The sequence below is a fragment of the Alnus glutinosa genome, chromosome 9 (genome assembly GCF_958979055.1).
Source record: "Alnus glutinosa chromosome 9, dhAlnGlut1.1, whole genome shotgun sequence".
In the NCBI taxonomy this organism is placed as follows: Eukaryota; Viridiplantae; Streptophyta; class Magnoliopsida; order Fagales; family Betulaceae; genus Alnus; species Alnus glutinosa.
This window is the reverse complement of record NC_084894.1, coordinates 11,402,979-11,475,067: the sequence shown is the minus strand read 5'-3', so window position 1 is coordinate 11,475,067 and position 72,089 is coordinate 11,402,979. Positions and strand designations below refer to the sequence as shown.

At 35.3% G+C, this 72,089-nt stretch overlaps 4 protein-coding genes and 1 long non-coding RNA gene across 7 annotated transcripts; 4 read left to right on the top strand and 1 right to left on the bottom strand.

Annotated features, from left to right (window-relative positions):
- The first annotated feature begins 4,797 nt into the window (after positions 1-4,797).
- On the top strand, positions 4,798-9,475 carry LOC133876762 (uncharacterized). The gene is made up of 8 exons (XM_062315009.1): positions 4,798-4,810; positions 7,164-7,506; positions 7,553-7,811; positions 8,094-8,246; positions 8,332-8,385; positions 8,503-8,841; positions 9,019-9,315; positions 9,392-9,475. The coding sequence occupies exons 1-8, from the start codon at positions 4,798-4,800 to the stop codon at positions 9,473-9,475; spliced, it is 1,542 nt and encodes a 513-aa protein (XP_062170993.1).
- Positions 9,476-12,688: 3,213 nt separating this feature from the next.
- LOC133878407 (dehydration-responsive element-binding protein 2A-like) lies at positions 12,689-15,458 on the top strand. 2 transcript variants are annotated; one of them, XM_062316962.1, is made up of 3 exons: positions 12,689-13,042; positions 13,141-13,423; positions 14,421-15,458. In XM_062316962.1, exons 2-3 carry the CDS (start codon positions 13,392-13,394, stop codon positions 15,175-15,177), a joined length of 789 nt encoding a protein of 262 aa, XP_062172946.1. In that variant the 5' UTR covers positions 12,689-13,042; positions 13,141-13,391; the 3' UTR covers positions 15,178-15,458. The 2 variants fall into 2 exon arrangements, with proteins under 2 accessions (XP_062172946.1, XP_062172945.1); XM_062316961.1 differs by having other exon boundaries at positions 12,691-13,042; positions 14,412-15,458.
- Positions 15,459-23,863: 8,405 nt separating this feature from the next.
- LOC133878615 (dehydration-responsive element-binding protein 2A-like) lies at positions 23,864-26,037 on the top strand. Its single transcript, XM_062317180.1, has 2 exons — positions 23,864-24,026; positions 25,057-26,037. Exons 1-2 carry the CDS (start codon positions 23,995-23,997, stop codon positions 25,838-25,840), a joined length of 816 nt encoding a protein of 271 aa, XP_062173164.1. The 5' UTR covers positions 23,864-23,994; the 3' UTR covers positions 25,841-26,037.
- Positions 26,038-33,537: 7,500 nt separating this feature from the next.
- On the bottom strand, positions 33,538-36,423 carry LOC133877270 (uncharacterized). The gene is made up of 5 exons (XR_009901719.1): positions 36,390-36,423; positions 34,688-34,763; positions 34,415-34,551; positions 34,222-34,311; positions 33,538-33,669 (listed from the first exon to the last, which is right to left on the bottom strand). It is a non-coding gene; the product is annotated as an uncharacterized LOC133877270 (long non-coding RNA).
- A 17,177-nt stretch (positions 36,424-53,600) lies between these two features.
- On the top strand, positions 53,601-56,554 carry LOC133877814 (F-box/WD-40 repeat-containing protein At5g21040). Of its 2 annotated transcripts, XR_009901780.1 has the most exons (3): positions 53,601-53,810; positions 54,092-55,916; positions 56,291-56,554. XR_009901780.1 is itself a non-coding variant. In XM_062316234.1 (2 exons), exon 2 carries the CDS (start codon positions 54,169-54,171, stop codon positions 55,822-55,824), a length of 1,656 nt encoding a protein of 551 aa, XP_062172218.1. In that variant the 5' UTR covers positions 53,601-53,810; positions 54,092-54,168; the 3' UTR covers positions 55,825-56,040. The 2 variants fall into 2 exon arrangements, 1 of the variants encoding a protein (XP_062172218.1); XM_062316234.1 differs by lacking the exon at positions 56,291-56,554 and having other exon boundaries at positions 54,092-56,040.
- The last annotated feature ends 15,535 nt before the right edge of the window (positions 56,555-72,089 follow it).

The following is a 72,089-nucleotide window of genomic DNA, read 5'->3' as shown; positions in this document are numbered from 1 at the left end:
GGGGTGTTACACTGATGATGATAATCATGTTTATTCTATTGATGAGATTGATCCTTTAGCACAGGAAGTTTTTGAACTTGATGGAAAAGGTGAATTGGAAGTTGCCATTAGTAAACATCTTGAGAAAAAGAATGAGGAGTTTACCTTGAATACTGATTTGCAGGAAACCGTGGCAGCATTGAATGATTTTCCGAAGTTACAGCAGTCAGGTAATGTTGCGTTACCAATTTCTAACGAGAGGCCTTTACCCTCTGTTTTGCAAGCCGGCCCTAATTTGAAAACGAAGGCTTTTCAAGACAAGATGATCTTTAGGAAGGAGTTTAAAATTGGTCAAAAAGTCATTCTATACCAATCAAGGCTTCGTTTGTTTCCGGGTAAGTTGCGTTCTCGTTGGATTGGACCTTTTGTTGTTACTAATGTCTTTCCTCATGGTGCAGTTGAAATTCAAAATTTAGCAACTTCCAAAGTGATTAAGGTGAATGGTCATAGACTTAAGACTTTCTATGAAGGTTTCCAAGTAGAGAATTTGGTGAAATTGGACCTTGAAGATCCAATTTGTACTGATTGAAGAAAGACTTGAGTCGAGCCAGCGACAATAAACAAAGGCGCTGCTTGGGAGGCAACCCAATGGGAGTTTGTTTTCTTATTCTCATATTTATATTTTTGTTATTTTTGCCTTTTCTTTGCATTTCACCTACATTGGGGACAATGTTAGTTTTAAGTGTGGGGGAAGGGATTTAGGTTGTGTTTTAAATTGTTTTCTTTTTTGTTTTTATCTTCAAAAAATTAAAAAAATTAAAAAAATTAAAAAAAAAAAAATTGTTTAATTGTGTATGCCATGAGCAAGGTTCAATTAAGCTTGGAAAATTCATGACATGATTGAATAGTAATCTTTCGACTTAGAATTATTTAGTTTGATTATTTTCCTTGAGATGGTTGTGACTAAATTTGGTAGACAAAAACCGGTGAGATTTTGAGCCTTTAGACTGACACATCCATATCAGTCTCACTATTTTCTTTCATGAGAGATATTCTTCCATGGATTTGTTTCTCCAGAACTTGCCTTGATTCTCTTCGAGATCATATTGACACGTGCATGCATGAACATGATTAAGGCCCTCTTTGTTATAAACTACATGAAGCCAAATAGCCTACCTTGTAATTAATTTTTCCTTTGTTGAACCCCTTTGAGCTTTATCGTTTATTATGAACCCACATTACAAACCTTAAACCCGAAAACAATGTCTTTACCTAAGCCGTAAAGTTAGTGGAGCATTGTTCATCATTATGATATGTATGAGTGTGCAAGAAATAAGTGTGGGCGTGTCTAGATTTGTGGTTTGGCTATGACTGGTGAAATGGAACATGTTCTCATTCTCAATTTGTGAGTTCCATTATTGATGAAAAAAAAAAAAAAAAAAAAAAGAAAGAAGAAGAAGAAGAAGAAGAAAGAAAGAAAAAAAAATGAGAAAAAGAAAAAGAAAAAGAAGGGAAGTGATGGAGGAAATTGCCTTTGATATTACAAATTGTCCATGTTTATAATTCCTCCTAAAAAGGGAGTTTGTTTATACGTGAAATATACAAATTGAAGAAATCTGCTGAATGGAGTAACTGGTTTTACATGTCTAATATATTTGAGCCGGAATTGATTCAATTTTTGCTCCACTAGTTTCAATGGCTTTTGAGCTACACTCCCAAATATTTTCCACCTTGATCCTAAGCCCCGTTATAACTCTTGAAAAGTCCTTATGATTCATGTTATGCATGTGGTCCCTATGGTGGAGAATGAGAAGATATGCAAGCCTATGGTAGATCAATTCCATCGGAATGAATTTGAGCGAAACACATACCCTTCAAACACATGAGAGTCGAGTGTTTATTTCCGTGAGGGTCTACATTTTTAGTCTACTCCATCTTCAAGTGAAAATACTTGCTAAGTAATTTTAACCTGTTTAAAAATGTTTGTTCATGATATGTTATGAATTGTGAAGAGCTTGGTTGTTCCTCGTTAATGGCGTTGCAACCTTTATTTTCTTAGGAAGGTGAATTTGAGATTTGCTCGAGGACGAGCAAAGGTTAAGTGTGGGGAAATTTGATGAGAATGTTAAATGTCATATTTTTCCCCTTAATATTTAATCTCTTATACTTATTTAATGCCTAAATGTACTCATTATTCTTATATTTTGATTTAGGATGCAAATTGAGGCATTAAATGCAAAACAAAGCTAATTGGGTGATTTTGGACAGTTTCGACATCAGTTCGTAGTCTGGGTATAACTTTCTCATAAAAGCTCCGATTGAGACGATTCAAGATGCTGTGAAACGCCAAGAAAAAGATCTACAACTTTTATGTTTTGCGTTTTGAGAGATACCGAATGAATCAAGGTAGAAATCGGGCTTGAAGTTGACATTCTGATGTGGATCTGATGCGATTTATTTTAGGAAGTTTTCAGATATGGAAATTTCTTTACTTGGAGCCTTTTTCATAATCATCCAATCAATTCCAGCCAAGCCAAGCAAATAAATGAAAAGTTAAAGCAAAAGGAAGAAAATGAGAGAAAAGATGCGTGGAGGATCAAGAAAATAAAGAAGAGATTTGTGGGGACCACGTGAAGAAGACAACATGAAAGGAGCATCTTTTTCCATGACAAGGCAAATTGATTTTCTCTCCATACTTGGCTGATTTGTGGGGACTTAAACAAGGAAAGAATCGATAAAGCATATGGCAACAAAAGTCCCCATTGAAAACATCACCTTCCTAGGCATTTATTTTATGTTTAATATTTTCCTTAATTAGTAGATTTGTGTATTGTTATTTTAGGATAGTATTTACAATACCTTTCTTTAGGAGGTTTCCTAGGCTTCTAGCATATGGGATGAAACGTGTATAAAAGGGGGGAACCATGACACAACACACCACACATCTTACATCTTCTATCTTCATCCATCTTCTATCTTCCATCTTCTCCCCTCTACTCTAAGTTTTAGTCATGGCCCTGCGTGGCTAAACTTTTATAATTGGTCGAAGGAAACGGAAGCCTCGGAATCAATAAAACTGTGAGATCTAATTTGTTTTCATTGTTCGATTTATGCTTTGAGTATCAAATGTTCTTCTATACTTATTTTTATGATTGTCTCGTTTAATGACTAAGATTTAATGATTTGACTGAGTTTCTGCGCTGGCGATCATTAAATCCTAGGAGGCCAACTAGTTTATTTAATGATTTGACTGAGTTTCCGCGCTGGTGATCATTAAATGCTAGGAAGTCTACTAGTTTGTTATTCGTTGCAATCTATTGCTGGGTTGGATATCAAATCCGTAATTGTTTGATCCCTACAATCTATGAAGCAACTAAGATTTAATGATTTGCTGTTTCTCAGTGATTATTAAATCTTAGGAAGAACATTTGACAAAATTAAATGCAACCGCTTGTGCTTGTGTTGTTTCGCTTCATCGATCTCTCTAATTCTTAAGGCTGCTACTAGATTAAACCTATAGCGCTTGTCTTGGGTTGTTTAGTAGTTAGGGTTAATTAGAGCGCTTGTCTTCTAATTAACTACGACTAAGGAGAGATAGGAAAATAGTTCCAACGGTGAATATTCAAGTATGAATTGATATATTTTTGCATCGATGATCAGTTGTAAGATTCCGATGGTGGAAGTTGACTTAGACCAATGTTTCTTTACTTGATTGATATTTTATATTTTAATTATTCATTAGTTATTTTTATTTTCATACTCAAAACCCCCCCCATCCTTGATCACTTAGCATAAAAATTAACTAATCACTCTTCGTGGGATCGACCCTTACTTGCACTACTACATATATTTTAGAAGTAAGGTTTTTATTTTTGGGTGCTCGCGACAGCACGCCACTTCTAGTGGCGATTTCCGGTTAGATTTTTCAGGTGGGTTCGACGGAAGGACGATTTTCGGTGAGATTTTCGATAAATCTTGTAATTTTTAGGAGGAAATTAGTATATTGATTTATTGTGATTTCTACTGATTTTGTTAGCTAAGTTGATGATGTATTCGGTTGAATGGTTCTCTGACTATGTATGTGGGTATATGGATTTGGGTTATGAGTTGGTTGGACTGAGTGGGCATTTTGGATTGTGTATTTTGGTTGTTTTTCTTTCCCGTTTTGAAATGGGTTTCGGCAGTGTATGTGGGTAGTAGCCGTGTGTAGTGTTTGAATTTATGTACAGTGGCTATGATATGTTGATGGGTATTTTGATATTGGGTGTTTTGGGGTTCTTGTCCGGCTGTGTGTTTTGTGTTTGAGACTTGTTTATGCATAGAGATGTTGGATCTCCTGTTTTGGTAGTGAGTTGGATGATTTTGGGTATTCTAGATTGTTAATTGTGGGTTAAAATTGTGGATAATTTACTAGTAATGGTTTTGGTTGACAAATTTTATTGTAAAGGATTATTATGATTTTAGTGTTTAAAAGGATTCTGGAATAATTTTGGAGTGAGGGTTTTGGATTGGGTATATTATGAATTTGATGTTGTTTGAGGAATTTGGTGAGTTGGTGAGTAAAATAGTTTTAGTTGATTGTTTTGGCTATGGGTGTTGGCTGTGTTTTTGTTGAAATTTCTAAGGGTTGAGGATTTGGTCTATTAAAGTTGTGATTCTGATTTATGAATATAAATTATGCTGTAAATTGGATAGAGATTTTGTATATAGAATATACATATAGGATAATTTAGTTTAAGTCTTAGAACTAAAATTTTAGAACGCTCCGCTAAATTCATCCTTGTGTTTTATTTAGGTAAAAGCTCGACCCTGACGATAATGGAAAATCCAGGTAAGGGGATACAACACCGAAAAACCCCCAACAAGATTTTATTACAAATCTTTTGAGAAAGTGTTGTGGAATTTTACAAAGCGTTTGCTTATGTGATTTTTAATGCCAACCTTTATTACTCATATGTTATTGTTCAAGAATTTTGTGCATAAATCACAGATATGATTAAGAACATATTTTAAAGTTATGATTTATGCATAATTACAGTTATAATAAAGAGCATTTCAAAGTTATGGATTATGCATACTTATAGTCATGAAAAAGAGCATTTGAAAGTTAAGATTATAGAGCATTCCAAAGTATATGATTTTATTTAAGAATACAGTGTTGAAAGAAAAAGAGAATCTAAAGTTTAAAAATCTGCACATGACTACAGTTATTAAAGCGGCTCTTACAGTTTTAAAATAAAGTGTACAATTATAGCAGAGCCTACAGTATTACAGAAAATGTTCATGTGCAGTAATTGTTTAACCCTGAGGCACTACTACAGTTAAGATCTGTACCATATAGGGTAGCATGGTAAGCATACCAAATTACAGTGTGTGCTACCGGCCGGGGTTGGCCTTCACCTAGGGAAGATCCCCAACCCAGCGACTCTTCTCTGTAACGACAGGCTGAGTCTATAGGTCCTTTGGACAAAGCCAACGCGCGCCGCTCACGGGAACTGGCAGTGTAGAGTCTATAAAGGGATAAACCACAGAGAAAGGATTAAAGAGAAAACAGATAAAAAGAATTTATTGGATCATTAATAATTACATATGTCATTATTCATATTCCTCTTTCACCTGTTCATTAATTATGTTAATTGTTCATATGATTGTGCCTCCTGCCTTAAAACAATACATTTCATATCACGAATCATGCTTTAACACATGCTTTCTTATAAAACATAAACAGTCTAGCATATCATTTCTTAAACAATATGCAAAGCTTTAATCTCCAACTTATACTCACACTAAAATCACATAGCATATTCATACTTCTAAAGATCATTATAATTTCAATATATTCAAAAATACTCAAATCATCCAAAATAAATTAAAATCAACATACAATTGGTTCAGGTTGTAAAACAATATATAGTATGCAATTCATCATATGTGTAATTAATTCTTATCAGTGAATAGAATAAATCTGTCATTATGCATGACAAAAGATTATGCCATAAAGGTTTATAGCATGTTTTATTTCCCTGGTGTTGTATTTTCCTTACTGAGTTGTCGAACTCACCCTTTTTTCCCCCAACCCTTTCAGATGACCCAGTGAGACGATGTCATTTCTTGATATTGGCGTAAACCTCGCTAAAAGCAATAGATCATTGTGGACCGACTAGATGTTTACTTTGTATAGTAAGTTTCTTCAGAGTTCAAGGCGTTGTAAAGAATTATTAATAGACAAAATTTATTAAATATTAAAGTTAAAATCTAGATGTTGTAAATGCACGCTTCCATTTAAATGTTTTTAGCACACAAGTTCGCGTTTTCCCTTATATCCTAAAACGGGGGCGTGACAATACGAGTTTAACTATTTACCACAAAACGTTCAATCAGAACGTAGATCGGGCTTCAAGGATTACGTTATCGAAGTCGAATCTAAAATTGAACGGTTGGATTTCAAGATATCACAGTTTTTGAGTGAAAAATCGTGAAGAAATAGTTAAGGAAACTGTTGATAATGAAGGAAACGGGCGTACTGCCCCTTTTAAATCGGTTCCCGTCCGGACGGCCATCTCCAGTCGTCCGGACGCGCGCCATTTCAGACAGATCGTCCGGACAGGCATGAGTCACCGTCCGAACGCGCATCATTTAAGAAGACGTGCGCCGCTCGTTGCGGACCGTCCGGACCCTATAAAGTAGACGTCCGGACGCGCGTGGAATGAGCGTCTGCCACGTGGTGATAAGGTACCGTCCGGACGAGCCTGTTGAGCCGTCCGGACGAGCCTGTTGAGCCGTCCGGACGCGCCACATTAATTTTATTTATTTAATCCCCTTTTGCATTTATTCAATTTCTCCTACATTCTCACATTTTTTTCTCCTTTTATAATCTAATCTTTGGTCCATAAAACATTATCTGCGCGTCCCACTGTATTTCCTAGTCGTCTAGTTAAGTATAACTGTCTATCCCTATAAATTTTATTCCCAATTTTGCCCGATAATAATCGGGACATCACAGGGAATGTCGATGGTGATGCTACAACAAAGCCATTAAAAAAGAAAGAACGGGTTTCACAGAAAAAGGGAAAAAAACCAAAGGGTGGGAAGAAGAAAAGGGGTGGTGCCATTGGTAAAAAGGGTGCCCGAGTGTCTGCTAGAAGGAAAAAAGGGGGCTGAATGTAGTGTTCCTGATGTGCCAGACTTAGTTGATGAAGAAGAATTACAGTTGAGTGACTTTGAAATAACTGATGATGATGACGATCTATTCACAAGTGATGTTCCAGTTAACAAGGAATACATGGAAAATTGGTGGGGAAAGTTTGTGGGTGAGGAACCACATGCAAGCACTGGACATGAAGATGGTGAAGAGTACTACGATAGTGAAGAGTTGATGAGTTTGGATGGGTCCGATGATGAGTTGATAGAACGAAGAAGGAGGAGGTATCGAGAGTTTAATGAGAACCATGACATGAGGGTGCCAATTGTGTTGGAGAAGGGGTTACTGTTTGCTGATACATGTGTATTTAAAAAGGCACTAAAATGGTATGCTGTGCAAAATGTTTGATTTCAAATATAAACATAATGATAGGGTGAGGGTGAGTGCAATTTGTAAAGAGGAAGGTGAATGTTGTGAATGGAGGATTCACGCATCTTTGGATGCAAAGAAAGAATCAATACAGATAAAAACATTCAAACCAGACCATCAATGTGGGAATCAGTATGAGAATACGAGGGCTGACGTGCAGTTTCTTGCCACCAAGTATATGCCTGATTTCAAGGATGATCCCACATGGACCTCATATGCATTGCAACAAAGGGTGAAAAGGGATCACAATATTGATGTTCCTGTAGGCAGATGCTAGAGAGCAAAAAAGGTTGCACTTAAGGCAATCTATGGTAGTCATTCGGAGCAATACTGCCATGCAAGGAAGTATTGTGAAGCCATACTGAGGTAAAACCCCAACAGTAGTGCATATGTGAAAATAGAGGGATCCTGCTTCCAGAGGTTGTATATATGCTTAGATGCATGCAAGAAAGGTTTCAAGTATGATTGTAGGCCAGTTATATGCTTGGATGTTTGCCACCTTAAAGGGGAAGTAGGGGGCTAGTTGTTGTGTGCCATTGGGAAGGATGGGAATGATGATATGTTCCCCATTGCATATAAGGTTGTAGAGGGTGAGACAATGGCATCTTGGGAGTGGTTTTTAGGACTTCTTATTGATGATGTTTATGTGGGAAGTGGTGAAGGTCGTGGGTGGACTGTTATGTTTGATCGACAGAAGGTAATGTGGAAGTCATGTTTACGCTTTATTTTTTCTATTGTCTTTTTGCTGATCTTTATTGATATAATTTGTTGCAAATGTGCAGGGGCTTGGTCCCGCAGTAGACCATTTGTTGCCACATGCTGAGCATCGATTTTGTGTGCGTCATCTACATGCAAACTTCAAGTCAAAGTGATACAAAGGTAAAGCATTCAAGGATCAGTTGTGGGGAGCTGCAAGAGCATCAAATGCATTGCTATTTTAGCATCACATGAAGGTGATAGCAAGTATGGATGCTGGTGCCTATAAGTATCTTAATGATGTCGACCCTGCATCATGGTCTAGACATGCCTTTTCTACACATTTGAAGAGTGATATGCTTCTAAACAATCTTGCAAAGACATTCAATTCATGGATCAAAGAGTCTAGGGACAAGCCGCTCTTGACGATGCTGGAAATGATCCGGAGACAATTGATGACAAGATTCCAGCAAAAAAGAGACGGAGTCCGAGCCGCTTCTCAGAAAATATGTCCCAAAATTCAGAAGAAGTTAGAAAGATCCAAGGACGAAGCAAAGAACTGTATATGTAGATGGCAGAATGAGTTGGAGTTCGAGGTTGACCACATGTTCGACGCACGTCGAATAGTGAATTTGGCTTAAGGTACATGCTTATGTGGGAAATGGCAACCCAATGGTATCCCTTGTGCACATGCTTGTGCTGTCATTTACATGCACAAACAAAAGCCTGAGCAATTTTTAAATGGCTATTACATGATGGATAAGTACATGCAGGCATATGAACTACAGGTACATGCTATGCCAGGGCCTGAAGAGTGGCCAGATGTTGGTGCCTATGATGAAATTTTGCCTCCAGTTGATAGAGTTCAGCCTGGACGTCCAAGAAAAGCTAAGAGAAGGGCACCCGATGAGCCCACTAACCCATACAAGATAAGTCGTAGTGGGTATATGGTCACATGCGGCAACTGTGGGGGTAAGGGTCACAACTACAAGGGTTGCCATCTACCCCTAAACCCTAACCGAAAGAGAAGGAACCCAAAGAAGAGGAAGACTGCTGAAACTTCTTCAAATGTAAGTTTAATATAGTTAAGTTCTTCAATTACCGAATTTAGTATTGTTCAAGTTCTTATTCTTTGCTATGTTCTAGGTATCTCAAAATGAAGCTACGTCATCCCAACCTGTGCAAACCCGTGTTCGAAGGCGTAAGGGCAAGGCAATGGCTACTCAATGAACATGTTGTTGTTGACTTTTTTTGTAATGATCTAAACATTCGTGTCAGTTGGTAGAATGGTTTGATGAACAATCTGTGTATGAGAGGTTATTTAGGTGAATGTTGCTATGTTGGATAAATAATGGATAGTTTAAGTTGGTGGTATCCACAATATTTTGTGATATTTTGTGGATGTAGTTAGGTGAATGTTGCTATTTTGGACAAATAGTCCCTGAGTTTATGTTGGCGGTATGAATAATATTTTGTGATATTCTAAAGGTTGTATTTAATGAATGTTGCTATTTTGGATAAGTTTATGTAGTTTATGTTGGTGATATGAACAAATTTCCAGAGGTTGTATTTAGTAAATGTTGCTTTTTTTGACAAATGGTCCCTGAGTTTATGTTTGTGGTATGAACAATATCCTTGTGTTATTATTCTTGTGTTGGTATTGTGCATGTATTTATGATGATAACAAACAGATATATAATGTACATTGTGGTATTGTGAACACGGTTAGGGTTTTGGGATGCATGTGGTCCTTGAATTTATGTTGGTGGTATAAACAATATTTTGTGTTATTGTTCTTGTTCTTGTGTTGGTATTTTGCATGTATTTATGATGATGACAAACAGATATTATACACAATTGTTGCACATTCCACATAAGATATTATACATAATTGTTGCACAATCTACATAATGGGAATACCATACATACAATGATCCAAAGTCACAAAATGGAAGTGTTAAATTCACTCCATCAACCATCCAAAAATGCCAAAGCCAAATGTACCATTACAAATACTTCCTTCACAAACATACTACCATTACAAAAAGATAAAAACATTACAAGTACCCCATCAACCATACTCCCACAAAAGCAATAAACACAACTGTCAAAAGGAGCAACATTTGAGTAGGCTGCCTCTTCCGTGCTCTAAGTTGTATAACCTCTTCCTTCAAGCAATTCAATTCATTACGTAATTGAGGCAGCACTTCCTTTCCTCGGGGGCATGTCTCTTTGTCAAACCAAACGAAAAAAATGGCATTGCCCGGCTTTCTAACCAAAACAACACAACAAAAAACACAATAAGCGTCATAATACACGGCACACCCAAAAAATGTCCGGTTATACATACATTCATATAGGTGATACTCATTTGGGCATATTATCAAATAGTTGAGGTACGATTCACTTACCTTCTGTGCATCATACATGGAACACCCAAAGAAGCACCTCCCAGGATTTGCAGTTGTCCAAGAGGTTCTTAATGGAGATCGAAGGCCGCATTTGCACGTCAGTGCATCCACACCCAAATTAGCTTTCACAGACGACATTGAAGTGGACGACCGTGACGGTGATTGCAAACCCTAAACAGTCGGATTTGGAGAAATTTTAGCAAGAAACAAGATCTGAAACTAAGATCTGAAAAATTACCGTTACTCAACCTTATTTGCATGGGTTTGATCAAATTTGGCTTCCATTCCACCGGCAACTTCATCTTTTTTCAACTTTTTTTCTTTTATAAGCATCCTTCCCGAAGAGTTGACGACGTTCTTCAATCCTCACCTTTATGCTTAAAGCTCTTGCCGCACGTGTTGGGGATGACGTTTAAGGTCGAAAATCAAAACGGCATCGTTTTTACTATGACTTGTAAGCGCCTACGTGGACAAGTGCTGACTCACCCAGACGGAAGTTAGAAAAATGGATGGAAAAATGACGGAATGATCATTTTCAAATTCGCGAAAAAGTTAAGCACCAAATACTTACTTTCAAAAATTGAGGGATCGAATTCAAATGGCGCTCTGACTCAGGGATTTATTAGACATGTACCCTTTTCTGAAAAAATATTGATGAATTATAAAAGAACATAATTAATATATATATATATATATATATATATATATATATATATATATATATATATATATATATATATATATATATATATGAAAAATTAAAATTAGACAACTACACCACTTATGAATATATATCTAATTTGTTGTTAAGGTATTCACTTGGCACGGATGGCAGAAGCTTGTGAAGTAATGAAAACGACAAGCTTAATTGGTCTTGAAGAAGTGATTGTGGCTCTTCATCGTTTAAGCCAATCTTGAACAATTTACAGCGGGTAGGTGCTACCATGGTAACACCCACAGTGACAAAGTTAAGAATTCATGCTTGAGGAGCTGAATTGAAACATGAATTTCTGGTTTCGCCATTGAAGTCACTTTCTTAGAAATTGATATATACAAAATTCTTCACTAACATGGTAACATCATTGTGACTTACACAGTTACTCCACATGTTTCAAACTATATAATTAAATTTATATTATAGTATATAATATCTGCTCATAGGAAGAAAACAACCCAATAAAAAGAGATGTACTAAAATTTTAAAAGTCAAAATCAGGTACTTATTAATATTAATGATTAAAAAATAAAAAAAATAAAAGAAGAAACGCAATATGAGAGATAAGGAGGGACGAGAGAAAGAGAGTGTGTTTTTAAAGTTTTTGGTTTTTTACAAAAGATTTATTATGAACAATTATTATATAGTAGAAATAATTTATATGAAAAAGTGAAAAAAAAAAATTGTCTTGTACTGATTTTTTTTTATTTAAATAGTAATAAAGAATTATTGATATAATATAAAAAATAAAAAAATTAATATGTTTTGAAGTTAATGATTTTTTTATTTTTGAGAGAAATAAAAATAAAAGAAGAGAAGGGGATTGTGTTGCAAACGGGCCTACATATCATGTTTGTTTGGATTTCACAATTGAGGTACATTTTAAAGTTATTATTAAATTTGTAATAAATGATAATTTAATTTTTAAAAAAATAATATTTAGCCACTTTATATAATTATGGACACAATTATTCACTTTTTTTAATTAAAAAAATCACAAAAACATATAAATGGGTAGGAGTCTAATTTTGTAGTTTATTAAAAAAAAATAAAAATAAAAACAAAAAGTCAATTATAATGTTATGTGGTAGGTAAATATCATTTTTATTTATTAGACAAAATTTGGAGCAATTATTTTTGGAAATGCAAACGTGACTGACGAAAATCATACCGTGGTTTACGAGACAATCAGGTGTTCACGTGAATAAAGCTGTTGATGAGTCAAATCGACTAAGTCTTCTTTCTCTTCACCTGATGCTTTGGCTTTTGTCTTCAAACGTCATCTTATCTTCAAACCTCCCCAACCTTACCAGAAAATTAACTCCAGTCCTCCACCATTTTCTCTCTGATTTTCTGACTTTTTTTTTTTTTTTTCCCCCTGATGGGTATCAAAGGTTTCACCATTTCTTTCATGCTATTCTCTTTTATATACATTCCGACCAAACTAACCCTTCCCATCTCAAGCTTTCGGCCTATTATGAACTACCCGAATGCACATAAATCCAACAAACAAGCCATATCCGGCGACGTTCGCCTACGTGATCTCAGCGTCGAAAGGCGACGCCGGGAGGTGCTATTTGATTCACATGAATTATGGTGCGCCGGCGACGGAGCATAGGGAAGGGAGGTAGCCAAGTTTGTGGCCGGGGACCCGGTTTTCAGCCAAGCTGAGTAATGTCTGGGTCTTTTTTTATTATTATTTTTTTTTTATTTTCATACAGGTTGATCAATTTTCTTAATTTTTTTTTTTTTTTCCTTTTTTCTGGAAGCGAATGCTTGGGAACACCCATAACAAAAAGCAGGGACACGTGTCATAATCTCCGAACCCAAGTGGAATACGCTTAAATACGCGTGGAAGGCTCCAGGCTGGGAGCAACAAGCACTCACTATTTGCGCATAAAGAATTGTTTTCTTCTGAGAAGCTCTCCAACGTTCTTCTTTCCCGCGCAGAAACAAAACCGCGTTCACCATCGCTGTTCATCGGAAATTTGGAGTCGCTACTCATCGGCTGGATTCTTCGATGGCCATTTCGTCGGAGGCTACGGTTTCGAGGTTGGTTGAATTTTCCATCATTTTACTTTTTTCTTTTGATTGTTGTAAATTCTTGATGGTGGGTTTTTCTGGGTTTTTTTTATGGGTTTTAAAGGGTTTGTAATTTGTGTGTGATTGATAAATAATATTCACACGATCGCGGCGATGGTGACCTCCACCTGTCTCACGCTGTGGGCCTCCTGGTAGAAGCCCGGGACAGAGGCTTTTCCCAAGGGGATCCCACGGTACATGACCGTGAACGTAGACTTGCCGTACTTGATCCCCACCCTGTTGGGGTTCACCGCCGCGGTCTGTGATTTGTTTACTTTTTAGCACTTTGACTAATTGAGTGTGAAAGTGAATCATTTTAAATCAAGAACAGGAAACTTAATTATTTATTACATTAATCATAATTAATTAGTTATATTTAGTATTTCTAGGGTTTTTCTCTAGAAAACTTCCGCTCCAAGTTTCCAACCCTAGGTCAGTAAAATTCTTCCTCTCCGCCCCCTTCTCGCCACCCTTAAGCGTGTCCCCATCAGCATCCCTTCTCCGGTCTGCTCTCTTCCATTCTCTGGCCACTGCCGTCGCGTGTGTACCACACGCGCCGCATGGAGCGCGTGAACAACACGCGCCTCCTCCCCCATCCGTCTCTTGCAACATGGATCTCTTTTAGGGTTCACCTGAAAAATCTCATATCCGGATCTGGGCTTGAAAATGATCTGATCTTTGGCTTAAAAGCTTGCTTCGATCTATTCGGGATAAAGTGTTTAAATTAATTATTCTTAGCTATGATCAGTTGAATCAAACATTTGGGTACGTAGCTTCTACGATTATGCCATTATGCTCTGCATTGTGGGGTTGTGGGGTTGGGCTTAGGCTTTTGTTGCAATTGATTATTGCTTTCTTTTTTCTTTTTTTTTTGCCCTGTGCAATAGTAAGTATTAAACAATCTGTGTGTATAATTTTGCAAAGATCCAGATGCTGACTTGATGTTTCTGCCATTTAGTTGTTGCAGGAAGAGAAAGTTTCGAAGTAGAAAAGATGCAGCTCTATCAGTTGCTGAGACCCTTGCCAAGTGGGAAGAGCATAACGCCCAGCTCGACTCTTGCAATAATGAGACTAAATCAGCCCGTAAAGCTCCAGGTATTGGGCCGAAGAAGGGATGTATGAAAGGAAAAGGAGGTCCTGAGAACTCATCATGTAAGTACAGAGGTGTTAGGCAGAGGACATGGGGTAAATGGGTTGCTGAAATTCGTGAGCCAAAGGGAAAAGGGATATGGCTTGGTACTTTTGAAAATGGTGTTGATGCTGCCTTGTCTTATGATAAAGCTGCAAGGGCAATGTATGGTTCTCGTGCTCGCCTCAACTTTCCGGATTATTGTTCAGCTACAACCTCATCAAGCATCTGTTTGACAACAACTCCTTCATATTCTGATTCTGCCACTACATCAAACCATTCTGAAACCTTTGTAGCTGAGGATATAAGTGTGAGAAGTAATACTTTGCATGCTGCAGTCACTGAAGCTGCCATTCCAAGTAGTATGCTGCAGTCGGAAGCAAAGGATGGGTGCTGTAACCTTGAAGAAGAGTCTGAAGCCATTTCAAACTGTTTTTGGGAGGATGACGGGTTGTCTTTGGAGGAAGTTAATGCACTCTTTGACACTAGTCCTCTCCCTGATATTGAATCGGTATTGGGTTATGATGCTGGTCAGCTTTGGTTCTCTGCCACTGAGACTCTGAATAATATGGCAGCAGACACATTCCAGAGTTAATAGGCAAAGGAATATTAGAATTATTAGATTAGTGGATGCCTTGATTTTTGATTTATCAGATTTCACATTTTGAGTTGAGGGGGATAATGAAATGTTAGATGGGAGGCTTAGCAGTTTTGGATTCTTTTTGGCTGACTAAGCTGATTCTCTAAGGGTTTTAGATTGGGGAATTGGCTTTTTATTTTTTGATGTAACAATTATACGTACCACTCTAGGATACACTATGACACCATGTTCAATTGAATAATGATGAATAAAGTTTATGTTTTGAGTTTTTTTCACTGTGGTGCATGTACTAAATTTATTGAGGTTTGAAATTTTTTGATATAGATGTGATTCCAGATATAGATAAAGATAAATATATTTCTTCTCATAAATGATTTGTATGATATCAGTGTGTTTGATATATAAATGAGTGATTTGAAGTAACGAGAAAACCTGTAAAAAAAGAAAACAAACACACTATCGTTGATTCGCTTGGAAGTGGAAGGCTTTCCACATTCAGTCAATTTGGTTTATATGTGCCCTTCACTGCTTTTCTCAAATCGAGTGCAAAGAAATACTTTTAAGAGTTTTCTTCGTAAAATTTTCTAGGCAAATAAGGGTGCCAGTACCTCCCCAAACCAACATGTGGCCATAATCTCCCATTTTCTTTTTTTCTTTTTTAACTGCACGTAAGCCAAACGGAGACGTTAAAAGAAAGGAAAAGGGTGCAGATTGTAAGACATTTTTAACAGTCTTCAATTTTTATTACTGCCACTGGTGAACTTTTACCGTGTTCAATTCGTAGAAGGAATATCTATTTGTCTTATGCACTTATTTTTGCTAAAGCATACACAACTATATACAAGGGTAGAACAAATAGATTAATGCTAAAAAGAAAGAAAGATTAATCCTAAAAATTCTGACAGCTCTTAACAAAGAAGAGATCTATTGAAGTGTGCCCTTATTTTTTTTGGAGATATCTTCTGCTTTTACGTTTCAATATATTGGCTTCAAATATTTTCCTTCTCAAAAAACCTAATGAGGTGTCACACTTGACAATTATCATATCAAATTTTTATTCCGCTAAAAGTATAGATAAGAAAAAAAGAAAAAAAATAGAAAACGGGTGGTTGTCAATTGAGTAGCCACCCTCAGAGAGTGACTTGTAATTTAGGGTAACCATAAGGCCAATAGTACAATTTTCTCTTCTTAAAACAACTTTAACCTTTGAGAGGAAAACCCCCCTATATTTGTTGGTTTGAGTCCATGTTTGTTCAAGTAGTGAAGCCAAACGAGCTGTAAACCAGCGATTGAGCAAACTTGCAGGACCAGATCATCGGCCAGAGAAACCTAGAAATGCAGTGAGTGGTGCCAAAAATATGGATTATTCATCATACTGGGTTCCACATCCACATACCGAGATATACTTCCCAAAAGGCCATGAGTCGGCGATGGATGATGTTCCGGAGGGTGCAGCTTCCTTCAATCAGACATATTGGCTGAGGAACGTTGATGATGGGGTTAAAAAGCCAGATCCTAATATTCCACCTGATCATCACTTTAACTCAAAATGTTTACTTAAATATGGTTTAACGTATGCATATGCAGGCGCTCGCACGCACATACGTGTACGGAAATGAGATAGTTTATATGCTCTATTAGTCTATTTTAAGATTTTTGAAAGGGACAACTAAATTTACCTTCTTCTATCTAACACTAGCTACCACTACCACCATTGTTGCAATGTCTCCCAAATCTTTCAATTTAGTTTGTGTATCTTTTTTCTTCCTTTTTTTTTTTAATTTTTTTTTAATTTTTTATTTTTTGAGAAAGATTTTATGTATCGTATTGATTTACCATTGAGGTTGCAATATCTCATTTCACCTCCAAAATGACAAAAATAGCTTGCATTAAAGGGAAAAAAAAAAAAAAAAAAAATTATTGATTAAGAAAAAAGTGTAATTTTTTCTGAATTTTTCTTACTTTTTTTTTTCAAACCTTTTTTATTATGAAGGGTATTATTGTAATTTTTGCTCGCTAAACCAAATGGAAAGATTGATCGGACATTGTAAATTGGATGATAGTTTCAAGGGAATAAGGGTCTGACTAGTTTTACGATTTCAAAATTTGTAATTTTAAAATGCGGTTTCAAAAATAGTTACTTTAATTAAGTAAATGTCACTTGAAGTTAGATACTCTTTTTTTTTTTTTTTTTTAATTTTTTTGTTAGCATTTTAGATTCAAAATAATTTTAGTATTTTGCTAAGCAATTATTATGCTCTTCGTAACTAAACGGACCAGACATACAAAATCTGTGAGTTTTAATGTTTAATAAGATGTTTAGAGTTTACGATTTAAGTCCATATTTCTCTTAATAGATTTTCTTTTTATTTATTTTTTTTTTAAGTTTTATTACTTTAAGCTTTTTAATATATTTTTTTAATGAATAGGACACATGTCAATAACTGAAAGAAAACACGTGAATTATCGTTAATTTTTAGATAAAGATACTATTTTCGTTTTTTTTCAAAGCTAATGCACTATCTACAATATAAAATAAATCACATGTGACAAAAAATAAAAAAAAAAATTAAACCACCGTTAGCAAAAAGATGTTTACTCTAAAAAAAACAAATTAGAGCAATTTTAAAAGTCAAAATCAGCTACTTATTAACATTAATGATTAAAAAAATAAAAAATAAAAGAAGAAACACACAATATGAGAGAGAGAGAGAGAGAGAGAGAGAGAGAGAGAGAGAGTGTTTAAGTTTAAAGGTTTTGGTCATTTACAAAAAATTTATTATGAAGTTATGAAATGGAGAGGAGCTCATTAATTATAAAGTAATGAGTAAAATTGTTTAAAAAATTAAAATAATTATTTTACCTCTTATTTTATAATTAATCGATTCATCTTCATTTCATTTTTGTTTTCATACAAATTAAGGACATAATTATTAACTTTGTTTTTATTAAAAAATACCGCCATATCATGTAAATGTGTTGGTTCTAATTTTGTAGGGTTTTCTTATTTTATTTTTTTAAAAAAAAAAAGAAATAAAAAAAAAAGTCAATTATTATTTTTATAAATAAAAAAAAAATATTTTTTCTAATTATTATTAGACAAAATTTGGAGCAATTATTTTTAATAATTATTAATGAGACAATCAGGTGTTCACGTGAATAAAGCTGTTGATGAGTGTCAGACTAGTCTTCAAACGTCATCTTGTTATCTTCAAACCTCCCCAACGGCCCAACCTTACCAGAAAACTCCAATCCTCCACCATTTTTCTCTCTGAATTTTCCGACGTGTTTTTTTTCCCCTTGATGGGTTTCACCATTTCTTTCATGCTACTTGCAATACTATTCTCTTTCTCTTTTCTATACATTCCGACCAAACTAACCTTGCCCATCTCAAACTTTCGGCCTATTATGAACTACGTGATCCCAGCGTCGAAAGGCGACGCCGGGAGGCTAAAAACGTCTGCTACTCGCATTGTATCATCCGGGATATTACTATTTGATTCATATTGCGCCGGCGACGGACCATAGGGAGGTAGCCAAGTTTGTGGCCGCGCCGGGGACCCAGTTTTCAGCCAAGTGGGGCCTAAATTGTCTAAGCAAGTGCGGCTGTCTATGCTCTTACATAGGATGCCTTATTGCAGTATTGCACTAGATTAGGATTCGGCATATGCATATTCTTTTCATAAAACAAAATATTAATTGTTAGTATACATGCTCTATTTTAAGATTTTTAAAAGGGAAAACTTAATTTACCTTCTACAATCTAACACTATCATTGTTGCAATGCCTCTCAAATCTTTCAATTTAGTTTATGTATCTTTTTTTTTTCCCCTTTTCCCTTTTTTTTTTTTTTTAACCATTAGAGTTGCAATATCCCATTCCACCCTCAAAATGACAAAAATAACTTGCATTAAAGGGCAAAAAAAAAAAAAAAAAAAAAAAAGGGTAAGAAAAAAGTGTTATTTTATTTTCTGAATTTTCATTACTTTTTTTTTTCAAACTTTTTATATTATGAAGGGTATTATTGTCATTTTTGCTCACTAAACCAAATTGAAAGATGGATCAGATATTGTAGATTCAATGGAGTAAGAGTCTCGTTAGGTTTGCGATTTTACGATGTGTGATTTTAAAACGCGAGCTAAAAAATAGTTACTTTAAGTAAATGTCATTTGAAGATATATATATATATATATTGTTAATATTTTAGCTTAAAAATAATTTTAGTATTATACTAAGCAATTATGCTCTTCCTAACTAAACGGACTAGACATACAAAATCTGTGAGTTTTAATGTTTAATAAAATGTTTAGAGTTTACAATTTAGAGATCATTTGGATTGGCGATTTCAAAAAATGCGATTTAAAATAACGATTTTAAAATGTGCGATAGGAAAAATTTGATTTTTAAAAACGCAGTTAAACATTTGGCAAAATCGCAGTTTAGCCTTTAAAATTCTGCGTTTTAAAAAAAACGTCATTTTACCTCCGATTTAAAAAAGCAGATTTTCTGCATTTTCAAATCGCAATTTTTAAAAACTCAGTTCCCAAACAATTTATATTCTGCGATTTGGTTTAAAATCGCACTTATTATCTATGAAATCGCGATTCCAAACACACCCTTAAGTTCATATTTCTTTAATAGATTTTCTTTTTTAATTTTTTTAAAGCTTTTAATTTTATTTTTTTTAAGGTTTTATTATTTTAAGTTTTTTAATGGATAGGACACGTGTCAATATCTGAAAGTAAACATATAGACTACCGTTAGTTTTTGAACGGAAATACCATATTTGATTCTTTGTCTTTTTCCAAAGCTAAAGTATCATTTACAATATAAAATGAATAATAAGTTGACAAGGGGCTAAAAAATAAAAAGTTAAACTACTGAGAGTAAAAAGTGTTTAATTCTAAAAGAAAATACTTACCGTAACTTTAAAAGTCAAAATTAGCTACAAATTAACATTAATGATTAAAAAATAAAAAATAAAAGAAGAAACACACAATATGTGAGAGAATGAGGGTCCGGAAAGAGAGAGAGAGAGTGTGTCCTTTACAAAAGATTTATTATGAACAGTTATTATAAAGCATAAAGAATTTATATGAAAAAAAAAAAATTATATTGTAGGAAGCTTTTATTTATTTAAATAATAATAAAAAATTATTGATGTAATATAAAAAGTGAAAAAATAAAATAAAATATTTGAATAATATTTGAGTAATTCTATTCGTCTAGTACAAGTCCACCAAAATAATGATAGTGAATAGTTAAAATGATGAGGCTGCTGGGAGTATTTTAAAAAAGTGGCTTACCAAAATTGAAAAAAGTAGTTTTTAGCTACTTTGGTGAGTAAAATTTGGTGAGGATACTAAGAATGCTTAGAGGATTCCTAGTAGCCTCACCAAAATAGTTTTTTAGCTATTTTGGTGAGCTAATTAGATGAAAATCCTGAAAATCCACTACCAGCAGCCTCATCATTTTAACCAAAAAAATTTGATGATTGAAATTACTAACCAAATTAGATGAGGCATTTTCACTCAACAACCTACTCACCAAATTTTGTTTCACATTTCTCTATCACATGATTAGCACACTTTTTTCCTTTTTTCTCTCATTTTCTTCTCCCATCTCCCATCTCTCACACGATAATGTCCTTATTTCTTGGATATGAATGATATTTTGTAAAAAGATTATATAGAGAAAAAATAAATAAATATGAAAAAAATTATTATTTAAATAGAATAGTGAATATTAACTAGTTAAAATGGTGAGGCTGCTGGGAGAATTTTAATAAAGTGGCTCACCAAAATAGAAAAAAGTGATTTTTAGTTATTTTGGTGAGGCTACTAGGAATGCTCTAATAGCCTCATCAAAATAGTTTTTTAATTATTTTGGTGAGCCAATTTGATGAAAACATTAAAAAACCACTCCCAGCAGCCTCACCATTTTAACCAAAGAGTTTTGATGAGTAAAATTACTCATCAATTCTGATCAGTAATATTCACTCACCAACCCACTTAACCAATTTTGTTTCACCTTTCTCTCTCATGATCAGCACATTTTTTTCTTTTTTTTTTCTCTTATTTTCTTCTCTCATCTGAGTCATCTCCCATCTCTCTCACACGATAATGTCCTTATTTCATGGACATGAATGATTATTTGTAAAAAGATTAAAAAGATTAAATAGAGAAAGAATAAAGAAATATGAAAAAAATATTATTTAAATAGAATAGTGATAGTAAATAGTTAAAATGATGAGGCTGCTAAGAGAATTTTAAAAAAGTGGCTCACAAGAATAGATAAAAGTGATTTTTAACTATTTTGATGAATAAAATTGGATGAGACTACTGCGAATGCAAAAAGTAATATTTTTTCTAATTATTATTAGACAAAATTTGGAGCAATTATTTTTGGAAATGCAAATGTGACTAACGAAAATCTTACTGTGGTTAAGTGTTCACGTGAATGAAGCTGTTGATGAGTGTAAGAGCATTACTAGCAGCTTCCCTACAAGGGATCTGTTCCCTAAATTTTAGGGAAAATTTTAAAAAGGTCAAAAAAATCATCCCACAACAGCTTCCCTACAATTATCTGCTCCCTAGGAAGTGAACAGTGCTTCCCAATGCATTGGGAAGCACTGTTCACCTCCCATTCAATTGTTTATTCTAAAAATATAATCTCTCTCTTACTTTATCTCTTTCTTTTCTTACTTTTAATTAAAGTAAAAGTAACAAAATAATATTTTAATGATATAGGAAAAAATGAAGGGAAGCTGCTGTGAGGTGTTTTTTGATAGGAAAGCAAAAAATAGTTTTATTCCCTATATTTAGAAAAATGAAGAGAAAGGAAAGGGAAGCTGCTATGAATGCTCTAAGACCGGTACTCTTCTTTCTCTTCACCCGGCCCGATGCCTTTGGCTTTTGTCTTCAAACGTCATCTTCAAACCAAACCTCCTCCAACTTACAGAAAACTCCAGTCCTCCACCATTTTCTCTCTGATTTTCCGACATTTTTTTTCGCCTGATGGGTGTCAAAGGTTTCACCATTTCTTTGATGCTACTCGCGATACTATTCTCTTTCCTATACATTCCGACCAAACTATCCCTGCCCTTCTCAAACTTTCGGCCTATTATGAACTACCCGAATGTACATAAATCCAACAAGCCATATCCGGCGACGTTCGCCTACGTGATCTCAGCGTCGAAAGGCTTCGCCGGGAGCCTAAAACGTCTGCTATTCGCATTGTATCATCCGGGGAATTACTATTTGACTCACATGGATTATTGTGCGCCTGCAACGGAGCATAGGGAGGTAGCCAAGTTTGTGGCCGCGCTGGGGACCCAGTTTTCAGCCAAGTGGGTAATGTCTGGGTCTTTTTTTCCTTTCTTTTTTTTTTTTAAAAAAAAAATTAAAAATTAAAATTTTATTTTCATACAGATTGATCAAATTTTTTTTTTTTTTTTTTTCCTTTTTTCTGAAAGCGAATGATGGGGAACACCCATAACAAAAAGCGGGGGGGGGGGGGGGGGGAAGAGAAGAGTGAAAACGTGTTGAGAGAGAAGAATACACGTTTTCACTATTGAGAAGAATACACAGATAGACCGAGAAGAGAAGAGTGCGGTGGTTTGCCGGGGTCTCAAGCCTCCCTCCTCCTGGGTTTTGTTCCCTCTCTTAGCTCATTTTGGGCTAGAGAGGTTTTGTTTCCTCCGTGGGTTGTGCCCAAAGGAGGCTAGGGTCTCCCAGCCACTAGGGCTGTGGAGTTTTTGAGTCTCCCTGAACTTGTTCCAGTAGTGGTTTTAAGTTCTCTTAGTCCTTGTAGACTATGGAGTATGGTTGAGTTTTTAGTTTTAGTAGGTTTTATCTCTGTTATTGGCGGGTTAACACCTTGGTGAGGCTTCGGAGGAGGAGGGACCGCTGCTTGTGTCTCCGGCGGAACGATTTGGGTGTATTCTAGTTTTTCCCATTTTTCAAGGCCAGATCTACTCTGTTCCGTCGTCCTTTCGTTGACACGCATCCCCTCATCTTGCTCGCCATTGTCCTCCGATGCTGCCGTTGCTTGATACGGCCAGAACGCTCCCCGGTGACCGGCGCGTGGTCATCACGTGCCCGAGTGTTTTCCACTCCTTGGGCTGCGCGTGATGGCCACGTTCCTTCTCTTCTGCTGTGTTTGGTGGCGTTCGGGTGTGTATGGGGTTCGGCTGCTGCAGGGGATCTTTTGTCTCCGGCGGTTCTTTTTCCGACGTCAGCTTTTGGTTTTGGGTGTTTTTCATGTTCTTGATTACAGATTGTATTTGGCTTTTGCTTTGTGATTAATTTAGCCTAGTCATAGCTTTTTAGCACAGATTGTTTGTACCGATTCCATAGTACAAGTAGTGGTGTGGTCCTCCGTCAACGCATAGACACATTTTTGTTGACTAGGTTATCTGTAACAATTGTCGGTATGATTTGAGTTTTATGGGTTTGTATTGGGATTTCTGTATTGTTCTGAGTTCCTGTATCGATATGAGTTTGACTCAGTCTGTTTGTAATTTCGTTACCATTTGGATGATTTAATGAAATTATTAAATTTCCTTAAAAAAAAAAAAAACAAAAAGCAGGGGACACGTGTCATAATCTCCGAAACCAAGTGGAATACGCTTAAATACGCGTTGCAGGCTGGGAGCAACAAGCACTCAGTATTTTGATTTTTTTGCGCATAAAGAATTGTTTTCGTCTGAGAACTTCTCGAAGGTTCTTCTTTCCCGCGCAGAAACCAATTGCGTTCGCCATCGCTATTCATCGGAAATTCGGAATCGCTACTCATCGGCTGGATTCTTCGATGGCCATTCCGTCGGAGGCTACGGTTTCGAGGTTGGTTGAATTTTCCATCAATTTTCTTTTTCTTTTGATTGTTGTAAATTCTTGATGGTGGGTTTTTTTTTATGGGTTTTAGGGGGAAAAGCCAAAAAGGGTTTGTGATTTATGTGGTTTGTGTGTGATTGATAAATTATATTGGAGCATTTTCACACGATCGACGGCGATGGTGGCCTCCACCTGTCTCACGCTGTGGGCCTCCTGGTAGAAGCCCGGGACATAGGCTTTTCCCAAGGGGATCCCACAGTTACATGACCGTGAACATGGACTCGCCGTACTTGATCCCCACCCTGTTGGGGTTCCCCGACGTGGTCTCTGATTTGTTTACTTTTTAGCACTTTGACTAATTCAGTGTGAAAGTGAATCATTTTTAAATTAAGAAAGGAAACTTAATTATTAATTAGTTATATTTAGTATTTCTAGGGTTTTTCTCTGGAAAACTTCCGCTCCAAGTTTCCAACCCGAGTTCCGTAAAATTATTCCTCTCCGCCCCCTTCTCCCCACCCTTAAGCGTGCCCCCACCAGCATCCCTTCTCCGGTCTGCTCTCTTCCATTCTCTGGCCATTGCCGTCCCGCGTGTAACACACGCGCCGCATGGAGCGCGTGAACAACACGCGCCTCCTCCACTATCCGTCTCTTGCAACACGGATCTCTTTTGGGGTTCACTGGAAATCTCATATCCGAATCTGGGCTTGAAAATAATCTGATCTTTGGCTTAAAAGCTTGCCCATTCGATCCATTTGGATAAAGTGTTTGAATTAATTATTCTTAGCTATACTTATCAAAAAAATTAATTATTCTTCGCTATGATCAGTTGAATCAAACATTTGGGTGCGTAGCTTCTTCGATTATGCCATTATGCTCTGTATTGTGGGGTTGTGGGGTTGGGCTTAGGCTTTTGTTGCAATTGATTATTGCTTCTCGTTTTCTTTTTTCTTTTTTCCCCTGTGCAATAGTAAGTATTGAACAATCTCTATGTATAATTTTGCAAAGATCCAGATGCTGACTTGATGTTTCTGCCATTTAGTTGTTGCAGGAAGAGAAAGTTTCGAAGTAGAAAAGATGCAGCTCTATCAGTTGCTGAGACCCTTGCCAAGTGGGAAGAGCATAACGCCCAGCTCGACTCTTGCAATAATGAGACTAAATCAGCTCGTAAAGCTCCAGGTATTGGGTCGAAGAAGGGATGTATGAAAGGAAAAGGAGGTCCTGAGAACTCATCATGTAAGTACAGAGGTGTTAGGCAGAGGACATGGGGTAAATGGGTTGCTGAAATTCGTGAGCCAAAGGGAAAAAGGCTATGGCTTGGTACTTTTGAAAATGCTGTTGATGCTGCCTTGTCTTATGATAAAGCTGCAATGGCAATGTACGGTTCTCGTGCTCGTCTCAACTTTCCGGATTATTGTTCAGCTACAACCTCATCAAGCGTCTGTCTGACAGCAACTCCGTCACATTCTGATTCTGTCACTACATCAAGCTATTATGAAGCCTTTGTAGCTGAGGATATAAGCGTGAGAAACGAGGATGAATGGAGAAGTAACACTTTACATGCTGCAGTCACTGAAGCTGCCATTCCAAGTAGTACGCTGCAGTCGGAAGCAAAGGATGGGTGCTGTAACATTGAAGAAGAGTCTGAAGCCATTTCAAACTGTTTTTGGGAGGATGACGGGTTGTCTTTGGAGGAAGTTAATGCACTCTTTGACACTAGTCCTCTCCCTGATATTGAATCGGTATTGGGTTATGATGCTGGTCAGCTTTGGTTCTCTGCCAGTGAGACTCTGAATAATATGGCAGCAGACACCTTCCAGAGTTAATACGCAAAGGAGTATTAGAATTATTAGATTAGTGGAAGATTTCACATTTTTAGTTGAGGGGGATAATGAAATGTTAGATAGGAGGCATAGCAGTCTTGGATTCTTTTTGGCTGACTAAGCTGATTCTTTCAGGGTTTTAGATTGGGGAATTGGCTTTTTATTTTTTTATGTAACAATTATACTACTTTAGGATACACTATGACACCATGTTCATTTGAATAATGATCAATAAAGTTAATGTTTGAGTTTTTTTCACAGTGGTGCTTGTACTAAATTTATTGAGGTTTGAAATTTTTTGATATGGATGTGATTACAGATATAGATAAAGATAAATATATTTCTTCTCATAAATGATTTGTATGATATCAGTGTTTTGATATGAAGAACAAGAACGCTAGCTATGACTTAGAGATCTTGAAGGCATGCAAATCCAGGACCTTCAATTCATTGGCTGTAGAATCTATCCTTGATTGTACATATATAAATGAGTGATTTGAAGTAACGAGAAAACCTGTAAAAAAAAACACACTATCGTTGATTCGCTTGGAAGTGGAAGGCTTTCCACATTCAGTCAATTTGGTTTATATGTGCCCTTCACTGCTTTTCTCAAATCGAGTGCAAAGAAATACTTTTTCTTCGTAAAATTTTCAAGGCAAATAAGGGTACCAGTACCTCCCCAAACCAACATGTGGCCATAATCTCCCATTGTCGAACCATTCACGTCATGTACATCCTTTAACCCAATTCTAATATTGTAGAACCTAACAAGCTGGGACATCCAAAACACAAACTCAAGTGAAGGAATGGTGGGGATCTCATTTCAGCATTTGGGAATTTATAAATAAATAGAGTACTAAATTACTCTTTATATATATTATGATTGATACGTAAGGGAGAAATTTGTTATTTATGCATATCCCAAGGCTGTAAATCACTACTTTTCCTATAAATGTCTTCTTCCTTCTTTAGATGCTTGTTGAGTTCCATATGTTTATCGTCTCCCTTCTACATGTGCTTACCCCTTTCGATGCAACTATCACTTTCATTCTCAAGGTCTTTAATCTTGCCATGCAGCTGTCATTTTCATTCTCCATGTCTTTAATCCTTCGCAATGTAGTTATCATTTTTATCTTCCAAGTCCTTTACCTTTTTTGTAATCTTAGCTAAGACCTTCATACCCAGTGACGAAGATAAAGGGGGCAGGCACCCCTAAATGTCTGAATATATAAATAAAATAATAAAAAAAAATCCTGTAATTTTTTAACCTAAACTCTATTCTGCCGTTACAACAATGCCCCTATAAGGCTACAAGTCCGTACAAATTAAATCAAAACATTCATTCCCCTGTATTTGCTAAGAAAAATAAAAATAAAAATCTTAGCCCAGCCTCAGCACAGCAGCAACAGCACCCTTAAAAAAATGAAAGTTACCCTCAAATTTGGGTTGATATTGAACTGAGAAAACCCAACCCAAAACCAAAATTAGACACCATGAATGATAAAAATATAGTATATAAAAAGAATAAAAAACAAATTATTTATCATTATATTTTATTATTTTAATTCCGCTCCTACTAAGACAAATTCCTAGTTCTGCTATTGTTCATACCCTTTGCACAAATTGGTTTGTCAAGCCATTTGAAAAATCGGCATGCAGCTTTTGCCTGCATGTTAGAGTATGGCATACCTGTCAATAAGATAAGGTAAGAACTCATTCAAAGTGGATTAGGCTTCGTATAACGATTTTGTCAAAGTACTTCAATCATAAAACTAATCACTTTGAATCAAACATGGCGCAATCCAAAAATTGTCTGCTGGGGTTTTCCTTAGTCCAGGAGATCTTCATGTAAGAAATTACATATGTGTCCCTTAGACACATTTAATTCATTGTAACGGTTGGAATTTAAATAATTATCATAACGGTAATTATTTAATTTATTGTAACAGTTGGAATTTAAATAATTATCATAACGGTAATTATTTAATATAAGGATTGAATATGATTTATTCCACATTAAGTTATATGAAATCGTAACGGTTTAAAACGGTTTTTATATTAAATTTTCTGATTTATTCTCCTTGATGGGAGGAGAATAATCAGCTATCTATTGATGATGAGGGTTCCTAGCCTACCTATATATAGAGCCCTGTGTATCCATCTATTGGCACACTTATAGGCATAGGCCAGAAGAACTCTTTGAATTTTGTTTTTACAGATTTTGGTGTTATAGAAAACTTCTTCGTTCTTCGTTCTTCGTTCTTCATCAAGCTTAAACAAAATATGGCTGGAGGTATTTATAATTCCGCTGCTTATTATTTTAAAGCATTTTATTTATATATTATGCTATCATGTGGTATCAGAGCTAGCCTCTATGCCAATTTGTTCAGCTTTTAGTTTTGGTAATTCTTTATTAGTTGAATTGTGCAAATTTCTGTGTATCTGTTTATTGATAATTTCACATATTGTTTTGGGAATTTTACATATGTGTGAAAATCTCTTAATAATTACATATCGTAAAACATGAACACAGTAAAGCATGAAAGCATAGATATGAATATTTTTATTAAGAAACTTGCTACACTAACATGTGGGTATTTGGGTAGGGTTTAAAACCCATGCAGTTTTTGGGTTATAAAGTGGGCTGACTCATTCGAGGTTATTTGACCCAGCCCTAAAAGCCCACACCATTTATAGTAGCCCATCAAGAATTAAAAAAAAATTGGGTTATTGTGGGGTTTAGAACTTGGGTTTCCAAGTGTAAAGGGCCTAAGGCTACTTACTAAACCATTAGGCCATGATATTTATTATGCTATCATATCATAAATTTATTTTGTTATGTTTTATATGTTCAATATTAAAATTAATGTTTCTTTAATACTTGAACTTAGGAATATAATTAATTTTAATTATATTGTTTAAATATAATTTGTTTGATGCTTAGACCTAAGAATAATTAACAATACCATACATGCTGGCGTGTTTACAGTAATATCCAAGAATGCAATGTCTAGAAAAGTTCTGGCTAAGGAAAGTCTTGGGATTTAAGTGTGTCCGTTGTGACCCTCCTCACTTTCCTGGGAACTCACCTGGTTGCACCTTGGAAAATTACTGTTTACCCCATTTAGGTATTGGTTTGTTATATTCTTAGGACTTTTGTGAGCATCTATACAGTTAATAGATGTTAATGAAGTAGTAATTATTATAATATTTTTGGGAGAGCCACAGCATCCCAATTTTAGAATAATAATTACATCAAGGTTATACACATGAACTTCATATAGAAAAATTAACATCGATTATGTAATTAATTCATAAATTTAATTGCTAATCCCCACAGGGAAGTTTTTATTTTTATGATTTAATTAGAATAAGATAATAAATTTAATGTTAAAAATAAAATTTCTCTTAGGCCCACAGGTACGGAGAATTTTATTTATTAATATTTAAATTTATTAGTCTTATTAATAAAGGGTAAATTTCATGCGTTATGCAACCTTTGCCCACAGGTAGGTTGAAATTTACTATTTACTATTAAATTAGCATTGGTTAATTTAAAATAAAGTTTCATAGCATTAAAATTTTTTCCTTGATTATTGCAGCTATTTCTACTACTGCTATTCTAGAAAGTACTGTTCCAATGCTTAATGGGAACAATTTTTCTGAGTGGAAAGAAAATTTACTTTTATATTTGGGGTGCTTAGAACTTGATTTGGCGCTCCGTGAGGACGAACCACCTGCCCTCACGGATACTAGTACGCCATTAGAAGTTACGAAGCATGAGAGGTGGGAGCGATCTAATCGCCTAAGTCTCATGTTTATGAAGTCTCACGTAACTAAGGGCATTAGGGGTTCTATCCCTGAATGCAAAAAGGCAACAGAGTTCATGCGGGCTGTTGAGGAACAATTTGTAAGTTCCGATAAAGCATTGGCAAGCACCCTAATGAAGAAACTCTCAAGCAAAACCTTTGACAGATCCAAAAGTGTGCGAGAGCACATTATGGAAATGAGGGACATGGCAGCTCAACTGAAGTCCCTAGAGGTTGATATTTCTGATTCCTTCTTAGTTCATTTCATCTTGAACTCACTCCCGACTGAGTACTCTCCTTTTAAGATATCCTATAACACACATAAGGATAAATGGTCAGTGAATGAACTTTTGACCATGTGTGTTCAGGAGGAGGAAGTAGGATTAAGAAGATCTTCTAGAATAATTAGACCAGCAATCTCTAGTGATTATATTGTATACCTCCAAGAGTCCGATTTCGATGTTGGGCCTAAGGATGATCCAAATTCATTTTCACAAGCCATGAGTGGGGAACACTCCACATTATGGTTAAATTCCATGAAGGAAGAAATGGAATCCATGGCTAAAAATCAAGTCTGGGATCTTGTTGACTTACCAGAGAAAGCTGTAGCCATAGGCTGCAAATGGGTTTACAAAACCAGAAGGGATGCTTCTGGTAATGTTGAACAATATAAAGCTAGACTTGTGGCCAAGGGTTTCACACAAAAGGAAGGTATTGATTATCATGAAACCTTCTCTCCAGTATCCAAGAAGGATTCATTTAGGATAATCATGGCATTAGTAGCTCATTTTGATCTAGAGCTACATCAAATGGATGTGAAAACAGCTTTTTTGAATGGGGATCTTGAAGAAGAGGTTTACATGAAACAACCTGAAGGTTTTGATGATAACACTCAGAAAGCTTGCAAACTAAATAAATCTATTTATGGACTAAAACAAGCCTCCCGTCAATGGTATATTAAATTTCACAAAGTTATTACCTCATTTGGTTTTATTGAGAACTTTGTTGATCAATGTATATACCTTAAGGTCAGTGGGAGTAAAGTCATATTTTTAGTCCTATATGTAGATGATATTTTACTTGCAAGTAATGATTTAGGTTTGCTGCATGAAACCAAACAGTTTCTTTCTCAAAATTTTGAAATGAAGGATTTGGGTGAAGCCTCTTATGTCATTGGCATAGAGATTCACAGAGACAGAAAACAGAAAATATTAAAACTGTCTCAAAAGGCCTACATTGAAAAAGTTTTGGAAAGATTCAGAATGAAGAACTGTTCGGCTTCTGTAGCACCTATCATTAAAGGAGACAAATTCAGTAATGATCAATGTCCCCGAAATGCATTGGAACAGGAGCAGATGAAGAACATTCCATATGCATCTGCAATTGGCAGTCTATTGTATGCACAAGTTTGCACTAGACCTGACATTGCGATGGCAGTTGGAATGTTGGGTCGATATCAAAGTAACCCAGGAATGGAACATTGGAAAGCTGCAAAGAAAGTCATGCGGTATTTGCAAGGAACAAAGGACTACGGTTTGACATTCAGACACACTGACCATTTGGAGGTGGTTGGGTATTCAGATTCAGATTTTGCTGGATGTGTAGATAGTAGAAAATCTACTTCAGGGTATATCTTTCTCTTGGCTGGAGGGGCTATATCCTGGAGAAGTAACAAGCAAACTATAGTTGCTACATCTACAATGGAAGCAGAATTTATTGCGTGCTATGAAGCCACTACACAGGCGCTATGGTTAAGAAATTTTGTTGGTGGTCTCAAAATTGTCGATTCTATAGCGAGACCAATCAAGATCTTCTGCGATAATCGTGCTGCCATATTCTTTTCTAAGAATAATAAAAGTGGAAGCAGAAGTAAGCATATCGACATCAAGTATCTTCGTGTGAGAGAGAACATCAAAAGAAATGAAGTGCTCGTTGAGCATATCAGTACTGAATTGATGATTGCGGATCCTATGACTAAAGGTTTACCGGTAAAGCTGTTTAAAAGTCATGTGGAGCATATGGGACTCATTGATTCATTTTGTACTTAGTTCTTTCTAATTTGTCTATAGACATCAAGTTATTATTAATAAAGTTTGTGCACATTTGTTACATTATCCATGGGGATAAAATTAAAGTTGGACCCGAATAACTTATAGGAAGTTTATTCATAAAGTTTGATTGCCCATATAGTACTCATTTAAGGAATATTTTATATGTAATACATGGAAGGGACGACTTATTATATAAAGTTTTACCGCCATGATTCATGTGTAATATTCTTTATGTGAGTGGGAGGATTTCATGAATGGCTGGAATAAATAAAGTGATAATCATATTGAAGAACCGGACATCTAGGGAATTATATGTGTCATAAGGGCCAAGTGGGAGAATGTAAGAAATTACATATGTGTCCCTTAGACACATTTAATTCATTGTAACGGTTGGAATTTAAATAATTATCATAACGGTAATTATTTAATTTATTGTAACAGTTGGAATTTAAATAATTATCGTAACGGTAATTATTTAATATAAGGATTGAATATGATTTATTCCACATTAAGTTATATGAAATCGTAACGGTTTAAAACGGTTTTTATATTAAATTTTCTGATTTATTCTCCTTGATGGGAGGAGAATAATCAGCTATCTATTGATGATGAGGGTCCCTAGCCTACCTATATATAGAGCCCTGTGTATCCATCTATTGGCACACTCATAGGCATAGGCCAGAAGAACTCTCTGAATTTTGTTTTTACAGATTTTGGTGTTATAGAAAACTTCTTCGTTCTTCGTTCTTCGTTCTTCATCAAGCTTGAACAAAATATGGCTGGAGGTATTTATAATTCCGCTGCTTATTATTTTAAAGCATTTTATTTATATATTATGCTATCACTTCAATGACGCGGGTAAATCGGAAAAACATACCCAAGACATCTCACCACGGGCCACCAACGATGATCTAGCTACACTACAAGAAAAATGGTCTTTAGCGACGACCCTGAGTCGTCACTATAGCCCTTAAAGTGGTTGCTATTGACTATTAGCAACGACTTTGGTTGTCGCAAAAGTTGTCGCTAAAACATCGTCGTTAAAGACTAAATAGCGACGACTTTTTATTTCGTCGCTGATAATGACTATTAGCGACAACAGTTGTCGTCGCTATTATTACAAATAATGGTTGCTAAAAATGCCTCCCGAGATACAATGTCGTCGCTAATGATGTACACATTAGTGACGATATTGTGTCGTCGCTAATGGTGCACACAACAGCGACGACTCAGTGTCGTCGCTAATGTGCACACAACAACGACGACATTGTGTCGTCGCTAATGGTGCATACAACAGTGACGACTCAGTGCCGTCGCTAATGTGCACACAACAACGACGACATTATGTCGTCGCTAATGGTGCACACAACAGCGACGACATTGTGTCGTTGCTATTGTGCACACAATAATGTGCACACAACAGCGATGACATTGTGTCGTCGCTAATGTGCACACAACAACAACGACATTGTGTCGTCGCTAATGATATTTTGCATATTAATTAGCGACTACGTAAGTCATCACTAATGATAAATAATTTTTTTTAATAAAAAATTGTGTCAATTACATTTTTTTTTTGCCAATTAATATTTTAATGTTTGGTATGAATTATCTAAATTGCATTTATTAATATGCAGAAAAGATAACAAACCAAAAATAGAATTTTGGTTTGCCCTCGGCTCACCTCTTTAAGCAAAGCATCTATCTATATTTATTAAAAAAAAGAAGAAAAAAATACAAGAAATAACTAAAATGCAATCCTAATTGCCAAATTGTTTAAGCATAACAATCATCCTCAAAACGAAATATGATAAAACATTAAGTATTTAAAAACTAAGTCTTCCTCGTCAAATTACATCTAGAACATTTGGTGCATCCAAAAATCTGATAAAACATTAAGTGTATCCAAAATTTAATTAATGCAACTATAATTTAACATAAGCCACAAGAGTGTCGACGGTGGTAGATTCCCCTGACAAAAGAACAAATAAATAATCGCTATTAGCAAACTGAAGCCCAAACAGAAATATAACACTACACTTCAAATAAAAATAAAAACTATATTTCAATAAGCAATCGAGATCCTCCTTAAAAAATATATTGGAACACTAAAGCATGTTCAACGCATCAAATCCAACAGTTGAATACTACGGAATTAAACTACTTAAAGAGCCATTTTCTAAACTTATGAATCCAATAGAAATTCGAAGTGTAAAAGGATACACACCTAAGTCAAATAATAAACAGATACCAAATTGTACCAAGAAACAATACAATTACCAGACCATATGCTAAAATCAACTAGGCCCTTAATCTCTCAGAGTAGATAAAGCAAGGACATGGATACGGAACTATTTATGAAGAGCATAACCGACCATAAAGTAAATTTCAAGAAATAATGCATCTGAAGTGAAAACACAAGCTGCTCCATTTTAAATACCTTTTATCTTCTCATTCAAATAAAACATCCAAATATACAAGCTATGCAACTTAATTCCAAATATAAAGTTCGAAGGAAACATACCATACTCTATAGCACAAAAGACGTGAAGTTTTCGAATCGAATCTCTTTAACCTTGCCCATCAAATTGAGCAAAATTATGACCTTGTGCTCCTATAACATATAGAAAAACAAATAAAGGTGTCAACTGTCAGAAATTAGCTGTTGTTGTTCAATTAAAGCATAACAAAGCATATTTGACCCACAACCATTTTACCTAAAATACGTGACAATAAAAGATCATATTGGCGCTTTGATTCTTTCTGAATCTCCTCAACATGTCGGTTTGCTTCTTTTTGAATCTCATCGATACGTCGATTTGACTCATTTTGCATTTCTTCTATTTGTTGATCTCTTAAGAAGTCATTTTTTCAAATTTGAAGAGATTCAATATATTGATAAAAAACTAGAAAGCAAACTTTTGAAAATAAAAAAATTCAATTTCAAATTTGCAGTGTTTGTGATTGTGCAATGAATATTGTGTACTTACATTTTTGGCAGCAGTAATAAATGCTTCCCTGTGGCTAATATTCGAATTATTGGCCTTGATCATTTAGATCTCCTCTCTACATAGGAAGGAAGTTGTCTTACATGAGAAATGGGAATGTTATAGTTTGAATATATACAATGTTTTTATTACGCAAAGGATAAAAAGATACCCAAAAGAATCAATGGCAAATTTGTTACTTTATAAACTGATTGTATGTAGATGGCACTCACTGCCTCTTCTTGGGAGTTGAAATGGAAAACAACAGCTCATGATTAGACAATTCAACAACAACCAAAAAAAAAAAAAACCAAAACATGGGAAGTCACCTAAAAAAAATCTCAATTCATTTGTAAATCCTCAAATTATTTACAAACTATTTACAAACACACCAAAAGTAGCTCACTCTCTATTTTACTTCAACATCAATATTCAAAACAATTATTTATGAACCACCTAAGTGCATATTGAAAAACTATAAAACTTTCTAAAGAAAAGTGCATCCCAATTAAAAACTAAGGGAATTGAAATCGCGCGATTACTCAGAAAGTAAATATATATTTTTATATAAAAAAAAAGAAAAAGAAAAAAGAAAAAAAAATGATGATTGTAAATAATACACATTTATTAAACAATACAAGAATATATAACTCTAGCTTTCTGAAACACTTTTCGATTGATTAACATGTTTTATCAAAATTCTAAAACTTTTAAATTAAAAAAAGGCATGACTTCGAGCATTCCTAGAAGCCTCATCAAATTTTACTCACCATTGGAAAAAAAAAAAAAAAACAAAAAGTTGAATAGTAACATAATTTCTCTTCTTGAATTCAAGAAAGAAAGAAAAGAAAAAAACATTTAGGCTTAATTAAAACTAAAATACACAAAGACTCTTATTTTACACATATGCATGTGAATCTAAATTACAAGTACATCAAAAAAAATAGTTTTCTTGTGATAATTAAGAGAGATATTAAGCTTAATTGTTCTGCCTGATTGACACATCCAATAAATTAAGCTTAATTTTCTACCTGATTGGCACATCCAATAAATTAAATGAGCAATAGAAGCTAAATGTAAAAAGGAGATCGAGCCACAGTACATATTAAAAAAATAATCTAGTAATCCATCAAGCTTAATTAAAAATTAAAAACATAGACATATATGCAGTACTCTTAGACGTACATGACAACAAAAACGTGGTTTTTGTGTGATAATCTAGTTGGTGTAGGCAATTTAATAATTTCCTAGTCTCTGAAAAAATAAATTAAAAAGAAAAAAAAACCGAATCAGTCTTGATTGCAAGCCTGAAACGATCACCAACCCCACATGAGATAAAACTACAATTAATCCAAGTTGCTCATAAACTATTTTGTGGAAAAGGGGAAAGTTTTAGGTCACATATCGCTATCAATCTATAGGTTTTAGGTGTCAACACACATACTTTTGTCCAAAATTGTCTAACAATAAAAGATCCAAATCTCAATTCAAAGGTATCACTGTTTTTACTATTAGCACTAAAATAAAATAAACATAAAATTAACCTCTAAACAATAACAGATTCAAATCCCAATTCAAAGGTTCACAATTTTTTTTGGGAGTAAAACGTACAGATAAATAAACATAAATTAATCTCTAAACAATAAAAGATCCAAATCCCAAATCCCAATTCAGATCAAAACAAGATAGAGAGTGAGAGAGAGACCTGAGAGAAAGAAACCGTTTTGATGATGAGCGCCCCTTTTCTTTGCTTTCTTTGTTTTTTTTATTCTGCTTCTTAAACTATAACAAACAAGTTTTGGTTTGTGCGGAAAAGTCTCCCGCGTGCAACTAATGGAAGTTGTGTTTCTTTTACTTTTTTTTTATTTTTGTTGGTCAATAGCCTAGTTAGTCGTGAATGGGAGTACTGCCAGATTCCTCCACTAATTAGAATTGTATATATATATTGCAACTAATGGAAGTTGTGTTTCTTTTACTTTTTTTTTTTTTTTTTTTTTTTTGTTGGTCAATAGCCTAGTTAATCGTGAATGGGAGTACTGCCAGATTCCTCCACTAATTAGAATTGTATATATATATATATATATATATATATATGCGGTTGACCAACTTTGGACTCTTTTTTTTTCTTTTTTTCTTTTTTTCTTCTTCTTCTTATATATATATATATATATATATATATATATATATATATATATATATATATATATATGCGGTTGACCAACTTTGGACTCTCTTTTTTTTTTTTTCCTTCATATATATATATATATATATATATATATATATATATATATTTCTTTATTAATATTTTTTTTTTAAAAAAAAGACTAAAGTATTCTTATAAATTCCAAAACAAATAAACAAAAATTAATTGTTTACAAAAATTTTAAAAATTACAATGAACCCCCTTGGTTTTTCAAACTTTTATTTTTATTTTTTTATTTTGTTATAATTATAATTTTTTTTTTTTTTTTTTTTTAATTTCATGAAGCATATTTTTGTCATTGAGAGGTTGACATTGACATTTTTTTGTAGTTTAGATGGAACATTGACAATGGATCAATTTGAGGGGGTATGTGTATTTTTTTCTAAAAAATATTTAAGTTTGTTATCAATTAATTATTTGATCGTATCACGATTAATCGGACTAATGCACAAGAATAAGACAAAATCCATATATTATTATCATTATTGATCGAACTAATGCACTAGGATAATATATAATTCATATACTCACGATCGATCAGAGTAATGCACTAGGATCGATAAAATTTTCTATCGATTGGAGTAATGCAGTACTAGTAAAACAAAGTGGGCAGCCACCCACCCTCGGTCACCTCTTGGGGTGGCCTGGCAACCCCCACACCGGCAGCCACCCCTTTGTTTTATTCATTTTTATTTTTTTAAAAACAAATATTTATATTTTATTTTTTTCATATTTTTTTTATTGTAATTGACACGTGTTGACTTCTTATTGGGTATGACGTGATTGACTAACAGAATCTGTTAACATAGTGGATGGAAAATTAGCCTAGGAGTGATTCGTAATTATTGTTTACTACGATGACCTCTCATGAACTTTTTGAACTATAAGAAGTGAAAAATAATTATGGCCAACCCCAGGGACCAACGGTATAATTATCCATTTTCGTAAAAACCATGCCTACCATCTTCTCTTTCCAGCAACTTGTTCATTGTTCCTTTTTACTTCATTTTCCTCTTTACAGATCAATTAATCTTCATATCAAATGGAATAAAAAAATCAAACAACTTCTTCAACTCAAACCATTCTCTCGTCCAACTCTGTTTCACCTTCACCTTCAGCTCTATTGCATCGGCAATGGTTTTTTTTTTTTTTTTTTTTTTTTTTTTTTTTTTTAATAAAAAAAAATTATTAATTTAAGGTGATTTGGCAAAAAAAAAAAAAAAAAAAAAACTAAACGGTGTCATTTTAACTGATGTGTCAATGCCTATGTGGATAAATGGTGACTCAACCTCACAGACGTTGTAAAACTGGACGGAAAAAACACGAAATGACTATTTTTCAAATTCGCGAAATTAAAAACTTAAGGAATGAGTGATATTTTTTTAAAATTAAAAAGTGAAAGAGTGATTTCAAATCTCGTGTTATCTCAAGGATTTATGATACATTTACAAAAAAAATTAAAAAAAAAAAAAAAGAAAAGAAAAAGAAAAACTACACTTAACCCCCCAAAGTTTCACCCAAATTGCAATTTTACCTCTAAAGTGAAAAAAGTTGCAATGGACCTTAACCATGTTTCCTAATTTAGTAATGTATCCAAGTCTTCCGAAACAAAAAATTATTTTTTTAAATTTTTTATTTAAAAAAAGACAAAAATATCCCCAAATGCTCCGGAGCCACCCCCAATTTTTTTTTTTTTTTTTTTTTAAAAAAAAGAAATTGATCTTTTCAGGGGTATTTTCGGAAGAATATGCTACATTGCAAAATTATGAAACTTAGTTGGGGTCCATTGCAACTTTTATTTATTTTTCATTTTGGAGGCAAAATTGCATATTAGATTAAACTTTGGGGGGGGGGGGGGGGGGGGGTAAAGTTTAGTTTTTCCAAAACAAAAAAAATTAAGTTAAATACACGAGACATTAGCAACGATGTGTTGTCGCTAATTTGATTCAAATATATTATTTATGGATCATTTTAGCGACGACTATTCTAGTCGTCACTAATAGTCAAGCATTAGCGACGACTATGTTGTCACTAATAATGTCTGTTATTAATGACCACAATAGTCGTCGCTAATACTAGACTATTAGCGACGATTAGCGAAGACTATTCTAATCGTCGTTAATAGTCAAATATTAGCGACGACTATTGTGGTCACTAATAAGATCTGTCATTAGCAACAACATAGTCGTCGCTAATACTTGACTATTAGTGACGACATATTCGTCGTCACTAATAGTCAAGTATTAGCGACGACTATTATGGTCCCTAATAACATGTGTTATTAGCGACCACAAAGTCGTCGCTAATAAGCTAAATATTGTCGCTAATGCTTTTCACGTGGGAAAAAAATTACCGCCACAATAATAACGACGACATATTAGCGACGACAATTTTGTCGTCGCTGCTGTTCAGACTTTTTTTGACATTAGCAACGACCCCAAAATGTCGTCGCTGATAAGTGACTATTAGCAACGACTTGTGGGTCGTCGCTAAAAAATTGGTCGCTGAAGACCATTTTTCTTGTAGTATAGATGATTACTTCGTTTGCTTAAAAATAAAAATTTTTTGACCGTAACTCCAAAAAAAAAAAGAAGTTAAACATGATTTAAGAACACAAATTATTTATTCCACAAGAAACTTCATTCCCTTTCAAATCTCGTGGGCGGCTTGATGCCATTTTGTCTTATTTTGGCTTCGGTTACAAATTGGGTCTTTGGAGTACAAAAGGTTTTTCACTAAAAACAATTTATAACACAAGTTTTCTATAGTGAAAAGTAAGTAGACAATGAATAAAAAGCTTGGGATAAATGAGAATGCAATCAGAACAGAATCTCGATGTAGCGCACTTTGCCACATTGGAATTGATAGCTATTGCTGTATACATTGTTCCTAAGCCAAATCAGATCAAAACTTACTTTGTTTCATCAATTCTTGTCATTCAAACTACATAAAGCCTACAGCCACTAGACTTTTAGATTGCAGCGGATATGTTCGTTTGAAAAATGTGATTCTTGTAGAAGAAAGCTAGATGTTCTTGAGCCACTACGATAGAAAATGACTGTGCTGTTTGTCAAAATTACAAATTGAATTTTGTGAAATAAAAAGGTTTTTTTAAATAAGATTAAACTGTAACATGAATTTTCTATAATAGATGTCTTTTGGGTTGCCTGGCTCCCATAATGATTTTGCATTTGAAAATTGACGGAAAAATCACGTAATGATTGATTTCAAATTTGCAAAAAGGTAAGCAGCGAATGTTGATTTTTAAAATATTAGGGATTGATTTTAAATGGTGCTCCGACTCAGAGATTTATTATACATTTACAAAAAAAAAAAAAAAAAGAAAGAAAGTATACATACCCCCTTCAAACTATCACCCAATTGACAATGTTCCCCCCCCAAAAAAAAAACTTTCAATTGGGACATTAATTGTTTCCCCTCCCCAAACTACCAAAACATTGTCGATGTACCTATGCCTGAATTTAGGTGTTGGTCAGGATTTTATGAAAAATTATAATAGAGCGGTGAAATTTAAAAAATAAATAAATAAAAAAAAATTAAAATAGGGATACACTAAATTGACACTTTTTAAAGTTTAAGGATTGAATTACAAAAGTGATGAAAATCTTCAACATAATGATTGCAACGAGGTCATCATTACATAATCGCTCCATTGTTGAATTTATTGAGCATGGTTTAATTATTCTGTGAGGTTTTGAGATTTTATAATTAATGTTCTATAAATCACTTTTTTTTTTTTTTTAACAAATAAATCACTTTTTTTTTTAATTGCATAGCTAATAAGTAATAGCTATGCATATTATGTGGAACTATGTGTCCTAATTGGCTGAATTCTGAGATGGCTAAAAGAAGTTGATCTTTGAGAGGGAGGCTTTCTCAAGATGCCTTCGACAATCCTGCAACGTAACATTTATATATAATTGCAAAAAGTAGTGAAAATGCAGATTTTTGTGAAATAAACCGTGCTTATTCCAAAAAATGAACAGTAACTTCAGTAACTTTTGTGGATAAAATTATAATTATTGAAAAGTAAACTACATAATTGAAAATAATTTTATGAAAAATAAGAATTATTCTTGTGGAAAATAGTTTTAGAACTTCCAAAATACTATAGGGATAAGTAATAGAAAACGATCGCTTAAGATGGACTATAGAGTACCATTTATCTCGATATTGCACTAAAGATAAGTAAAAACTGCTAAAATCTTAAAAATAAGGTTATGCTAGGTTAGCACATAGACCTTAATTAGAAGTCGCTCATCGCTTAAATAACCTTTTTGACCTTTCCCCATTTTTCTTTTTTCATTTTTTTGAACTTGGTTTGAAATTAGGGTTTCTTTTTCAAAATATATATATATATACACACTAGTCTTGATTATTTTAATAATATTTTCATATCCTTTGAAGGGATCAAAGTATGGTTAGTTTTGAAATTTCATTTAAAAAAAAAAAAAAAATTGTTTAGTTTTTATTTCAAAAATTCTCAAACTTGTTTTTATAGAGACTTGGGTCAGAAATAAACCATTTGGACCTCCTCCTAATTAGGTTAACCAACTATGGCCCACAACTCACTAAATGGGCTTAAACTAATGCATTACACTTAGCCCACTTGGCCCATTGGCCCAAAACACATCTAAGGTTTAACTCTTAATAAATTTTGGATAAAAAAGCCCACTCGAAATATGCCATGAACATAAATTTTCAGATTTAATTCAAAACTTTTTTTGATGCCATATATAAGAAGGGATTTGATTCTTGCACTACATCATCACAACAACTGCACAACAGCCCCTCACATGAGGGTGGGCCCCAGTGTGTAGGACCCACCTACATGTGAGGGGTTGTTGTGCAGTTGATGTATTGGTGTTGTAAATCTAACATTTTCCATATAAGAAATAACTAATTTTCTTGCAATAGTTTTTATTATTATTATTATTATTGAAAATTTCTTGCAATAGTTTTAACACCACTTTAAGGGCTAATGTTTAGAAATGTTTTACCACTCAAAAGAACCATATTATAAAATGTTTTTTTTTTTTTTTTTTTTTCTATAAAATTTTATGACCATTCTTGAAAGAACATTATTATAAGGGCTATAATGAGACTCATTTTTAAATGACAAATATTTTCTACGAAAGAGCTACATATTTTGTAAACATATATATATATATATATATATATATATATATAAAATAGATTATCATCTTACAAAGGCATGCATTTTGGCTATTAAATGACCTTACAAGTTTTTTTTAAAGTATGGCGATGCTCATATGTTCATACCTTTGGCTATTAAAAAATGAACTCATAAATATACAAGGGAAGGTAACATGGTATCATTTTCATAGTTTAAATACCATCTTCATTACTTAAGCAAAGAAACCTATACACATATTATTAAGCATAAAATAGACAATAACTTTGAAAGAGGAGATAAAGAATTACTTACAAGTGGTAAAATACACTAGAAAACTCAAAGAGCTTCTCCTAAGAAAATGATGTGAGACCTTATAAGTTATAAGCGAGCGAGGAGTAGGAGGTGATTTTTTGGGCTCTTGGAAGCTGAAGGACTTGAATAAAAGTGTGAGGAAAAGTCAAGAGAACATGAAAGAAATGGGAGGAATTAGAATGAAGGGATTTGTCGTGTGATATGGGGGAGTTGGAGTGTAAGAGACAAAGTTGCTTTCCTTGAGAAGCCAAAAAGCAACCATGTCCCTCCCAAAAATGAAAATTACGTACCTATTAACTAGTCCATCATATGCTAAATTAAAATTATAAGGTTTTAATCGAGCTGAAGTCAACTCTTTGGTAAAAATATCAAAAGGAGTAACATATCCAATAATACATATCCTTGTTAAAATCTTTTTCACGAATAAAGTAGTAATTCACTTCTATGTGTTTGGTTCTAGCATGAAATATAGGATGGAAGCCAAAGCTAGGGCTCCCATGTTATCACACCACAATTTTGGTGGGGCCATTGAGCGGAAGTTGTAATTCTTGAAAAAGCATGCGAAATGTAACGACTCACTTCCAACGACACAATATTGTTCGTTTTTGGCTTCCCTAAACCAAACTTCTCAGGAGGTCACCCATCCTGTGACTACTCTCGCATAAGCACACTTAACTGTAAAGTTTTGAGAGGTATTCATGGTCATCACGGCTTTAAAACGCGGTGTACCAAGAATGGTGCGAATATATATACATATAAGCACATCCCCATTTCCATTCTCATTCCCATACCCAAGCGATGTGGGACTTTACACGTAACGTATAAAATTTTTGCAGTAGCAAATTAAAAGCCATGGACTTATACTCAACTTCTGTGCCTAACCTTGAGACAACATGTTGCTTCTTGGCTTGCCAAGAAATAAGACAATTACCAAGGAATTGTGATTATTGGGTGTAATTTGATTTGTTGTATTTATATATTATTGTGATTATTGAGTGTAACAGAACACCTTACAAATTGTCGTTGAGTTTTCATGTCAAACAAATACTTCTGAATTTTCAATTTGAAAGATTGTGAGAGGAAGACTTGATAGTTGGTTCCTCGTGCTCAAAGGGGGGATTGGCTTCCTCCAAAGCGCAAGCCATTTTGGTCAAAGGGTGCAAGAAGAAGTAGACGAGGAAAAATTGGTGAGGAATTTGGGGTTTTGGACTATTTTGAAGTGTTTCATAGCATGTGAAAGTTGGGTTTCCTAGTATTTATTGTCCTTAATCGAATGCATATTATCTGTTTATGGAAATGTCTGTTATGAATATGAAGCTTGAAGTTCAAGATGTTTTTCATCGATGATCAAAATATAAATTAATAGAAGCTTACAAAGCCCATGCATGATCCCTCTTTCATTTCCTGCAGTGGCACTCACAGTTGCCAGAGATTCCACAAAATCCTGACCACATTTTTTTGTGCCATTTTTCATTCTATAGTAGGAATGTAATTGAGAATTATACTCCCAAAATAATTAGTACAAACACAAGCATTTATAAGCGTGAATGAGACCAACTTTTATTATAAGCCCCTTGCAAGCTGATTAGCAATTCATGTAACACTTATCACATTAGTCATGTTGACCCAATAATCGCAATCTCCCCCTTTTTTCTTCAACAAAAATACATAAACAAAACAAATCGAAAAGCACGAAAATGACAACTTTTGAGGAATGTGTGCCTACCAGAATCAGGAGTAGCAATTGGTGGAGGGGTGATTGAAGAGTGTGGTGTATATGTGTTTGTGTGAAGACGTTGAGCTAGGGCTTGTGGAACGAGCAGCGGCCTTCCTGGTGGTAGTGGAGCTGACGATTTGGGGGGAGGGGGCAGAATAAGGGGGAGTGGTTTCAGAAAGCTGGGGAATAGTCGATTGAAGCATGCCCTCTTTTCAAAATTTCATCTATGAGTATGAATTTTTTATTTATTTTTAATCACATGGGTATGTGAGTGTGTATATATGTGGAGAGTAGCATTAATTTTCTTTTAAAAAAAGTATTTAGAGCTTGGTTGGGATTATGTTAAAGGGATGTAGCGTCAATGCTATAGTTAAAACTACAGTACAATCTGCTATAAAAAAAAAAAAAAAATTAGGGTTAAATAGCTTATTAGTACATGAGTTTTAGGCTTTTTTAAATTTAGTATCCGAGTTTTCATTTGCTTCATAGGTGATACTTGAGTTAGGGTAAAAACTCGTTTGGCTCAGCCACCCCTCTTCTTTTTCTTTTTCTTTTTTTCAAAAAAAAATTATTATTTTATTATTTTAAATTTTTTTTTAATTTTTTTATTATTATTATTATGTAGTGTCACTTGTCAACTTTAGCGGTTGACACGTGGCGAGCTGTTAATATTTGGACGAAAAATGTAACAGAAGTACCAAACGGAATTTTACCTCTAACTCAGGTATCACCTATAAAACAAATTAAAAGTCAGATACTAAATTTAAAAAAGCCTAAAACTCAGATACCAATAGGGTATTTAACCCAAAAAAAATACGAAAACTAAGCCTAACAATAATTGTGGAAGAGACTAGAGAGCATGCGCAGTGCAGTTTTTTTTTTTTAAGGGTAGTACAGGTCTTCTGAGTTTATTAACTAAATCAGGCAATTTTATTTTATTTTTTCAAAAAACGTATGATTTGAGAACTAATTTATATATTTTTTTTATGCTTATAGCTTATGGGTGAAAACATAAATTACATTTAAACAATAGTTAATTAAATTATTTATGAATTTTGTTAGTTATATTTGTTATTATTTGTAATCAATTTTTTCTTTTAAAAAAAACTCTTTTTAATCTCGCCCCCTGAGTTGAACTTGATCTCCGAAGCTCTCTGTAAGGTTAAAGACCTCAAATGGCGAAAATAACAGCTCAATAGGATGGAAATGAAGTGATTTTAAGGAAGGAGATGAAGAAAATGCACTGGATAGTCGCTATTGATAGCTACGGGCACTTGAAAGAGGTCCAATCTCTCAGAAAATAACACTGTTCACTATTTCTTTTCTTACATTTCCACTCAAAGCTCTTTTCTTAAATACTCGCTGGAAAAGCATCAAACGAGAATCTATCCTCAACCAAAAAACTATAGCTGTCCTAACAGCAAGGCGAATAATAAAACGGTATACAGCTGGACGAATGCTATACAAGGAATCAAACGCCCATAACTGAAACATGCAAGAAAACAATTAAAACGACTGCTGAAATACCTAAAACGAAAAGGGAAAAAGCCAGCTCACTATTCTACTAGAAGCTTCTACACTTTCAACTTCACCATACACGTCATTCCTATTACCCCACCGTATTCCACCGTAGGTAGGTGGCACCACCACCCTTACATTGGCAGGCCCATAACAGGCTCTCTCCCCCCCCCCCCCCCCCCCTTTCAAAGCACCGTGCCCGCAAGGTGGGGATATTGTTCCTGTAAGCGGTGAAGGAGCTCCCAGGAATCATCTTCCGGCAAAGCACCCTTCCAGCGAACCAAGACTTCGGTAACAGCCCGATTCTGACGTTTAACCACCCGGCGAGACAGGAGAGTCTCGGGTTCCGGCTTGAGTTCCCCATGACATTCCACAGGGGGAAGTGTGGGCAAGATAGTGATGTTGTGACCCACCTTGAGCTTCAAGTAAGACACATGAAAAACCGGGTGTATCTGAGCAGAAGAAGGAAGGTCCAACCGATACGCCACAGTGCCAATTCGCTGGAGGACTTTAGAAGGACCAAAAAATCGCGGTGATAACTTCAGACTCTTCCGCATGGCCACAATCTTCTGTCGATACGGCTGTAGCCATAAATAAACCCAATCCCCTTTGTCAAATGTTCGTTCCGTGCGATTTCGATCAGCATATACCTTCATCCAATTTTGAGCCTGCTGCAAGTGCTCCTTAAGAAGATTCACCATGGAGCTATGATCCTTAAGCTGGGAGTCAACGGCTAAGTTAGCCAAAATGCCGGGAACATAAGAGAGCAGGGATGGCGGAGGATAACCATACACAGCTTCAAAGGGAGTAATTCGGGTGGCAGAGTGATGGTTGGTGTTGTACCACCATTCCGCCAAAGCCAACCAATGACTCTATTCTTTGGGCTTGGACCCGGAGTAACAACGGAGGTACATCTCCAAGCATTTGTTTAAGGCCTCCGTTTGACCATCTGATTGCGGGTGATAGACGGAACTGAAAGCAAGCGAAATGCCTTGCAATTGGAACAATTCACGCCAAAACCTGCTAGTGAAAACAGGATCGCGATCAGAGACGATGGACTGTGGCATGCCGTGAAGTTTGAAATGTTGGAGAGAAATAAGTGAGCAACCGTAGAGGCCGTGTAGGGGTGAGCTAAAGGGAGGAAGTGGCTATATTTTGAAAACCGATCAACAACCACCAAAATAACAGTGAAACCATGAGAGTGGGCCAAACCCTCGATGAAATCCATGGAAATGTCAACCCATGTTCTGGTGGGAATGGGCAGAGGGTGGAAAAGGCCCGCAGGGTGAACAGTTTCATGCTTATTAACCTGACAAGTCTCGCATTCGCGAACAAATTTCTTAATATCATTGCGCATTCCCTTCCAATAGAAATCGTGTTTGGCACGAGGAACCATCTTATGGTAGCTCGAATGCCCAGAAGAAGGGTTATCATGGATATACTCAAGGAGCTGAAACTGAAATGAGGAACCCTTTACAATCCACAAACGACCCTTGTATAAAATAAGACCCTGCTGAAGAGAGTAGCTAGGGGGAGCCGAGAGGCCCTGTTGAAGATCTTCCAAGAGAGCAGAGGTCTCTGGGTCCAGAAGATAAGACGCTTGTAAGTCCGGAATCCAGGAAGGAGTTGGACAAGAAAGCAAGGACAGGGAGAAATCCTTAGCATCCAAGTGATCTTCATGTTGCCGAGACAAAACATCAGCGACCCGGTTTTCTTTTCCCCTTTTATACTCGATAACAAAATCGTATCCCAGCAATTTGGACAGCCACCGTTGCTGAGAAACTGTGCCCACCCGTTGCTCCAACAAAAATTTCAATGCCTACTGATCCCTTTTAACTTTAAAGGGACGGCCTAAGAGGTAGGGACGCCAGCGTTGCACAGCTGTAACCAAAGAGAAGAGCTCCTTTTCATAAGTGGAAAGGTGCAAAGCTTGTCCCTTCAAGGCCTGGCTGAAATAAGCAATAGGATGACCTTTTTGCATTAAAACAACGCTCACGCCAGTAGCACATGCATCACACTCTATGGTAAACGTCTGAGAGAAATCCGAAAGACGTAAAACCGGAGGAGATGTGACAACAGATTTAACTCTAGAAAAGCTGCAGTAGCAGTCGGAGTCCACACAAATGAGTTCTTCTTGAGAAGGGCAGTGAGAGGAGCTGCAATGATCCCATAACTACGTATAAACTTTCTGTAATAGCCTGTAAGGCCAAGAAACCCACGAAGTGATTTAGTGGTGGTTGGGAGCACCCATTTAGACATAGCATCTAATTTGGCGAGATCAGCACGTACACCTTTCGCAGAAATTATGTGGCCGAGGTAATCAATCTCCGAGACCCCAAACCTGCATTTGGAACCTTTAGCAAATAATTAATTAGTTTGAAGTGTGTTCAAAACAATATGCAAATGAGCTAAATGATCCTCCAAGTTCCTGCTGTACACCAGAATATCGTCGAAGAAAACCAAGACGAACTTCCAGAGGCAAGGTTTGAAAATGTCATTCATTAGAGCCTGAAAAGTTGTAGGGGTGTTAGTTAAGCCAAACGGCATAACAAGAAATTCGTAATGCCCCTCGTGCGTGCGAAATGCAGTTTTGGAAACATCCGCTAGGTGAACCCGAATTTGATGAAAACCTGAACGTAAGTCGAGTTTGGAAAAAATGGTAGCCCCATGCAACTTGTCTATTACCGGAATGGGATATTTGTCTTTAATGGTGACCTGATTCAGGGCCCTATAATCGACGCACATGCGCCAACTCCCGTCCGGTTTACGAACCAACAACACCGAAGAGGAAAAAAGACTTTGGCTAGACTGAATCACACCAGACTGTAGCAAATCTTTCACAATCTTTTCAATTTCCGACTTCTAGAAGTATGGATAACGGTAAGGACGAACACTGACCGACTGATCAGTTGTTGTTACAATTCTATGATCCTGAGTTCGTTGAGGGGGAAGACTCGTAGGTTCCTCAAAAAATGATGAAATTGTTGTAACAATTTGTGAATAGGGCTAGAGGGGCAATGAAAAGTTGATCCATCCTCATGAGAGACTATCTGCAAAATGAATCCCTTGGTGGCTGCAGTAGAGCGAAGGAAATGTGTTGCGTCCTCCATAGTGAGCTCGGAAGGACTAAGACCCATGAGGGTAATTGGCTGTGAATGAAGAGAAAATTTCATCGACATGGCAGTGAAGTCCCAAAGGATAGGACCCAACGTCCTCAACCACTCAACCCCCAATACAACATCACACCCACCCAGAGATAACAAAAAAAATTCTGAAGTAAAGGATGTGCCTGAACTCGGATTGTCACAGAAGGGTATTTACCCAAACAAGACAGGGTATCACCATTAGCAACTCGAACCTTCATATTCAAAGGAATTATCTCACCCAAAGACAACTTAGGCACAACATCTAAATCAATAAAATTGTGCGTACTACCGGAGTCAATGAGAATGAATACGCGGTGAGTGCGAATCCAACCAACTAATTGCATAGTCTTAGGAGCAACAGAGCCTGAAATGGCATGTAAAGAAATTTCGGGTTCAACAACCTCTTGGATAATAGGTTCTGTCATAGGTTCTAGTGGCTCAACTATTTCTTCAGATGGACTATCCTCTGAATCCTTAGGAGGACATTCATGAGCATGTAACAAGTAAAGCTTAGGAGACTTACACACGTGACCTTGGTGCCAACGCTCATCACAGTTGTAGCAGAGTCCTTTTTCATGGCGCTCGCGCATTTGGGTCGGGGAGATGCGCTGGACAGTGACAGTCGGATTAGGACGAGAGGAAACAGAGGAATGGGGAACTCCACTCGTCAAGCTGGGAGAAGCAGCTTGCTGACTCCAGCCTGATTGCCTACCAAAGGAAGTAGAGGTAAGTTGTGGTTTGAAAGGCTTCCAGCCACTAACCAAATATTCCTCCTGGAGCTTTGCAAGCCCAAAAGCGGCCACTAAATTTCGAGGAGCAAGCATCCGTAATGGTAAACGAATTTCATCCTTGAGTCCACTGAGAAAACAACTCAGTTTATACTTATCCGAGAGACCCCGGAGGTGGTTGGATAATGACTCAAACCGGGAAGTATACTCGATCACTGTGGACGACTGTCATAGCTTCACCAACATGATCGTGATACACAGGCCCAAATCGAACCAACAAAGCCTGAGTAAAAGCCTCCCAAGTAGGAAACTGACCATCCTCATCTGCATCTTGAAACCAAACGAGGGCCTCGCCATCCATATGAAAAGAAGCCATGCGGACCCGCTAGTAAAGGGGAGTATGATAATAATCGAAAAACTGGTTCACCTTATATGTCCTAGCTGCAGGATTATCCCCATCAAAGAGAGGGAAGTCAAGACGAACAGGGCGGGGGTGCATGGGACGGTCATGCCGATGATTAGCAGCAAAATCATCATCTTGGAACCAACCATCCTCTCGGGCATCACGTCCATCCTGGTCAAATCTTCGTTGGTCCTCCCTGTTGAGATGGTCATCATGACGACCATGCTCAAAACGAAGACGATCCTCCTGATCATTACGTCGTTCAGGGCCCCGAGGTTCCTGTCTTTCTGGCAAAAGATGAGGATGAGGTCCCCCTATCACGACCCTCCAGAGGGCGGTCAGGAGGTTGACCATTTTGGGTCCGGAGAACGGTATGGAGAAGGTCGGTGAAGTTGTCAAGCTTTTGTTCTAACATCACGTTGAACGTTTGCTGCTAGGCATTAACAGCCTGTTGGTGGGTATGAAAATCGTGGAAATCTTTGATGGACTCCTGGAGTTGTGCTAAATGGGTGCCGTCGGCCATGGAAACAGAGAAAATAGGGCCGGAAAACGAAAGAGAGAGAGAAAAAAAAAATCTGGAAGCGTCAAGAAAGGGGCTTTGATACCACTTGTAAGGTTAAAGACCTCAAATGGCGAAAATAACAGCTCAATAGGATGGAAATGAAGTGATTTTAAGGAAGGAGATGAAGAAAATGCACTGGATAGTCACTATTGATAGCTACGGGCACTTGAAAGAGGCCCAATCTCTCAGAAAATAACAATGTTCACTATTTCTTTTCTTACATTTCTCCTCAAAGCTCTCTTCTTAAATACCTGCTGGAAAAGCATCAACCGAGAATCTATCCTCAACCAAAAAACTATAGCTGTCCTAACAGCAAGACGAATAATAAAACGGTCTACAACTGGACGAATGCTATACAAGGTATCAAACGCCCATAACCGAAACATGCAAGAAAACAATTAAAACGACTGCTGAAATACCCAAAACGCAAAGGGAAAAAGCCAGCTCACTATTCTACTAGAAGCTTCTTCACTTCAACTTCACCATACACGTCATTCCTATTACCCCACTGTATTCCACCGTAGGTAAGTGGCACCACCACCCTTACGTTGGCAGGCCCATAACACTCTCTTTCAATATTTCTTGGAATACTCTTTTGTGTTTTATGGTTTGGTTTTACAGACAGTATGCAAAGAAGATGAGGACTATCGATGTGGTGAAGTACTGGCCTAAAGACTCGGAGGAAGAGATAAAGAAGATATATCAAGTCCTTCATCGCTTGCTTCATTTCTTCATTCTCAGCTTCTTTGATGTCACCTGCTTCATTGCCCATTGGATTCCAATGAAGGCAACGAGAAAATGCTGTCTCGTTGATTTCGATACCTATCTCGTTGCCCAAATTTTTGAGTGTACACTTTCAAGCTTTTCTCGTTGAGCATGCTGAGGAGCGCTTAACAAAATGATTGTTAAGTGAATATGTAATTGATCTTGTAACACGCTTTTCAACATGAAAAAAAGCTGGATTTAGATTTTTCTTTCTACCTATTTTGATAAATTGTTAGGTTCTGAGAGAACTTAGACCTTAAATTTAAAGGGAATCTAAACTTTTTAGATTTTGAGGAAACCTAAACCTTTTCAAACACAAAGTTTGTAATTAATTTTTGTATGCCTTTTATTATTACATTCAACTCTTTAAATAAGAAAACTATACGACTTGGAGAATATCACTTACAGACTTGGTGATAACGTCTCCTACGAGGACGACAAAGCTTTGGAGATAAGTCTCTAGATACTTGGATGTATATTGATTTACAGAACTCTAGAACTCTTCTCCTACTCTATGTAAAATAACAACATCAATTGAAAGACAACTAATATGCATGTTAATGCCCTACTCAAACTATTTGACCAAAACAATTGAAAGACTATAACTTATCGATCACTACGGTTTTGTACTCTAACTAGAAGACTGCATGCAAACGTACGTGACTTCATAACAATGATGGACATAAGTGTTTTCTTTCTCCAACATGTTGAAATCATATGGAAGAAAGAAAGAGGCATAGTTGGAAAACAGAGTGAGGAGAGCTCCCGAGATCATGTCAGGTTAGAGAGAGAGTGTGAGAAAAAGTGCGTATGCATGAGAGAGAGCTTTTTCTTTTGTTCTCTTTCTTTTCCTGAGTACTTTCCTTATCCTTAAAAGGCGTGATGTTTGCTTCATATATTACGGTTTGACTCAAGTTAAATTTGGGTTTTTAGCCGTTTGGTTTGTAGAATGATAATTTTGTTGGGGGAAGAGAATATTTTTTATTGAAAATAAAATATTGTGAAATGGAATAGTTATTTCTACACATTAATTTGGTTACAACACATATACTTGAATTGGAATCGATGCAAAATTACTAAAAAGTAAATTCCTTGTAATATCTTTTATTTTAAAAAAAAAAATCAATTTTTTATGTTTTATTTTTAAAAAAACGTGGAACTGGTGGGTGGCTGCGACCATCTTTGGCTCTTCTATGGGTAGCCTAGCCATCTCCAAATTCAACAGGAGTGGCCGTGGCCCATCGATGGTGACCCAGGCCACCCTAATAGGTGGTCGACTAGCCACTAAATACGTAAGTTTCTACTCTATTCTGTTTTTTCTTTTTTTTGTTTTAAGTTTAAGAGAAAACAGAAAATAATATGAGTTTTTTTTTTTGAAAAATTTTCTTTCGTAAGGGAATAGGTATGCCAATAAAAATAACTATTCTAAAAAATAGACCCTTACCAAATAAAAGAATGATTATTTATAGGTCTATTCTATGAACAAAATGAGACCTTAATTTTTTAACAGCAGATTAAATTACAACACTAAAGCTGGATCCATGTTAAAGAGCCTTAAAAACTATTTTTAATACATAAAAAATTGTGCCAAGACAAATAAATATGTTTGATAAAAAAAAAATTTAAAATTTACTTTCCTAACTATCTTGCTCTTAAAAAAAAAAAAAAAAAAAAAAAAAAATTCAAAATCGCGTTTTAGGCGAGTTTGAAAATAAATCCCTTTTTTATATATACAAAAACTTTATTTTTCAAGCAATATCAATTATCAAACAAGCTTTTTAAGTCTTAGCCAAAACGAAAAAGAAAAGAAAAAGAAAAAAGTTGTCCAATTTTATAAGGCACGAGATGTGGATACACATGTCGCCTTCTTGCTTCACCACCCAGGCGAAGCCCCGTACAAGGCCCAAGATCCAACGAATCACAATTAATTTTCATTAAAGTTTAAAAAATAAAAATAAAAACTTTACTTATAATTTTGATTTTTCATAATTTTTAAAACAAGGTATCTAAACTTTAAAATATGTCAATTTAAAATATTTTTTTTTCAATTTTTTTTTTTAATCTAAACCCTTCATTAGGAATTTCTTTTAAATTTTATCAAAATTTTTAAAACTCCTGTGTTTTGTTTTTAAAATTTTTTTAGAAAAACTTCAAAGATTCAATTTTATTAAATTCTAACCAATACTAAAATCTTTGAAATTTTTGTATTTTATTACTTATAAAAATAAAAAAAAAAAGAGAGAAATATTTCTAAAATTCTGACATAATTTAAAAGAAATTTCTTTCAAATGATTAAAATTAAAAATAAATACTTTAAATTAACATTTTTTTTTTAATTTGAGTACAAAAGGGATAAAAGATAGGGCTATAATTGAATTTCTTTCATTATAAAATTATAATCCTACGGTCCTAACCATTTTATGACGTCCACCGAAACCTAGATTGATCGGCCCTCCCAAACCCAGCTCTTGGACAAGAAAAAGACTTTCTTCCCGAACGGAGGATTCTTCTCCATTTTCGTATTCTCTACTTGTCCCCGAAAAATCCCTGACGCAAAGCATAACTCTCCGATTCATCTATCAATCTTTGAAGGCTAATTTTTATAGTCTCCGAGGTACCTTTCGCTGATTTCAGAATTTTATGTCTAATTTTTATAGTTTATTTCTTTCACTTATTAATTCTCCTGGGTCTTTGAATTTGATAATTTGTCATTTTAATTTTTTTTTTTTTTTTTTTGGTTCTTAACTATCTCAGATCTTCGATATTGTCTTTTTGTTTAGTTCAATTTTCCAAATATATAGGGTTGACTTCTAGGGTTTCTTTTTACGTTGTTTCGTTTTCAGTAATTGAGTTGTTATTGACTTCTAGGGTTTCTTTTCCTCCATTCTTTTTCAGATTAAGATTTTTGGGTTGGAATTATTTCAGAGTTTTCAACCCTTGAATTCAGGATTTTCGGGGGTCAGATTTATTTTATGGCATTTGAATGCCAAAAGGGTACGGAGGTTTCTAAGAAGCTAGTGGATTGTGTAGAAAATTCTTGTGAAGAACAAATTGAGTTTAATCAGTTCAATTCCGAAGAGAAAACCAAAACAACAACAATTTTAGATCTCACATCCAAGAAAGGCATTATAACCTCTGCCAATTCGAAACACTTTTTGGGTAATGATGTTTTGCCCATTTTTCGTCCCTCATTTACCGACCTTCCTCCCGCATTGATATCTGAAATCCTTAACAGCCTTGATCCGAAAGAGCTTGGTATAGTCTCATGTGTCTCGGCAAGTCTCCGTAGGATTGCGTCTGACCACCATGTCTGGAAGAAATTCTATTGTGAGAGGTGGGGTCTTCCAACAGTTCCAACACCTCTGGGTTCAGAGTATTCAGATGAGAAGTCATGGAAGGATTTATTTGTGGAGAGGGAGTTTGGGAGTAAGACTTTTATGGGACGTTATAGCCTGGATGCTATGTATGGCCACACTGAAGCAGTTCGCACTGTTTTCCTTCTGGCCTCTGCAAAGCTCATATTCACTTCAGGGTATGACTCGGTTGTCCGAATGTGGAACATGGAAGCAGGTTTGTCGATTGCGTCGTCACCACCACTTGGCTGCACTGTCCGCGCAGTTGCAGCGGATACGAAACTATTGGTTGCTGGTGTTACCGACGGATTTATCCATGGTTGGAGGGCAGTGGAGGGGCTTCAATACTTGTTTGACCTCAGGGGTTCTCAGAGCCAGAACACAGAGTTCCGACTATGGGAACATGAGGGACCTATAACCTCTCTTGCTTTGGATCTTACGAGGATGTATAGTGGTTCATGGGACATGACTGTTCGCATATGGGATCGTTTTTCATTGAAGTGCTTGAAGGTTTTGAGGCATAGTGATTGGGTATGGGGACTTGTTCCTCATGATACTACAGTTGCTAGCACATCAGGTTCGGATATTTATGTTTGGGATTCCAGCAGTGGGAATTTGATGACCATTATTCGTAATGCTCATGTTGGTCATTCTTACGCTCTGGCGAGAAGCCACACTGGGAATTTTCTTTTCACTGGTGGAGAAGATGGTGCAATACACATGTTTGAGATTGCAAGTCATTGCGCTGAGACTGCTGTTTTTAAGGTTGCTACATGGATTCCCCACTCAGGTCCTGTGCATTCCCTTGCATTTGAGTTTCCATGGCTTGTTTCAGCTTCTAGTGATGGGAAGCTGTCACTAATTGATGTAAGAAAGCTGCTAAAGACTAACAGAAGTGCTTCAGGGACGCGTGTTTCAAGGGCTAAGCATGTGAGCCGGAATAGTGTGGAGCCCCCACAGAGGATGTTACATGTGCATGGGAAGAATCTGTTCTCAGTTGACATTGGGGCTGATCGTATAGTATGTGGAGGGGAGGACGGTACTGTTAGGATGTGGAACTTCTCGCAAGCATTGGAAATTGAGCAGAGGATTCGTGCTTTAAGAGGAATACGGTTGGAGAACAGGATGAGGCGGCGCAGGCTCCAAATAGAGATGAACAGTAAAGGTGGTTGGACTGATCAATGTTCAGTTGCAGCCAAGAAGAACCCAATTAATGGTGACAGGAGTGTTGTTTGGCACAATAAGCGTGGGATGAGCAGCAAGCTGAAGGCATAGAAGCACTGACATTGTTTGCTTCTAGGCACCACTGCCCTTTTACTCTTTGGGTATCTAATATCGATGTAGTTTTCAATTGATGGTCCAAGCAGGTCAGCTGACTCATTGTAGTTTTTTCGCTACATATTTGGATTATAACCACATGGTTCATTTAGTAGCTGATCTTGGATGCCTTGTATTATGTTGGTTGCTTTACTAAAATCATAGTTTCCATTCTTCTCTGTGTGCATGCTTGTCTCTGTTTGTGTGTGAGTCCAATATGCGGCCAATGGTTTCGTTCTGTTTGACAGTCCTTGGACCTTTTAAAACTATGTCATGCATGTGTGAATGTGTGACCCAAGATCTCCACTCTGCTTTACATTCGTCCAATATTTGGCCCAAAGTTTGTATTGTGTTTTGACAGTCATGGAATTTTTGCGAAATACGTCAATACATAAAGTGGTGTTAGTGTGGGTGCATGTGACAGCCTGAAGTTTGCATTCAGCTTTGATATTCGTGTTGACTATGTAATATGTTGGCTGGCGGCCCTCTCATGGGATCCCGGAACTCTTCTTTAACGCATCGCATCAGGACGCGTAGCTGACGACATTCTCTGTATGTCTCTTCTTCAAGTCGCATGACGACCCGCTTATTGAAGTGCTTGCTGACGAGGCTTTCGGTGGCTCACTATCTCGTCACGTCAGGACGACCTTGCGGACTCCAATGTAGTGACTTCTCTCTTCCTCTGCAACTCCTCTTGCGTGATGCTCAAATTTAGCAGTCAAGAATTTGCTCGCATTTTGGTGAATCAGATGGTAAATCTAGAGTAGAAAGGATAGTATATTGCTACATTTTTCCAATGGATTAAGTATGTATATATATATATATAATCAAAATCCCAGTCTAATGACTAGGGGTGACAATTCGTAAGTATTCGCGTGTCGGGTTCAAATAATTTCGAGGTATAAGTATAAGCAGAGACGGAACTAGTATTTTGTGAACAAATTTTGAGCGGTTGGTAATAATAATATGGAGGGAAAAGGCCTACAGAACGTTCAACCTCCCATCTAATTAACAATATTTTTAATTTTTAAATGAGACAATATCCTATAAATTATTAAAAAAATTGTCAATGTTTTAAGGCCAACCAAAAAAGATAAAAAGGATCATAAATTTTTTCAATAGAATAAAATTATTCCTATAATTTTTTTTTCTAGAAATTAAGAAAAACATACTGAAATACCTGATTGCCTGCAAGAGGGGTCTGATGGATCCTTAACCTAAGCATAAACACAAATAATCTAAGTTTCTTTCCCGATGGTCTTTAATGGATCCATAACCACTATTTTAAAAAAAATATATATTAGTAATTATTAAGGGGACACTCGCACCCAATTTGCGAAAAACAAAGTGTTCATATACATAAACACCCCAAACATGGAAGTCTTGCGCTCGCAAGCATCATATCGCAGCAGATTATTCACAGAGTGAGAGCTTTTGTTCAAAAAGAATGTCAGCATGCAGAATGAAATTTCAGATGTAGAAATTATAGAATATATATTAAACAAATTTGCGAAGAAATAGGAGTTACCCATTTTAAAAATCTACCGTTCCACCAAATAGCAAGTCTCTTGAGGGAAGTAGCTGGGGTATTGTCATTTCAAAGGGTTAGAGCTTTCACTAACGAAAACCCACTTTTGTTAGTTTAGATAACCATTTTCTGTACTAGAGTATGCCGATCAATACACAAATTCGCACTGTTTTACCACCTCACAAACTTTGCGAATCTAGGGTTTTGATTAGGAGAAACCCATGGAATTCGACGTTTACGAGTACTTGGAGAAGACGGTGGAGGAAAACGACGATCGAAACTCGAATTAAGAGGAGATACAGGAAGCGTGACATGGATGAGAACGATCCTGCTCTGGCCGATGGCGACAACCGCAAGAGCAAGAGGTCCACTGAACCAGAACACAGCAGACATTTATCGAGAGTTCATTAACCTTTAGTAGAGTGGTACCTACCTATATCTGGTAGCTTAAAGAGTGCGGGAGACAGAGAGAGACGCCTTTTTAGCCTTTTTGTCGTCCATGAGAAACAATAAAATAAGGATGCATTGGTGACCAATGCAACTCCACATGTGGAGTTGTACTGTTCACCAATCTATCAAAACTCTAGTTTAGCGTTTGAATACATAAGTTGATGGTGTGCCTTTTTATAACTTTTGTTATTTATTCTAGCTAAAAGTGAGTTTGACATAACCCACTATGAGTGCTCTTAGTGGGGGGTTAATGCTCTTCTTATTAAAAGTACCTGGTCAAGGGTTAGTGGGGGTTAATGCTTTCTTAATTTTCTTTACTTTTAGAATGACAAAATTGTTATTTACTTTCTTCTTCTTCTTTTCTCTTTTTTTTTTTTTTGAACAATTTTACCCCTCTAATATTAAAAACCACTCCTCTCTATTTGTAGACAACATGTCTCTGACGCCTATTAGCAAAATGGATTAAATGTCATTTTCTCTCATAGTGTTTGTTAAATCTCTTTCTAAGAACTCATCCCCTCTCCTTCTCTCAGCTCTCAAAATCTCGTAATGTTTAAACGTCTTTATAAAGGACCCAGCCCCTCTCTCCTTACCTCACTTGCAAAATCTGCTCTCAAGATGTATAACGATTGCCTCATTTTGCCTAATATTCCAACTAAAATTTCAGCTTAGTTTTCAGCCACCAACCCTCAATTTGCCCAAAGAGGTTCGGCGCCTCCCTCAATCGATGGTACATTTTTTCTTGCTTTTCTTTTCTTGCTTATTATTATTTTTTTCTTTAATGAATCAAATGATTTATTATTATTATTATTATTATAACTTGAATTTTTTTATTAAAAAAAAATATATATTTGTATAGAGCTTTGCCAAATTTCTCTTTGAACTCGGCAAAATGGTGAAGCAAGAAGAGCAGCATTAAATATATGGGAATTCGATGAAGATGAAATATTCTTGGTTTGGGCGAGAAGGGCAAAAAAGTTATGCGAAACATAGCTAACCACCTATACAAACTTCACCACGCAGGATATTACTGTGGGGAGCTGAAGGATTGGGTGTTCATAGATCCTCCATAAATGTATATCACATTGCCATATCCTATGAAATGTCCAAAGAACGAGTCAATACTTTGTACATGTATCCAAAACGACAGCTTTCAGTTTCGATCATTTGTGGGTATGTTGTTATTCAATGAGCCGTAGATGTGGAGGGTTGAAGACAATACGATGAAATGTTTTCCGATAGATATTCAATTATTTCTTTCCAATGTCTTCTTACTCGGTTTGAGTCAAGGTGATTTGCAGACAATAAAAGATCATAGCTTTGTTTTTGTTATATCACCTTGCAACCTTCAACGATGTGGATAAAATAAGATACATCCACCTAATCATAGAATTCCGTAACAGAAAACGTAGGTATTTTCAATTGCATGTTGGGTTGGACAAATCTGCTTATATGTTAAGGGACTGGAAAGCGAAATTATATCCCGACTCCTGATTGCATACTACTATGGAACAAACCATACAATCTCTTCCAATGAGTGATGTTGATCATTGTGGTTATTTCCTAGGATTTATTCAGAACGTCCATCATCACTTCGTAGAAAATTGTGGCTGATGAGTGCAAAATATTACATATTTAAACCCCTTAATTTACATAAGTTAATTCTTTAGCTGTGTTTTAATCTAATGTTTTGTGTTAGATTTGTGTTTTTAGTGTTTTGTAGGTTATTAAAGAAAAACGGCAACTTTAAGGTGAAAAATGCAAAGCTTGGAAGAAAACAAACTTTGAGAAGACCTAGATAATGTGATTACGTTTAACCAAATCAATGAAATGATTAAATCAGAATTTCTCTAATTGGAATCAAAATCGGATTAGATTAAATTTCAGATTCTGTATATGTCATAGTATTTTGAGCATGAGTAATGATTCACTACCACCTAAATATACAACTTTTCACCACCTTGTCTATGTGGCAAGGTGGTCCTCCACCTTAATTTATTTTTAAAAAATAAAAAAAATCAAAAAGTAGTGGGGGACCACCTTGCCACATAAGCAAGGTGGTAAAAAGTTATATATTTGGGTGGCATTGAATCATTATTCTTTGAGCATAACTTTTTTCTCAAGTATCGGTTAAAGGTGAAACTAGCGGTGTTGGAAAGCTTACTTAAAATAATACAAATCATTGTGAAACAGAATTTTCCTATTTCGGACTTCTGCTATGACAAAAGTGTCACGTATTATAAGAACGCAAATCTGGACGAATCCTATTCCTATTTGTACTAGGATTGCTTCCTAATTTGACTAGGAGATTGAAGTACGATTTTTATGGGATCTCTAGGGTTTCTAGGGTTTGTTTACACCCTATGAATAGACTACTAATCCTTAAGAAAAAGATGAGGGGAAGCTAGAAACCATAAATACTCTCTTTTTAGTTTAGTTTTTCTTTAGGTGTAGGTTTTATTTTTCATAATCATGTGTAGCTAATTTCTCAACTAAGGTTGAGGATGAAGCCTCATCAATGAAAAACAACAATACTTCCATGTAAATCTTTATTATCCAATTTTATTTGGTTTAATTTTTCCAATGTTTTACTTCTTTTTGATGTATGGAATGATTCTTGGATATCTTTTGTGATTTAATGATACATTTGATGATTTGAGATAATTTCACATAATTGATTACTAGGTTTTTATTTATAAAACAATTTGATTCCTCTTGTGATTTATTCTACGGATACAATTGATGTTTTGATTTAAATTGGATATCTTGTTGTGATTTACGGATACACTTAATGATTTGATTTAAATTGGATTTCTTTTGTGAATTTTGTAAAGAATGGATACATGGGATGATTTTGATTAAATATTTGAAGCATAGTAAAACATACCTTAGATTTTAATTGTGAGAACTTGGATTAATATTGATGAACATGGAGTATGTTGTTATGATTTGGTAAGCATGGAGTTCAAAACCTTAGGTCTGGTTTGGTTCGCGGAATAAGTCTTTGGAATGGAATGACTATTCTATTGGAATAGCTATTCTTTTATTTAGTCGGGACCTATTCCTTGGAATAGCTATTCCTAAGAGAATAGACAACATTTAAAAAAAAAAAAAAAAAAAAACAAAGAATTTAGATCAGATCTATCACCAATAGATTTAAGGTCTAATATATACATTTTTAAGATTTGAGTTTTTTTTTTTTCGAAAAATAAGAAATTATGTGGGTTTTTTTAGTAATTTTGGGTCACTTTCAATTGTGGTATATGTGTTGTCACCAAACTAAAGAATTGGAATAATTATTCCATTCCACTTTTCCTCATTCCCAGTAATAAATATTCATTTTCCTAATGAAATACCCATTCTGCAAACCAAACGAGGCCTTAGTACATTTTCTTTTGTTTTATTTTCCTTTATTTAATTTATGTTTCTTTTATTCACAAACAATCTCTCAATTTTTTTGGAACTAGGCTAAAATTTAATTAGTTTAGACATAAATTTTGTTTTCAAAAACACAATTCCCTGTGAGATCGACCTCGCACTTGCAATCCATTAACTGCCACCGCCCCCACATACTTACTTGGTAATATTCCTTTTTTACCCCCTCCAGAAACTTCTGCATTTGGGATCTCAGCTGGCTTTAGATTGTTGACTTTCTGCTTAATAGGACAATCACGAAACTCCTGTGCCTTTTTAGCCAAATTTATGAACGTCGTTGCAGAAACTTCCTTCAATAGCTGATCTCCCTCATTATGGTTTCCCCGTAACATATGCTCAACTAATCCAACGATCGTAATTAAATGATAGAATGCCAAATTTTAATCAATGGCCAAGATTACGAATTTGCTAGCTTGGATTAGATTTTACCATAGACGCGCATGGAGGACAAATTTTTAACATTTCTTGTTTTGCTCATTCACGCTCACCGAGTTTACATTTGAATATGTGTAGCTTTTACAATTGTATGTCTCTTGACTTCTCACTTTCATTCGCATACAGCCATATGATACAGGTATACTCATTAGTCATTAACATCTCTTTGAGTCTTTGCTCTGAGTTGTTTCAACTTTCTTCTCCAACCACTTCATTACTCCAAGATGCAAATTTATTTAAATTTTATTTGTAATTATTTTTGAAGAAATTATCATTAATAAAATTAAACTAACTCTTTTTTTCTTTTTCTTTTTTTGTACTTGGATAAATTTTTTAAATACTTGTATAAAATTTGGTCAAATAGTCATTAATAAAATTTGTTAAATTTCTTTATTTTTTTAATTTTTAACTTCAATCGTTAAATTAAATAACCCAACTCAGTTTGGCTTGTTTACACTCCTATCAGGAACATACTTAGAGCCATTACAAGTAGTTTGTATGATTAATTTACATTTTATTATTATTATTATTTAAACTTTTATTTGCTTTCTGTGACAATCCACTTATTATCTGAATTCGAAAATGGTGACTTGTGATCAGAAATGAAGAAGAAGGGGGTTGCCAAGACCAAAGAAGCGAGGTTCTATTTTGTTTTGAATTGGATTTTTTGTTATGGACTTGAATGTAGTATAGTCTTTTTTATAAATTTGATAGTAGTATAGTCTTTTGTTATATATTTCTTTTTAATATATATAATAGGTAGATATCTCAATATTTCTCCTATACTTACATAATTTATTGAGATTTCATTATTTTCAAGTACCTGTTTCTCTTCAGGGGTACCTAAAAATAATGAAATATCAATAAATTATACAAGGGTCTGTTTGAGATTTCGATCTTAATAAGTGTGATATTTAAAATGTGCGATTTCAAAAAGCAGTTTATAAAAAAATAATTTTTAAATTTACGCTTAGCATTTGGTAATATTGATTAAAAAGTGTTTTTTCTATCAATTGAGTGTTTCGATAATATTAATTTAAAAGTGCGATTTTATAAACAAATTACCAAGAAGGATTGGTCACTGAACAGTGATCTAATAAAAAAAATTAATTCATGATTGATTAAAAAAATTTAATTCATGATCGATTAAAAAATTTAATCCATGTGGACCATGTTCAGTGTTCAGTGAACAATGATCTATTAAAAAAAATTATTTCATGATCTGATCAATTAAAAAATATAAACAGTGATCGATCACTCTCTGCGCAGTGACCCATCAACAGTCACTATTAATTTTCAAAAAAAAAAATTGTGCGATCACTGTTCACTGAACTATCTATTAAAAAAATTTTAAATCGATCCATCACTGTGCAATGATCGATTAAAAAAGAAGAAGAAGTGAGTGATCAATCACGGTGCAAGCGTGCATTGTTGTGCACAATTATCAATCACACTGTCTATTCAATTTTAAATGTTCACTGATCTATTAAAAAAAAAAAAACGCGTAGTGCTTCGTCAAACATTCACTAGAAACCTGTCTCTTCAAGTTTAAACATTCCCACAAATTTAACACAAAATACACGTATATCAAGCACATTTCACCTCCTTTTTATCTTTCTTTTTCATCATTTACGCATATCAAAGCGCATATAAGGTACCATCTACCCTTCTTTCTCAACATATATCTTTGAAGTTTATCAAACCAAAAGTAGGGTTGGCAAAACGGGTCACCCGACACGACCCGTTTACGAGCCGTTAAGACCCGTGACCCGTTTAGCCTAGACCCAGACACGACCCGTTTATGTTAACGGGTCGGGGATCCAGACACGACACGACACGATAATTTCACGGGTCACCCAACACGACCCGTGAGACCCGTTTACCATAATGGGTCGAATCGGGTCAACAGACCCGACACGACCCGTTTGACCCGTTTAGCTTAAAAGTTTTTTTTTAAAAAAAAAAAAACATTTTTGTAATTACTTTTTTTTTTGTGGGGGGGGGGGGGGGGGGAGCGGGAATTTTATTAATAAATAAATTAAAATCAGCTGCTAAAATCACAAAAGTCAGAAATTGGCAGGGTAAAAAAAATAAACTAAAATCTGTAGCTTTTGCATTTCAACCGAAAAGAAGAAGAAGAAGGCAAGCAGCAGTTGTGAGTCTTGTGATTAGTTTAACCGTGTGGGCTCCAGTGCAACTTCCTCAAGGAGGTACTGAATTCAGAGGAAAAAAATTAAGGGAAGAATAAAAGAAAATCATGACATTGTTCAGCCAATAGATGTTGGAATGTAAAATTTCATCCGTGGAAGGGCTCTTACACAAAAGAGTGATTGAAAACGCCTAGTATTTGCTTGGAGCCTTGGATGTCAATCCTGCAAATAACCATACAATGATCATTACAGCAACGTATTAAAGTCCTACTTACCATTAATCTAAACAAGGGATTGCCAAGCACAAACAAAGAATATTGTCACATGATTACTCCAAAAGAAGAAGAAGAGACTCGATAATAACAGCAATAAAAAACAACAATGACAACAATAATAAATAAAAATTCAGGGCCCTCGAGAAAAGTTTTAAAACCCATTTGTCAAATTGTCGGCACCCTAATTCTCAACTGCAATGAAAATTAAATACAGAAGAAATCTTATAAACCATTCATGAAACTACAATAAAGGTAACAGTATAAAAATGAATTTACTGCTGTCCTTTTGATTTTCGAGGGAGATTATCACTTATCAGGCAGGGAGGGGGTTCAGAGAAATCATGGGTTACAGGGCAGACTGCAGAGAGGATCAAGAATAAGCAAACTGCAGTACACCAAATATTAGTTTAAGCTACAAAAAGCATGGCTGCATGATTATACAGAAAAAGCATGGCTGCATGATTATACAGAAACAGCGATGGTAAAAAAGGCTTGATGCTGGAAATGGAGAGTAGAAGCTATGAATACTTTCTTCCAAAGCATAAAAAAAAAAAAAAAAAAAAAAAAAATGCAATAATATTACATTTTACAGTAGGGGATACTGTCAAGTTTTTGTTATGTTGCGTTCAGCATCCAAACAAAAAATTGATCTTCATAGAACAAGTGATACCTAACACTTTGCGCAATACAGAGATGGAGGAGAGCAAACAAAAACAGACAATTTGAAATAACTGAGGACAACACAAATATCCTTTTCTCCAAAACCTCAGAAGTCAACACAAAGGACAGAGTGAAACTAAACTTTAAAAATCTTTCCATCAGCATTATTTACAAGAGGCACTCAACATTCAATTGAAATTGGAAATACTGCATTGCAACTCCAAACGTTATCAGTAATCAGCTTGATAATAGCCAATCAACCACTTATAATCCACATATATTTCCAATATTCGTACCATAAAACATTTGTAGCACCTTGAACAAGAGCAGATGAGTAACGGAGGAGGACTTCAGAATTGTCAAGTTGAACTTCAAACAGCTGCAAAAGAAAACAAGAAATATGTACTGCTCAACAACATAGGAATGTCGGTGTAGAGGAATAAATAAGTAAATCATCACAGGCCTTCAATGAATAAGGCAGATTTTTTGTTTTTTTGATAGGTAATAAACGAAATAGCATTAAAAAAGTATAAAGACGCGCCTAAGTATACAAGGAGTAAACAAAAATGGCACCAAAACAAAAGAAAATCAGAAAACAAAAAAAGAAACTCCAAAAAACCCAAGAATATCTGGGAGCCTCAACACAAATATCTGGGAGCCTCAACATGTGTTAGACATGGTTGCAATGTTTCAAGAATATTATTATTTTTTTTTTTTCTTTCAAAAAGTAATGTTTCAAGAATATTATTAAGAATAAAATTCCCAAACTTTAGGACATAAAAGTGATAAAACTGATAGTGAAACTTATTGTATCCATGACGAATGTAATCAGTTTTTTCTTTTTGAATTGTTACAATTGTCAGTGGTGCTACACAAATCAAGTAGGCCATTTTGAAAGTATATTCTCAAATTAGAAAAGATTGAATATGTGCCAAATTCATGTTTCATGTCCTTCACATAGCTATAGCCAACAACTAAGTAGTCTAATTCCAGAAATTTCCAATGGGAAAGTTTTCTCTAGGGAGAATAAATTTAAAATGACAAATTAAACAATCAATATGATGCACCTAAATGCATGCACATGGGCGCATACGAATACAAATACACATACTCACTTCTTGATTTTAATTTTACCAGATTTGGTATATAAATTATAGCAAGAGACAAGATGCTTTTCTTCTCCAACAGCTTCAAAAATAAACCTTCATCTAGTAAACCATCATATTTCAACAAGAACCACATTGCAAACTTCACCTATAATCATAAATTTAATAAAAATAAAATAAAAAATAAAAAAGATACCTGAAATGTAACTCCTTTTTCAGTGATGTCGGCTAAATGCAATAATGATACCTGAAAACATAAGCAAAAATAAATTATGAGCTTGAACTGCATATGTTATCAAACCAGAGTAGATATTGTCATAATTTACATTAAAAGGTGATAACAACCATTTGAAAGCCACCGGAATCTATTAGCAATGCTCTAGGCCAGTTCATAAATTTGTGAAGACCCCCCCATTCATCAATAAGCTCAGAAGTAGGACGAAGCGCCAAATGATAAGTATTTCCTAGTATTTCCAAAAACAACCAAAAGGAAAATAATTAACAAGACAAAATTTGGCTTTCTTTTCCCTTCCTTCATCTTTTTAGCAACCAAACATTGACAGAAACAAAAAACCCACAAAAAATAAGTGACTAGTAGACTAGCACCAAATCATCTTTAAACTCCTACTCCTACTCCTAATCTCCTAGTAGACTAGCACCAAATCACTTAATATGTTTAATTGTTTAATCAAATAACAAAAAAAAAAAAAAAAAAAACTACATCATCATTACAATTTACAAATTTACAAATACAAAAAACTAAATCATAATTGTCCACTCTTGAGTCTTGACATGCCCATCTTTGTCATTCAGCTCCAATACCTAAAGGAAAAAAATAGAATAATTACGTTGGGAGGTGAAAAAGTTTAAAATGTCAACTAACATCATTTACTTTCTACAATTCAATATCAATCTAACAGATTGTACCATTCTACCTCACATGCTAAAACACAAACAATAACATAAAAATAATAATAATAAAAAAAAAGAATAGGGGATCTCACAGGAACTGCTACTATCTAATGTCAAAACATCATCTTCTTCGCTATCCACCTTCATTGAAGTTTGTTCTATATCAAAAGATAAAAGAAATTAATTTCATTAAAATAAGATGAAAAAATACAAGAAAATTAAAAAATTAAAAATGCAAACTTATATTACCTTGCTCTCCATATAACCAATCTCTAGTGCAAACCAATGCCTCGACAATATCAAGCTTGAGTGAACTCCTATACTGATCAATCACACGTTCACCAATACAAAAAGTGGATTTTGAAGCAACAGTAGAAATGAGAATACTCAAAACATCACGAGCCATGGCAGCTACTTCAGGATAGCGAAATTCATTTCCTTTTCAAAATGAAAGGATGTCAAATGTGGGGTTCTTCTCCAAATGTTTGGGTTCATCCAAATAAAGTTCCAATTGTGTCTTTTGTGCATCAGGATCGACTCCATCAAATGCTAGAAAATCCTACATAAAAAAAAAGATAAAATAAACATAAAATTAGTAAGTGATTATATATATATTTATATTAAGTTACTACTTACTAACAAACTAAGAATTTATGAAACTTGTGATATTATTTACCTTTTCCCAATCTGAACCTTCTTGAAGCTGAACAACTGTGGAGCTTGAAGTTGTAGGAACACTATACTCCATAAAAAGTTTGGTTAGCGTCTTTGTCACATTCTCATACTCTTGAGAATCAGCTCCATAAATCCTTGTATAATAATACTTTACAAGGCGCAACTTGTAACGAGGATCCAAGACAACTGCAATGGCCAACACCAAATTGAATTCTGACCAATATTTCTCAAATTTAGAGATCATTTGACTTGCCATTAATCTTTTATATCCATCATCACTCACAAGCTCTTGCTTCAAATTCACATAAATCAATGCTACCACGGGAAAGTATAGATTGGCTGTGGGATATTTGGTACCAGAAAATGCACATGTAGCACGATAAAAGCATCCCAAGAAACTACTGATATCAATCACCTTTTCCCACTCAAGTGCATTAGGACAAAATGTATAATTTTTATCAGTCATCTCCAAATAAGCAAAAGCACGCCTATAATGAATTGCACTTTCAAGCATAAGATATGTCGAATTCCATCTAGTTGGCACATCTTGTTTTAATCCTTTGTTACTATCCAATGACATTTGATTGACAGCTTGAAGAAAACTTTGTTTTCTCACTTGTGATCCTCTAAAATACTTAACACTATCTCGAATCTTTTGGATAGTATCAGTGATCTCTCTCAATCCATCTTGCACAATCAAATTAAGGATATGGGCACAACAACGCATATGAAACAAATCACCATCACAAGGAAGGACTTTCTTCATGTCTAATTTTGGTTTGAGGTTCACAACACACAAATCATTCGCAGAAACATTATCTAAAGTTATAGAGAAAACCTTTTTATCAATCCCCCATTCTTCTAGCAAACTACATATCTTTTCAGCCAAAGATGCACCATTATGTGGTGGGGGCATAAATGAAAAGCTTAATACCCTTTTAGATAATACCCAATTCTTGTCAATGAAATGAGCAGTGAGGCAAATATACCCATCAGTTTTCAAAGAATTCCACAAATCTGATGTCAAACTAATCCTCCCAGGACAAACATTTAACAAAGACTTGACCTTTTGTTTCTCCAACATATGCATCTTAATCAAATCAGCCTTAGCAGTATTTCTACTAATTAATGGTACATCACTACGCAAGTATCTATGCACTTCTCTTACACCATCATATTCAACATAGGAAAAAGGCAAATCATGCTTAATTATTGTACCAACCAACAATTCTCTATATCTTTTGGGACAAAATTTTGAAGCACTTACTGACAAAGTTCCTTGATCTCCAGATATGAGCATTTGCTGAATATCTTGATCAGTTTTCCCCCCACAAACCTTCATATGCTTCTGTAGATTTCTAGTTCCATGTGAACTATTAGCTATATACTTATGATCACAAAATTTGCATTTTGCCCATATCCTTTTGTCATTAGGATCCGTAGAAGGGAGTTCATCGAAATGAGTCCAAACTGTTGAGGTCTTCCTACGCTTCTTCTGGACCTTTTTTGTTGTCATCAGATTCGTATGAACAGAAGAATCCTCCATTGTATCTATCTCAACTACATCGTCATCGAACACAACCGAATTTTCGTTAATCACCTACACACATAATCGTTAGTAAGTTAGAATGAAAAAAAATAATAATATGAATTTCAATTTCTTTACTACTCAACTAAAAAGCTAGAAGACAGAGAGAGAGAGAGAGAGAGTAGGTAAGACTTCTACATCAAAGTATGTGCAATTAAAAAGTTTAAGCAATTAAGTTTTATCCTATAAAATGGACTTTAAACATTTATATTTTATAATATGTGAATATATGATTTGGTATTTTGGTTGACCAAACTATAAGACGCCTAATAATAACTAATGAAGCAATTAAGAATTTTCAACAACTTTCCTCTTTTAAGTGAGGAAAGAAAAGCACAATCATGATGACAAAGTTAAAAAAAAAAGGCTCACTTATGTGATTATGTCAACTTCTTTATTGTGATATTCACTTTCTCGAAAAAGTTCACTTTTATCATGCTTTCACTTTTTATCATGCTCTTTTGTGTTCATAATAGTTAGAGAGAGAGAGAGAGAGAGAAGCATTACAAAAAGACTAAGTAGGGGAATATCAAATGTGACAAACTTGTCAGCGTTTGAACGGCACAAAACTTTTAATTTCATGTTGGGTTCATATCAGGTTCGTGGGTAATATAAAAAATTATCTTCCTAAATTTTAGGGTGACATCATCTTAATTCTATAGTAATGCACTAAATAACATTATTCTTTTCAAAATTGGATTCAAGTGAGATATTTTCTTTAATTTTGTTCAAAAATGCACTTTTAACCTACAGAATTGCATGGCCAAACGGACTAAAGATGGGGTTTGGAAATTTCTATAATTTGGATCTTGATTTGTAGCCATCGTACTGTTTTTGGATAAGAATTTTTTGAGATGGGAGTCTTCTGTTCAAACAGAAATTTTCTTTTTAGGATTCCTATAATTTGAAATGCATCAAGAAAGAATCCAAAACATAAAATACTTTTCAAAATTCAAAACTTTTTTATAAAACTTTTCGCACATTCTTCTTGTAAGAATATTTTGACAACTTATATATTGTTAAAAGAAACTTAAGAGGGGCAGGCTACGTGACAATCCTTAGTTGAGGAGACTGGGGTGGTTGGACGGCCATCCGATTTGGTCATGGGGTGTTTTGAAAATGAGATTCAATAGTCTCTTTTTTACATGATTGACATATAGAGATCAAAATGTACATTCCAAAACAATATTCAGGATTGAGAGAATAGCAGTCCCATTGCAAGGGCGTGAAATTTGCAACATTTGATCAGGTCCCCAAATTCTGGTAAAAATATTTTGGACTGGAAGTCACAGTAACAAATTCATGACGGTGATGAATTTTTTTTTTTGTTTTTTTGTTTTTTTGGTCTGAAGATAACACCATGACTAAAGAAATAACGATGAACTCGATCAATTGCATTTGTTGTGTTAACTATGTATATCAAAATCAAGATCAGTAAACCTAATTGACCTATGTGTAAGGGAATGCATTGACACAATCTCTGAATCTCACAGTGATGTAGCCATGTAGGATTTTGAACAAGCAGGCAACTGAGACAAGCATCACAGATTATCGGATGATTCGGATTATGATTTTATAATTTATAGTTTATACCCACAAATCCACAATAATGAGGCTATAAAAAATTGAAAATAGAAATCAACTAACATATTACCGGCAGACCCGGCGGTACCGGACGCGACATCGGCCGGAGAGAGAGCGGAACGCTGGTAGAGAGACGGGGAGAACGGAGGCTTGAGAGAGAGAGAGAGCGTCGAGCGCGGGCTGCACGACGACTTGCGGACTTGGCGAGGCTGAAGGAGAAGAGAAGGGTGGTGGCGCGGCGGCGCGGCGACTCGGCGAGGCTGAAGGAAAAGAGAAGGGCGGCGGCTGAAGGGAAAGAAAAAGCTAGGGTTTGCTCACTTTTCCGATTTTGATTTTTGAATCTTTTGAGTTTTGACGTTTTGTTTGTTTTTCTACTTTTTTGAGCTTTTTTTACTTTTCTAAACTTTGAATCTTTTGTTTTCAGATAATAATTAAATAATAAATTAATAATTTGCCCATTTGGAAATTGGATTTCCTTTCGGGCTTTCAGGCGCTTTCCACTTTTCCAGCCTTTCTTTCCCGATTACTTTTCCTGTTTTCCAATTTCCAGCTTTCCCCTCCCCCCAACTTTATTAAGTTTATTTCTCATTCGGTAATTTACTAATTTCAGATTTCACTATTTCAAACTTTCAGTAATTCTACTAATTATTCTACAGTTTCTACAATTCTACTAATTCGGTTCGGCCATTCGGCCCATTCCAGATTTCCATTTTTCCACCTTTCGGCTTTCTCCGGTTTTTTTTTTTTTTTAATTTTAAAAAAAAAAAAAAAAAAAAAACCTAATCGTGTATGGCGGGTCACCCGCGACCCGACCCGCCAGACCAATATAAACGGGTCATAAACGGGTCGACCCGTTTATGACCCAAACCCGTTTAAGGTCGACCCAAACCCGCTAATTTCGTGTCGTGTTGTCGGGTCGTGTCAAAATTGCCGGCCCTAACCAAAAGCACATATAAGCTACCTTTTAACCTTCTTTCTCAATGTAAATCTCTGAAGTTTATCAAAGCATTTTCATTTGTTCAAACAAAACCACATAAACGGGCAAGACAGTACAAAACTTTGCAAAAGCAGAGTATCACCGATCATAAGGTAAGATGCTTACCTGAGATTTGGATACAAGATGCAGGAAAGAACGGTAGTCTGGAGTAGGCCAACGCCAGTGAGAAAGAGAAGAGAGGCAGAGAGAAGATGAAGAAGAAGAAGAAGAAGAAGAAAAAAAAAAAAAAAAAAGGTTTTAACATTTTAGGTGGGTATTCTTGGAATTTTTTTTTCCTTCCTGCTCAAAAATTTGGTAACTGTTTCACCAAATATTTGCTATGCGAAATCGTAATTTTGGTTTAAATTCGCACTTTTTCAATTAAGCACCTCCTAACTCGCTACCAGAAATCGTTATTTTTTTTCATGATTTTAGAAAATGCAATTTTA

Bases quoted from the DNA above. Each gene is read 5' to 3' on its own strand.
- LOC133876762 (XM_062315009.1), top strand. The intron at 7,812-8,093 runs GTAGGCAGATGC...GCCATTGGGAAG, and splicing joins ATCACAATATTGATGTTCCT to GATGGGAATGATGATATGTT. The intron at 8,842-9,018 runs GTTGACCACATG...AAGTACATGCAG, and splicing joins AGAATGAGTTGGAGTTCGAG to GCATATGAACTACAGGTACA.
- LOC133878407 (XM_062316961.1), top strand. From the start codon at position 13,392: ATGGCCATTTCGTCGGAGGCTACGGTTTCGAG. The intron at 13,424-14,411 runs GTTGGTTGAATT...TCTGCCATTTAG, and splicing joins TCGGAGGCTACGGTTTCGAG to TTGTTGCAGGAAGAGAAAGT.
- LOC133878615 (XM_062317180.1), top strand. From the start codon at position 23,995: ATGGCCATTCCGTCGGAGGCTACGGTTTCGAG. The intron at 24,027-25,056 runs GTTGGTTGAATT...TCTGCCATTTAG, and splicing joins TCGGAGGCTACGGTTTCGAG to TTGTTGCAGGAAGAGAAAGT.
- LOC133877814 (XM_062316234.1), top strand. From the start codon at position 54,169: ATGGCATTTGAATGCCAAAAGGGTACGGAGGTTTCTAAGAAGCTAGTG.